General features: G+C 33.3%; 2 protein-coding genes across 2 annotated transcripts in view; both read right to left on the bottom strand.

Annotated features, from left to right (window-relative positions):
* Positions 1 to 12,665: 12,665 nt before the first annotated feature.
* LOC145265298 (S-crystallin SL20-1-like) lies at positions 12,666 to 44,328 on the bottom strand. Its single transcript, XM_080121075.1, has 6 exons — positions 44,196 to 44,328; positions 24,695 to 24,790; positions 23,282 to 23,397; positions 18,021 to 18,074; positions 16,358 to 16,465; positions 12,666 to 12,940 (listed from the first exon to the last, which is right to left on the bottom strand). Exons 1-6 carry the CDS (start codon positions 44,326 to 44,328, stop codon positions 12,776 to 12,778), a joined length of 672 nt encoding a protein of 223 aa, XP_079977201.1. The 3' UTR covers positions 12,666 to 12,775.
* Positions 44,329 to 68,241: 23,913 nt separating this feature from the next.
* LOC145265297 (S-crystallin SL20-1-like) overlaps positions 68,242 to 72,089 on the bottom strand; it is a 17,190-nt gene continuing 13,342 nt past the window's right edge. The window contains exons 5-6 of the mRNA XM_080121074.1: positions 71,934 to 72,041; positions 68,242 to 68,406 (exon numbers count right to left, since the gene is read on the bottom strand). Of these exons, the coding sequence (XP_079977200.1) occupies positions 68,242 to 68,406; positions 71,934 to 72,041 (273 nt within the window). The remainder of the gene's footprint in view (positions 68,407 to 71,933; positions 72,042 to 72,089) is intronic.

The following is a 72,089-nucleotide window of genomic DNA, read 5'->3' as shown; positions in this document are numbered from 1 at the left end:
TTATCTTTCCGAAGTCGAGCAAATTAAATAGACAGGCAGCTCCGTTGACAACTCTGAGATATTACGATTTACATGTGATATAAAAAGTTTTAAAAAGTTATTAGGCGAGCGACCGCTTCTCTGAAAAAAGCCTTTTGTAGACAGAAAAAGCGAACACGCACACATACATACATACATGATGATTGCAACGTCTTTGATTTGATTTTTGACATACATACATACATACATACATACATTTTCGCTTTTATATTTATAGATGTATTTACGCAGAAGTCTTCCAATAAAGACGAAACGTTTATATATAACTTGATTTGTTCCTTTTTCATCTGTCTATCTCGTCGGAATATTATTTCCATTATTCCCGTCATACACAAATTATATATATATATATATATATATATATATATATATATATATATATATATATATATATATATATATATATATATGGTAATCTCCAAAAATACCGTTAGGGCTACAACATGGCCGCCAGAAGAGTCACGTGATCCGGTAGGTGTATCAGAATTTTAGGCGGAATTTTTGACACCCCCAACAAAAAACTGCGAATAAAATATATAAAACTCGTAATTTCTGTTTTTAAAGTGGGTTGTCAATTTTCTTTATGAAATATACTTCCAAAATAAACTATGACAGTCGTTTAAAACATAATAGAAGTATTATTTTTTATTTTTTAAAAACAATGTTTACAAAATGTCTACGAAATTGATTTTATTTGTTTTTCCTTTTTTCCTTACAATTATTAATCTTTTAAATATAGCTCCATAATACATATAACTATTGAGCTTATTATATATCTACAGTACTGTGGGCACTGTTCTTTAAAAGTATTAATACATTTATTAATACATTAAAATAAAGTTTGCTCTTTAGACTCTAGGTCTAATTCCCTCTATAAAATATAAAATACATCAATATATATATATATATATATATATATATATATATATATATATCATAGTAAACAACTGATGATCTCTTAAATAGCATTAGGGTTATTTTTGAAGTTGTTATTGTTCAGAGGTAAGGAAACCAGTAAATTTGTTTTCATATAGGCAAGAGCGCTTGAACAGGTTTCTAGTTTTTTAATACTAGCTGACCGAACATGCTCATGACTGTGTAGCAATATATTACTGCTTATGTAAAAACAATATATATATATATATACATATATATATACGTGTATAAATTCGTGTAAATTGTTGTGGTATAAAATAAATATGTGTATACAGAATGTATATACATTTGCATCTACGTGTAACAGTCATCTCTCTGACACGTGTATATACGTGTGTTCAATTGATCCATTTTTCTCGTCGTTCATTTAATTGATGTATGCATAAAAGAACAGTGTTGATATATTAATAGATACAGTTTAACAACGTATATATATAACATTTGAAATAGGAACGGACAAATAACTATTTTGGGGGGTTTTAACATCAAGCCAACGGTTGAAACATACCTGGTCCATCTTTGGTTCTTATTTAATGAATCCTCAGAAGACTGTCACAAGTCGAAATCCTGGTGGTACTTACAGCAGCTTTATTTACCGAATATTTACCTCATTGGAAAGCTGCAACGCTGGTCCTAGACTATCGCCATTTCTGATCCCCATGGACCGTCTTCTACCTTACTCTCACTCTCAACTCTTGACTAAAAAGTGATGCATGTTTTTCAAGTTCTCTCTTAAAGTGTGTGTGCGTGTGTGTGTGTGTACGTGTGCGTGTGTGTGTGTGTGCGTGTTTCACAGTCATGAATATGTTTCAGTCAACTAGTTATCAATAACAAGAGGCATCATCAAGGCATGATACTTTTACAAAAGCCAAATCATCAATAAAAATTGGAGAAGAGATACCAGAAGTGTTTGATTGGAAAGCAATCACATGATTTTGAAAATAAAATAAAAGTGTTAAATTTGTGGAAAAAGGAAAAAAAAAGAAAAATATATATATAAAAGTGTTGTATACTGGAGGAGTATATATTATGAATAAGTGTGTCTTGCATATATATATATATATATATATATATATATATATATATATATATATATATATGTGTGTGTGTGTGTGTGTGCGTGTGTGTATGTGTGCGTTTGTGTGTGCGCGTGTTTATGTGTGCGTGTGTGTACGTGTGTGTGTGTGTGCATGGATGTGCGCGCGTGTTTCATGGCACGCAACTGATGATCCCTGAAATAACAGTAGGACTATTGTGAATTCGAGAAAGAAAGTTTATATAGCGATTAAAGGATATTAAATAACTTATTGACTAAATAATATATATATATATATATTTATGTATATATATATATATATATATATATATATATATATGTATATGTGAAATTGTCTGTCTGTCTGTCTGTCTGTCTGTCTGTCTACATTTCCCTACCAAATTACTGCGTCAATTTTCAGGCTACAAACTCGAAATTTGACATAAGGGGTATTAAGATTTGGGAAATCGTTTTAATAGTTTTTCGTCTAGAAATTTGGCTTTCAAGGCGTCAAAGTTCAACGATTTGTCCTTTGAAAACTTTACCAATCGGAGAAACATAACTGGTCTATCTTCAGTCTTTATTTGACGGATCCATGGAAAATCTGCAATGAAGACTCGCACATCTCGAACTCCTGGTGGTACTTACAGCAGCTTTATTTACCGAATGCTTGCCTCATTGGAAAGCTGCAACGCTGGTCCTAGACTGTCGCTATTTCTGATCCCCATTACTGGGAGTCATCACCGTTCATGGGCCGTTTTTCTCCGCCTTTGCCACTGACTTGGTCTGCCTCCCTCAACTCTTGACTAAAAAGTGATACATGTTTTTCAAGTTCTCTCTTAAAGTCCACTTCACCTTCAGTTACCTCTACGCCAAACTCTAGAGGTCAAACCTATTTTTAAATTATTGTTTGTGTTCTAACATTCTTTTCTATTAAAACATATTAATATGAATAATTTTATCTGTAAATATTTATTTCAATATGATAACATTATTTCTGAAATTCTATTTTTTATAAATATAACAACGATCATAATAATCGTCGGCCAATCACTAACACGAGTGTTTCACTGCAGTACGACTCATCAGCGATATTGTAGTATTGGGAATCTCAGTTTAATTGCTATATAGGTAGTTTTAGAAATAGAAAGATATATAAACATATTTTGGGTTCCATCAGCGAGTTAGCTAGGGTCAGAAACGGTTGGGTTTGACCCCTGTCAAACCCAAGTCTCCTTGAACCACCTAGATTAGAATGTACCGGAAATAAAGAGGTGACATTGAATTGTAGTCGTAGGCGCTTCCGGTTGACGATCACATGGAAACGTGAGAGTTTGGTTTGGGCAGCAGGGGAATGCAGACGGGAGATTTTGGGTCTCTCCCGATGACCATGGTCCGAGATGTTAGGCTTACCTTGAATGAAAAAGATTGAAGCTTCAGTCCATCTTGTTGTTCTTTCATGAATCTCTCTGCAGCACCACTCCCCAATAAGATGGAAGACCAGCGACCAAAAGATGTCATGCACTGGCTAAGGCAAACTAGCTACGTCCGTATTATATTGTTTGCACGGAAACTCCCCAAGGCAAGATGAAACTGTAAAACATTAGAAGAATAGCAAACGCACACACACACACACACACACACACACACACACACACACACACACACACACACACGCACACACACACACACACACACACACACACACACACACACACACACACACACACATACACACACACACCAGTGAACTGCACGTAAGGACACACGTTTATACGTGAGAACACACCCACCCACACGTTTATGTAAGAACATTGATAACAATACACAGACACGTAACAGTAAACGATTAGAAAAAACAAATAATAATCAGTAATAAAAAATACATCTTTAAAAGGTAGCAATATGACCATACGAGAATTCAAACCCTCAACTACAGAACCTGCTGTCATGTTGATTAATCATTACGCCTGACTGAACTTACATGTAAGTTTATCGCTTGAGTTTCGTCTTAATATTTTATTTGCGGGAAGGTTTTTGGCATTAGTTAGTTTATTGGTATGCGTTAGCTCTCCTGGAATTTTTAGTGAGTTTTCTCCCATTGCGTATGAAAGATCACCCTACATTTTGAGAGATGCACAAATATATGTATATATGCATATACATACATATATTATATTTACACACACACGTACACATACACACGCATATATATATATATATATATATATATATATATATATATATATATATATAGTAATTTATAAAATATATATGGCGATTAAGCTACACTGAATATTCGGCGTTTCATCCACTCTAGGACTCCTCAGGCTTATGCGCAAATTCTTTTTATATGCTCCTCTCCTATTGAGATTTTAGTTAGCCAATCAGCTTTCTAGTATCCACCGCGCCCCATTCCTATCAGCCAATGGGCATGCATTTTATCGGACAAAGGATCTGTTTTAAAACTAGGTTAGTGTTTTTTTTATTGTTAGTTTATATATAGATATATATATATGTGTGTACACACATATATGCACATATATATACATATATATATATACATACATATATGTGTGATCGTTTATGTATATTCATGTTTATTTAATTTATTTGTTTATTTTTCTATTGTTTTTGTTAGTTTTAAAACTATTTTGTATCGCTATCCTAGTGTAAATTTTATTTTGTGAACACAGTTATTTGCTATTTCTCTTCTACAGTTTAATAGATGCTGGGGTTCTTTAAAGTACAGGATAGCAAATTTTTCATGAAGGCATAATCTACATGGGTCGTCTAGATGCCTACACGTGGTAGCTTGTCTTATTATTTTCTATTCGACTACCAGTTTGATATCAGTGGGGGAACTGTACACGCAATTATTTGATAAGATCAGAGAAGAAAGACGTTGCTATAGGCATAAAGTCAGTTCCATCCTTGCCATTTGACCAAGATGGGCACCAAGACAGTTCATCGACGTCTCTATAGTCAGTACCTTGATCCCTGTGAAATTTGGATTCTCCCTACGCTCAAGGAAAACCTTAGACGCTGTCATTATCAGATAATTGGGGAGGTGAAAGAGCCTGTGATGAGGGTGATTGACGCGCGAATTAGTTAAGAGGAAAAATTATTCCTCGTAATATATAATAATCAATAGAAGATTGATTCTATAATAATACATACGCAATCTGCATAAAATAAAATATCATGTTTAAGCGTATTGTACGATCGGGCAACGCCGGGCACCCAACTATTATATATAATAAAAACAAAACATATAATTTATATTTGTACAGAATAGTTTACTGGTGTTTGTTTATGTATTTATCTATTTATTAATCATTATTACAATTATGGTTGTCATTTTTGTTGTTCTTCTTGTTATTATATATCCATATTTTTTGTTTGTGTATGTATTTGTTAGTATACTAAGGTAAAGGTCATTTTGTGTATACTATTGTCTATTTAACTCCCGCCCTTTAATACAATTTTGATTTCTTTAAAGTTTAGGATAGCTAATTTCTCATTCAAACATAGTCTACACGGGTCGTCTGAGTTTCCCCATGTGCTGGATTGCCATACTATTTTCCATTCTACTATCGACGATTGGCGATTTATATAATTGTTGGGGTTGCTCTCTTACAGATTCTGACAATGGACTATTCCTAACGTTACTTCCGGAGTACGAACCCAAGACTGAGAGAGAGAGAGATAGAAAGAGAGAAGGAGAGAGAGATAGAAAGAGAGGAGGAGAGAGAGAAAGAAAGAATGTGTGTGTGTGTGTGTGTGTGTGAGAGAGAGAGAGAGAGAGAGAGAGAGAGAGAGAGAGAGAGAGAGAGAGAGAGAGAGAGAGAGAGAGAATCGTAACTTTACATTGTCCTTTAGTTAAGCGGAGTTCCTACTCTAACATCGTTTCTGTATCAGTCTGTTTAATATATTAAATCCATTTCACTGTTTCCCAGTCTTCTTCTTATTCTTTCCAGCATTCACACCATAACCCTACTACTAATAATGAAAAAAAAATGCGAATTATATTTGTATTTTATTTATTCAATGCAAAAATGTCACATAAAAATTTATCTAATCATTTATATGATTGGAGTTTTTTTTAAAATGCATTTCTTTGTATGCCATTCGACGTCGAATACATATGTCTACCAGGTGGAGTTGCAACGGCTCTTCAGGTAACTGCAGATCCTGGGGTGGCTGGCGAATCGGTTGAAGAGAGCCATCAATTTGGGATAGCTGCTGAACCTGTTCTGGTTCTCCCTGAACATGTTCTCCATGCAACAATAGAAAATCATGTCGCACCACATCATCTGGAAGAAGAAGAAGACAAGAATTATCAGATATATAAAAAAGTAAAGCGGCAAAACTTAAATTAAATCACTGAAAAATATTTTTATTATACAAATATGTGCGATGCCCGGGTGTTTGGAGGTGTGTGTGGTGTTTAATAAAAAATTACTCGGGGGGGGGGGTCGAACCCCTGGCCCTGAGGCGAAGTTTGAATATAAAATCGGCCAGCCAGAATGAGTTAGTGAAAGCTGTTGGAATTTATTTAAGAACCAAATTGACAGGTGCGCGCACGGAAGTCGTCGAGCGTTACGACGATGACGTAGGTTTGTTTGTTATAAGCGAAATAAAAAAAGAAAACAATGTTAACACTTAAGCGGGAAAAACACAAAAAAACTAACGTAAGGCAAACGAACGATGAAAACAGAAAACGAACACGTGAAAAAATGGCTTAAATAAGCCTGTTTCGATATTAAAATTTAAAAAATCGAAAAAAAAATCTCACACTACGATTCGAACCCAAAACGTTTAGATAATGAACCACGGCTTTAACCAACTGAGCTAACGCGATGTACATAAAATTTGTTCGGTTTTTCAACTATTTAAAGGAAATCAGGTTACGACGTCATCTGACGCATGCGTAGAATCGGTCATTGTTACGAGAGGACCGTTTTTGTTAACCCCCCCCCCTGTCGAAAATTGTCGATTTCGGGGTGAAAAAGTTAACGTTTTTGGCCAATTTTTCGATATTTTTCGAGCAAAGGATGGAGCTTCGATGTGATACTGAGTTTGTGAATTTTCGTCGCGTCTGTCGAAAGTTTTTAGCAGAATCTAAACATACACACATACATACATACATTTTCGCTTTTATATATATAGATTAGTTACCCTAAATTTTCGTTACCTCGCGTGATCGCCAGCCTATAAATAAACACAGCGGCCATTTTTTTTTAATTTTCTTGTTTGACGCGAACACTGCACGCAGTAGAGAAGTCAGGTTTTTACCAATTTTTAATCACATTCTACACTTCAAATTAGGCTGTATTTCGGAAATAACGAGTCGAATGTTATCTTCCATTGTATTTAGTTTATCAGCGTGGATATAAAACAAATTTCTCGCCTAACGGGTTAATTAGCTACAATTTGTAAAGTCTAAGACGTATATACTGTTATGTTGTTTTCGGAAATAGATAGGTCCTTTAAAATATTATCAGTAGGTTTACGAGAGTCCCTGCTGGCAGTCCGAGACAGAGTATCGGACGAAGACTTTGTGTAACATATATTTCTGTACTTCTCTAAATGCACTCTAGTAATTATACCTCCGTATTGTCTTATTTATTCTATGTGCTTCAAGATCATAACATATACATACGGTATCCGGAATCACGTCTGTTTATCAAACCGTACAAACTTACCTGATCACTCACGAACTTCATTAAACATTTCAAAATCATGGATTAATCATTATGCAAATACAGTCATATCTTGCTACGATGTGCGGACCGTTTTAATCATATTTGATTTCATCAGGCAAGAAAAATTAATATGCAAAAATTAAAAAGGTTCCAGACCTTTACAAATTTTGAGGAGGGAAAATATGCCATGAATCAATTTGATTGAGCACTATCAACGACTCTTGTTGTAATTCAATTATTTTTTAATTTTTGAATATTTTTCTACCTCGAATTACAATTACAGTTTATTGATCACCTTTCACAGCTATAAAAAATACATTTTCAATTGTTGTTCAGTAAAACGAAAGTTATGATGAATTTACTAGTGTTCAAAATCGTAAAATAAACGTAAGGAGGTGAGCGACGTTTTTTATGATTGGTTTCTATAGCAAGCACGCCGCTTAACCCCTGTTGCTACTAATTCACTGCTGTAGCGAAAAAGAAGTGTTAGAACTGAGTCAGGTGTGAAATGGAGCCTGTTGAATGTCGATAAGTGATCCGGTTTTTGTATTTGAAAGGACGCACACCACAGGAGACTTTTGATGAAATAAAAGAAAGTTACGGTGATAATGCCCTATCATATGACCTTGTAAAACGCTGGCATTGTGAATTCAAACATGGCCGGAAGTCTGTGGAAACAGCTCACAGACCTAGTCGCCCCCCCTTCTGCCATTGATGAGGCATCTGTCCGTCAAGTCGAGGCTGCCATTTTGGAAGATCGGCGCATTACTATTCGCCAAATACCCCAAGATGTCAAGATTAGTACAGGGTTTGTGGAAACTATCATTCATGACCATTTGCATATGCATAAGGTGTCTGCCAGATGAATTCCCATGTTGCTCACACTATTCCAGAAGCGAGAACGCGTCGAGTATGAATTTGGAGATGTGCCAAGAAGATGAGTCAAAGTTTTTCAAAAGAGTGATTAAACAGGGTGAAACCTGGGTCCATCACTATGACCCAGAGACCAAAGCCCAGTCAATGCAGTGGAAGCACTTGGACTCACCACCTTCAAAGAAGGCAAGGGTGTAGCCCTCCGCTGGCAAGGTCATGCTCACAGTCTTCTGGGACCAGGACAGAGTAGTGATGACAGATTTCCTGGCAAATGGTACCACAATTACAGGAGCCTATTATACTTCACTTTTGAGGAAATTAAGGGAAGCTATCAAAATCAAGAGGCGGGGCAAGATCAGCAAAGGTACCCTCCTCCTGCAGGACAACACTCCGGTCCACAACTCGCATGTCGCCAGATCAGAAGGACGGGCGTCTGGTTATGAAATCCTTCCCCAAACCCCCTACTCTCCTGACCTTGCACCCTTTGATTTCCACCTCTTCCCAGCTATGAGGTTGTTTTTAAAAGGAAAGCGTTTCCCAGATGATGCAGTCTTGATTTCTGAAGTCACGTCGCGGTTGGAAGACCAACCTGGGATGTTCTACAAAAACGGTCTCTAGAACTGCATCAAACGATGGGAGAAATGCATAACTCTGGATGGTTCCTATGTAGAGAAAGACTAATAACTGTGCCAAGTTTCGTTGCTCTACTGCTATGGGAAGTGGGTCAGGGGCATTACTTATTGCACGCCCCTCGTAGATATGTAAAAAAGACCAAAAAGAAAGGTTAGTGTATAGATGATAGAAATGAATCTAAATATACCGAATGATTCAGAAGATCTGAAATAGAAGATAATACACTTAGGAAGAAAGGAGATCCTTTTCTTTAATCCGATGAGGTGGTCTCCTTGAATTAGGATTCCACCGAAACATTTACGCACATACACTGCTGATCAAAAATTGAAGACCACTTAAAAATCTTAAAAAAAACAACAACTTGTTTTTAAAGGATAGATTTTAAACTCTTCAGGTTTAAGGTCAAAACTACTACAATCTAAAAGGTTATGGAAACAAAAAACTACATTCCAAAGATTTATTTTTAAAATTTACATTTTTATTAAATCGGGCTTTTTACACATGATCAAAATTATAAGACCAGAGACAAAAATGTTATTAAATTGTACAAAAAGTGTATGAAAACATTCAACAATCAAACTTTATAATGAGTTCTACCTCCACTGCTTTTGATGAATTCAAAAATTCTTTGGGGCATGCTAGAAATAAAGGTTTCCATTAAGGTGCGGGGACCCTGCTCCAGTTTCTGAAGATAGCTTCACGAAGTTCATTTTTTGTTGAATATTGTTTGCCATTTCGTTAAACATCTTTTGTCATGCATCCCCAAACATTTTCAATTAGGTTCAAGTCCGGTGAGCATGCAGAATGTCCCAAGATATGGACTCCATTTTCTTGTGGAAAGCTCAAGGTCCGTCTTGCAGTGTGGATTGCAGCATTATCCTGTTGGAATAACCATCCATCCCCACACAAACGATGAGTCTCCATCATTAAAGATGCTTTTTGTAGCATGCTAACATAACCAGCTGCTGTTTGACGACCTTGCACCATCTGGAGCTCCATCGTCCCTCTGTAAGAAAAGGCACCCCATACCATTACGGACCCTCCACCACTATGACGTGTGGAAAAAAAAATTTCAAGGGCCATGTTTTTGCCATGCCAATATCGTTGGGAGCCATCAGCACCATCTAAATTGAATTTTTTCTCATCAGAAAACAGGACTTTAATCCACCTCTCAACGTCCCAGGTTTGGTATTCACGACATAATCTTAAGCGGTCTACTTTTTGACGGGAAAGCAATCGAGGAATTTGTTTACGTTTTTTATTTACCATGCCTTTTTGTTGTAAGTGTTGACTGATAGATATTAGACTGCTATCAGTAACTGCCTTAATTTGGCTAGAAGAAAGTCCTCTGTCATTCATAACAATAGAAGAAAGTCCTCTGTCATTCATAACAATAGAAGAAAGTCCTCTGTCATTCATAACAATAGAAGAAAGTCCTCTGTCATTCATAACAATAGAAGAAAGTCCTCTGTCATTCATAACAATAGAAGAAAGTCCTCTGTCATTCATAACAATAGAAGAAAGTCCTCTGTCATTCATAACAATAGAAGAAAGTCCTCTGTCATTCATAACAATAGAAGAAAGTCCTCTGTCATTCATAACAATAGAAGAAAGTCCTCTGTCATTCATAACAATAGAAGAAAGTCCTCTGTCATTCATAACAATAGAAGAAAGTCCTCTGTCATTCATAACAATAGAAGAAAGTCCTCTGTCATTCATAATAATAGAAGAAAGTCCTCTGTCATTCATAACAAAAGAAGAAAGTCCTCTGTCATTCATAACAATAGAAGAAAGTCCTCTGTCATTCATAACAATAGAAGAAAGTCCTCTGTCATTCATAACAATAGAAGAAAGTCCTCTGTCATTCATAACAATAGAAGAAAGTCCTCTGTCATTCATAACAATAGAAGAAAGTCCTCTGTCATTCATAACAATAGAAGAAAGTCTTCTGTTATTCATAACAATAGAAGAAAGTCCTCTGTCATTCATAACAATAGAAGAAAGTCCTCTGTCATTCATAACAATAGAAGAAAGTCCTCTGTCATTCATAACAATAGAAGAAAGTCCTCTGTCATTCATAACAATAGAAGAAAGTCCTCTGTCATTCATAACAATAGAAGAAAGTCCTCTGTCATTCATAACAATAGAAGAAAGTCCTCTGTCATTCATAACAATAGAAGAAAGTCCTCTGTCATTCATAACAATAGAAGAAAGTCCTCTGTCATTCATAACAATAGAAGAAAGTCCTCTGTCATTCATAACAATAGAAGAAAGTCCTCTGTCATTCATAACAATAGAAGAAAGTCCTCTGTCATTCATAACAATAGAAGAAAGTCCTCTGTCATTCATAACAATAGAAGAAAGTCCTCTGTCATTCATAACAATAGAAGAAAGTCCTCTGTCATTCATAACAATAGAAGAAAGTCCTCTGTCATTCATAACAATAGAAGAAAGTCCTCTGTCATTCATAACAATAGAAGAAAGTCCTCTGTCATTCATAACAATAGAAGAAAGTCCTCTGTCATTCATAACAATAGAAGAAAGTCCTCTGTCATTCATAACAATAGAAGAAAGTCCTCTGTCATTCATAACAATAGAAGAAAGTCCTCTGTCATTCATAACAATAGAAGAAAGTCCTCTGTCATTCATAACAATAGAAGAAAGTCCTCTGTCATTCATAACAATAGAAGAAAGTCCTCTGTCATTCATAACAATAGAAGAAAGTCCTCTGTCATTCATAACAATAGAAGAAAGTCCTCTGTCATTCATAACAATAGAAGAAAGTCCTCTGTCATTCATAACAATAGAAGAAAGTCCTCTGTCATTCATAACAATAGAAGAAAGTCCTCTGTCATTCATAACAATAGAAGAAAGTCCTCTGTCATTCATAACAATAGAAGAAAGTCCTCTGTCATTCATAACAATAGAAGAAAGTCCTCTGTCATTCATAACAATAGAAGAAAGTCCTCTGTCATTCATAACAATAGAAGAAAGTCCTCTGTCATTCATAACAATACGTCTGATTCTCCTACTTAATGCAAGAAAAAAAAAATCTTTTTTTTGGGGGGAGGGCTACCAAAGGATTTTGCTTTTCCATAAATTGTCAGTGTCCTGTAAAAAGTTGCAGATTCTGACAATGGACTATCCCTGACGTCTCTTCCGGAATGTGAACCCAAGACTCAGAGAGAGCGAGAGAGCGAGAGAGCAAGAGAGAGTGAGAGAGAGAGAGAGAGAGAGAGAGAGAGAGAGAGAGAGAGAGAGAGAGAGGAGTCATGACTTTACTTTGTCCTTTAGTTGAGCCGAGTCCGTTTCTCTATTTTCTCTTTAATATATTAAATTGATTTCATTGTTTCCGAGTCTTCTCGTTATTCTTTCCAACATTCACACCATAAAATAATAAAGAAAAAAAAATGCAAATTATATTTGTACAGAATGTATTTTATTTATTCAATGCAAAAATGTCACATAAAAATTTATCTAATCATTTATATGATTGGAGTTTTTTTAAAATGCATTTCTTTGTATGCCATTCGACGTCGAATACATATGTCTACCAGGTGGAGTTGCAACGGCTCTTCAGGTAACTGCAGATCTTGGGGTGGCTGGCGAATCGGTTGTAGAGAGCCATCAATTTGGGATAGCTGCTGAACATGTTCTGGTTTTCCCTGAACATGTTCTCCATGCAACAATAGAACATCATGTCGCACCACATCATCTGGAAGAAGAAGAAGACGAGAATTATCAGATATATAAAAAAAGTGAAGCGGCAAAAGTTAAAATTAAATCACAGAAAAATATTTTTATTATACAAATATGTGCTTTATTCCAAATATTAATTTTTGGAATTTATAATTGTTGTACATCCGTGCTAGGGGTCACAAATGAAAGAAGCCACAAGTAGTGTAACGTGTATAAATATAATATGTATTTATCATGAACTGCACGCCTGTGGAACTCTTTTCTGTCTGCCTGCTTCCCTCCCGACTACAACTTGGATGCCTTCAAGTTCAACGTAAACAAATTCCTGATGAACCGCCCCCATAAGTAGACACTCTAAAATATCCACACTAACGTACTGTACTTACAATAACCCTTATCCCTGAGTGGCTTCCGGGCCTTGATAAGACAGACAAGAATGAGAAAAAAAAAAAGACAAAAAAAAAAACAACAAAATTTGTGAAAAAATATTTATATATTTGTTTTAACTAACTGTTGTGGACCGGTAAAGGGTTCAGAAGAAAGACAAAAGTCAATATTTGGTGAAAAAAAAAGAAAGAAAAAAAAACAGATAGAATAAATGAAGTGCGTGGTTATATTTTAGTTCGACTTCCATATATATATATATATATCATTCGAAAACGGTAGTGTTTCATTATATGGTAAAGAGGCAGTTTTAGTCATTTGGAACTGTTTTAAAGCGTCACCGCTCACTCATTTTTCGACCAAATTTCAAACTATTATTACAGTTACAGATCACCTTCACAGCTATATTGTGAAAAATTTTATTTTCAATTTTTATTCAGTAAAACAAAAGTTATAATGAGTTTTCTGGTGGTCAAAATATGTAAGGAGGTGAGCGACGTTTTTATGACTGGTTTCCATAGCAACCACGTCGCTTCAACGACTACTGTTGCTACTAATTCGGAAAGGGAAGTAACAAGTGAAAAAAAAAACAGAATGAAAGGGAGATAATTGGGGGATTTTATTTAAAGCAGACGAGGGCCGTGCGTACATTGTTATTACATATGTGCTTATGGGGACAAAAAAAAAGAAGACTGAAATTAAAAAAAAGAACAAATAACTTTATTGGAAGCCTGGAAAAAACATGGATTACAATGGAAAATGCGAGCATAAAAAGTAATATGGTTAAGCTTAAACATGGAAAAGTAAAGGACTAGTTGTTAAAACTAGAAAAGAAAAGGACAAGATATTTTAGTAAAAAAATATAAATTTATAACTTAAAATATTGCAGCATTCAGATTAAAAAAAAAAATTCAATTTATAACATTATATAATCAATTCTTGATGCTGCAATATTTTAAGTTATAAAGTTATTATATTTTTACTATATCTTTACTAGAATATCTTGTCGTTTTCGTTTCCAGTTTAAACAACTAGCCCTTTAATTTTCAATGTTTAAGCTTAACCATATTACTTTTCATGCTCGCATTTTCTATAAAGCCGCACTGATGAGCTATTATACAGCGAAACAGTACTGTATGTGGATGACTATATATGTGTGTGTGTGTGTTTGTGTGTGTGTGTTAACACCATTATACAGCCTATAATCACAAAGACATTTAAGAAGTTTTATCACCGCAAAAGCAGAATAGTCCGGCGTATAAAATAAACAGTAGGCTCTTCAATAAGGCAAGGACGCGTTCGAAACGAATGTTTCTGTTTAGAGCATAAATGAACCATAATACTTGACTTTTGCATTTTAAACTATAATTCAAGCCATTACATGAAGATAATTTAATAAAATTAACAGTAGGTTCTCTACAGTGCAATGTAGATTACAACGTATTGTGGACCAAGTCACTGAGGAGAGGCATGTGAAGCTTCCCTTCCCCGGTGTATCGTGAGAGGTCAATAACTTGAGCAGAGAATCAACAAATTTGATTGGAAAATAGGTGATTTCATTGATTTCGATGGTAATAAATTCATTGGAAGTGCAGAACAGTCGTTGATCCTTATTTTGCCCTGGGCAATGTTGTGTGCACCTGCTAGAGTATATATATATATATATATATATATATATATATATATATATATATATATATAGTAGAAATGGTAATTAATAAAAACTGAAGAAAGTGCTCTATACTGTTGTAGAGCAAATATGCGTTTTATTCTTTATTACCGTATCTTTCTGTTAAGTTACGCGGCCGTTTTTTTTGGCCGTCTGTAGCTTCCTCAGACTTTTACAGAAATGTTCGTTGTTATGGGATGAAAGAGTGAAAGAGTGAACAGGGGAGGGGTGCGAGGAGAGCGGGGGAAAATATATCTCCAGTTCATCCCATAACAACGAAAATTTCTGTAAAAGTCTGAGAAAGCTTCAGACGGCCAAAAAAAAAAACGGCCGCGTAGCTGAAACAATAATGTAACTCAACAGAAAGATACGGTAATAAAAAATAAAACGTATATATATATATATATATATATATATATATATATATATATATATATATATATATATATATAAAATGATGGATTTAAAAAGCTAAAAAATGAAAAAGGGCTAGCTAACCGGGGTTCGTTCTTCACTCAACAGAGCTAAATCAAAGAAAAATTGTGATAAAAAAAAAGAAATTGTCATGAATATGGCGGGTTTATTTATCTATTTAGTTTTTTTTTTTAAATATATATATTTCCCCTGCCATATTCATGACATTTTAAAAATTCTTTTTAATCGCAATGTTTCCTCAATATAGCTCTGTTGGAACGATTCCCAGTTAGCTAGCCCTTTTGTCATTTTTATGTTCCTCCAATCCATCATTCAAAATGGTCTTTATTCAGCCATGATTAAATTTTGTGTCCCTAATATATATATGTATATATATATATATATATATATATATATATATATATATATATATATATATATATATATATATATATATATATATATATATATATAAATTTGGGGGATATAAACGACTCTTTATTCCAAGGCATTTCGAAGCCTAATGCTTCTCATCAAAAGAGTAGAGAAGGTGCTAGGTAGCATGGTGCATTGTATAAGCTCCAATGATAATTGTTGAGTTTGGCATTATCCAGATAAAATTGTGGAATTGAACTCTCTTTTTTCCTCTTACGCATTAAGCTATATATATATATATATATATATACATATATATATATATATATATATATATATATATGTATATATATATACATTTAATAAAATATTAATTAAATAAAATTATATATATATAATTTTATTTAATAAATATTTTGTAGTTTTTATTCAAATTTTGTATATATATATATGTATATATGCATGTATGTCTATATAATATTTGAATAAAACTATACAATATTTATTAAATAAAATTTATATATATATATATATATGATTTTTATTTATATCATGAATCAGATATATTTTGTAAAAACTATCCAAACATACCTGATCACCCATGAAAAATTTGTTTCCACCATCGCGCATGGACAAGGTTCTTTCCATGAAGGGCATCACACGGTTGAAAGTGTTCATATATCTCCAGTTCATGTAGTTCTGATAAAAAATAGAAAGGATTAATAAATTGATTTTCATCGTAATAAGTCATAGTCGTATAATCTTATGTTTCAGCTACTTTGAAATGAAGTTATTGGAATTCTGCCTTACTTTTATTACCAAAAACAATAATAAACGTAGCAAACTCGTTTTTATTTTATTTTTTTTTTACCGAAAACAATAATAAAACGTGGCAATTTTACCCAAACTTGTGTTTTTTGTTTGTTTCTGTCTGATTTTTAAGGTGACACGCAAACGTTTCATCGACTTTTATCTGATTTTTAATTGACAATCAAACGTTTCATCAACTTCTATATGATTTTTAAGGAGACACTCAAACGTTTTCTCGACATTTATCTGATTTAAAAAAAATGGCACTCAAAACGTTTATCTGACTTCTATCTAATTTTTAAGTTGATACTCAAACGTGATACGCAAACGTTTTCCCAACTTCTATCTAATTTTTAAAGTTGCACTCAAACGTTCCCTCAACTTCTATCTGATTTTTTAGGCGACACTCAAACGTTTCCTCCATTTATATCTAATTTTTAAATAATGATAAAATGTTTTCTAGTGATTGTTGCAACAAGAATAGCTCTTGAGATAGATTGTTCATTTGTTTCCTGTCTTACATTTTTTAAAAACCTGAAACAAAGAATATAAAAAGCTAATAAATTTATTGAGTAATGAATATTTGAACCCAGACCGAATAACCCCTTCATCAACAACATGACCCAATTATCCCTTGACGATTGTTTGACTTTTTTTAAATTAAATTTTCACCCCAAACAAGGCACGTTGCCACTTTGATGTAGGAGGCTACTATTAGGGACACATGTTACAGGGGTACTAGGTGGGGAGTTGGGCAGCAAGATGTCGGTTCACGTTACACTTGACCTTCAGCATGTCAGTACAGTTGGGGAAGCAGAAAGCCGGAAGGGAATTCCAAAGTTTAGCGGTTCTGGGCAAGAAACTACTGGTGTAGAAGGCTCTCTTACATCTAGGGATCTCTACTGTGAAGGGGTGGGATTTTGCTGCTTGTCGGGTTTATCGGGGGTATTTACGTCGAGGGGGTACAAGTGCTTGCAGTTCGTCGGAACATTCACCGTTAAAGTACTTGTAGAACAGGCAAACAGGCAGAGGGATGCTATATTTCGTCGATGGTACAGAGGCTGAAGCTTGGATGGCAGTTCTTTTAACGCCTAAATTGACAGATTTTTTAAAAAAAGAAAATAATTTTCAACATTGGATTTATATGATTTTAATATTTGAATTGAATGCATCTATTAAATATATTATAATCCACCAATTTAATGAGGTTATATAAAGTCTGGCCGCATAATGAACTGATTGAAAGGACTTATGTACAGATCGTCGTAAATTATAAGTATTGAAGGCGCCATAATCCTTTTTTGTTTTAAAATTTTATCTGTGCACAGATATTTCGAACAGTTTTAAAACTGAACAAATTATTTAATTATTTTGCATTTTTGAAGTGCAACAAAGTTCTATGGACATTTTTAAAACACAGAGAATAATAAAGATTTGAACTTACATCGTAGTTGCTGCAGTTGCCTTCTCCACCAAAACCGTAGTCGTTCATGTTGTACTGTGGAAAAAGAAAAAGAAATGAAACAGTGGTTGTTAGATAAATCGATAGATATATAAACATAAGATTTCATGTAGAAGACATAAGATTCAGATACTGATAGAAGTACGTAACCAAGCACGGAATATCTAGATAAACATTACAGATTATGTAAAAACATCAGGTGATGATCGCAGTGCTACGTGTATTAATGACGTCATCATAGGAATAGTGGTTTCGAGGCATGTACAGTTTTCAGTTAGAGTTGAGTCGTCGGAGATAGGAATTAGAGTTGAGGAGCTGACCGTTCGTAATGGCTCGAAGTACCCAGGAGAGAGTTAGCAGACTCTCGAAAATGCACCACCATATGTATTATCTATTCTTTGCGACCTGTCCTTCGCAGGCCAGCAAAGTGTCTTAGTGTGGCAGGACCCGTAGATCGATTTCGCAACCCGGTTTATATATGGCCGCTTCGTCGATCTGCCGTGCGCTAGAAGCAAAAAACCTCATTCACAAAACAAACAACACAACTCAGTTCTTCGTTTTCACTGATTAATTTCCAAAAAGAAGAAAAGAATTACATACATAAATATATACACTTGTACAATGCAGATTCATTAACGTCTAACTCCCAGAGTATATTATCAGATAGCTTCTCCGATTTAGCGGTGAGGTTTTGGAAGCGAGAGCAGAGAGGGTGTGACGACTCTTTACAAGTTGATATACAGTGTCAGATTCTCGTTTTCGGCTCTGTCCTCCGTTAATATACTCAGGAAAGGGGTGAGCCGGGGTTGTTCCCTGGACCAATCAAACTTAACAGCGTCATCCCAGGGAAAGCCCTCTCCCACGAATGCACCTGTGGAATTGCAGGCTGTTTTCTGATGAACCCTGGCGTCATGCCCATAACCTCGGTCATGGTAGCTGTACTCAAAGACTAAGCATTTTTCCTCTAACCGACAACGAAATGATGTTTTCGTTACATCTCTCAAAGTGACATTGGGTTGTCGCTTTTCATAAAACAACGAAATTTATAAATCCAATCTTTCTCTCAGCAGGGTCTTTTGCCTTCACCCGGGCACACAAATGATAATTAAAGAATAAAAATCATATCTGCTCCAGTGCTTCAGGAGTCTAAGCCTCCCCTCAGTGAGGAACCCAATCGCATCCTGGGACGGTCACGTCACATCCTCACTTGTATTTTTAAGACCACGAGTTGAAAACAATTAAGGTGAATTATATTTCTCATCATTACAGTTTCTTGTGTAGTTGGTCCGGGCAACGCCAAGTAACCCGACCGATTATTATTATGATTGTTCCTATTTACAATGCCTTCCCACGGGACAGAGTTAGACACCAGGGTCGTTTTTTAACGTGGAGAAAAGGAACAAAAATAAAAATTGTCTCAGTCGTGAAGGATATCTCTTCCACTGAGAGAGAACAAGAAATTGAAGTGCAGCATCTTAAGAACAGATGCTACACTTTGATGTATTTATTTGCTCCCCCACTGAGCAAATTAGGCACAAGGCCGATTTTTAAAGTAAGGAGTGAAGGGGAAATGGGAACCAACTCCCCGGGGAGTAGGGGAGCTGGATAGTGACAATTGGTATGAAGGGTTGCCCCTACATTGACCAAGGTCTTATATGTGGGGTTTCCCCCACATCTGGTCTTTGCTTGCAGTATCTGCCGGAACAGATGGTATTTATTTGCTCCCCACCGAGCAAATTAGGCACAAGGCCAATTTTTTAATGTGAGGAGTGAAGGGAGGGGGAAGGGAAAAGGGGACCAGCTCCCGAGAGGTGGGAAATGGGAGCTGGTTAATGGTCAGGCATGTGGGGTTGCCCCCACATATGGTCTTTGCTAGTCATAGCTAGTCATAGCTAGTCATAGCTTGCAGCATCTGTCGGAACAGATGGTATTTATTTGCTCCCCCACCGAGCAAATTAGGCACAAGGCCAATTTTTAATGTGAGGAGTGAAGGGAGGGGGAAGGGAAAAAAGGGGACCAACTCCCGAGAGGTGGGAAATGGGAGCTGGTTAAAGGTCAGGCATGTGGGGTTGCCCCTACATCTGGTCTTTGCTAGTCATAGCTTGCAGTATCTGTCGGAACAGATACTACACTTTGATCTTGTCCCGAAGGCCAAGTTGGTATTTATTTGCTCCCCCACCGAGCAAATTAGGAACAAGGCCAATTTTTAATGTGAGGAGTGAAGGGAGGGGGAAGGGAAAAAGGGGACCAGCTCCCGAGAGGTGGGAAATGGGAGCTGGTTAAAGGTCAGGTATGTGGAGTTGCCCCCACATCTGGTCTTTGCTTGCAGTATCTGTTCCGACAGATACTACACTTTGATCTGTGCCCGAAGGCCAAGTTACTTATTATGATTGTTATTGATGTTGTAAAATAGAATGTTAGGAAAAAGGTATCAAGGCGAAAAGTGTGTTAGGATAGAAATATTTGAATTATAAATGAAAAGGAATGTTAGTTTTCATAACTAACACAAACGGAAATGTTAGCGAGATAAACAAGTGTACATGACAGTCATAAGTGATACGTGTTGATGACGTCATTAGAAGGGAGTTATTTTGTATACATGGGTTTTAGTAAATTAGTGGTTAAAGCTTGAAGGAGACAAACAGCGAGTTAAGCCGAGGCCACCGAGAGGAAGAAGGCCTGTTAACTGAAAAATGCCTGCAAGCAATGTAGGTAAGATTTGTCAAATTATCACTGTTGATACTATATGAGGGCATTTTTAAAAAGAGCATTAAAACATGTTATAAATAAAATAAAGCAACTCAATTCGATTAATAATCAAACTAAACTTTATCTCTATATAAATAAAATGAACTCATTTTTTCCCGTCTGATTTTGACCTTAATAGGATTAAAAAATCAAGATATTTCATGCAAATATAATATGCACAAACGGCAGAACAATATCTGAGGTGTGTTATAGGCTTATTATTTCTCAAATTCCTCGATAATCTTAGATTTCTATACTTTTTCTGCTGAGAAGTCACGGCCAAAATCGGTTAAGATCAATGGAAGTGGTAAAATATTTTCTCTCTTATAAATTCCTCCTCCCCCTGCCACCACTTAACACCGTTTGGGGATCGTTCACAAGGAACAGTTGAGAAGAGAACACCGGTTTGGCTTCATAGTTCTTTCATGTGAAGTTATTTAAAATCACTAAACTAAGCTGAAGTGCTCTGTGGCGTAGTGGTTAGCGTGCTGGTCAATTCACATTATATTTTCACGTTCGCGCCGACCTACCGTAGTCGTTTTTTTTTTTCTAAACAACTGGAATGGACTTTTCTTGGTGGCCGAACTGTTAACGTTGCAGATGTTTTTTTGTTTTTTTTTCACACTTTATTTTCCTACTTTTACTCATGACTCCGGGTTTGATCCTTCCTACTTACCTACCATAACATTTTTTAAAACTCCTCCCCCCCGTCCCGGAAACAAACACTCGGGCAACGCCGGGTATCCCCGCTAGTTCAATATAAAATATAAATATTATTTATGTTAAAATTACAAAATTTTAAAAGCAATATAATACTGATAAAACTGAATTATGAATTTAGGGAACAAACAATTAACGAAACATATTAAACACAAACGATTCTTGGCCTTCGGAAGAAGATCACAGTGTAGTATCTGTTCTACTGCTATACTTCGCCTTTTCTGTTCTCAATCGGTGCAGGAGAAATCCATGACTGAGACAATTTTTATTTTTGTTCCTATCCAGAGTGCTCTTTATTGGGGAGCTGGATTTTTTCCCACAAGATTATATGTTAAAATAATACAGAACTTATATTTAGAAGGGGAGTTTTATTCAGTTAGTGGTTAGAGCTTGAAGGAGACAAACAGTGAGTTAAGCCGACCTGTCGTAATAGCTCGGAGCAGCCAGGGGAGAGAGGGGAGATAACGTCTATTAAATGTAAAGGACGTAGGACCTGCATGCAGCTTTCCAATGGGGGAAACATCAGTAATAAAGTTGCTGAAAAGACAACCCGAGATTTCTTGATTCATTAGGATGAATCTTCTTTGCAGCTTTCCGTCAAACAATACCCTGTTTCGCCTGTTGGCTGATGTAAATCCCCAGAGAACTGTTATCCGTCCCATTTGCGTGCGTGATCCCCCTCTGGTGTTGCATGTGAGATGACGCCACAAAAATAGTGAAGAAATGATGAATGTGAGAAGCGTGAAAGGCCAACACTGCCTTCAAATTTTCACCAAATTTCAGAAAAATCTAATGGATGGAGCAAAAGTTATGGGGTAAAAAGTGTCATTTTTTGCAATTTTGGGGCATTTGTGGCCCCTTGTAAGCTCTTGGAAACACCAAATACCAGTGAGAATTGACAAACGGCGCAGTTTCACGCCTTAAGACATGTATATTTGAATTCAGCACCATGGAAAACCACTATATAGATATACATATCAAGTTTTTGAGTGATACGAAAAAAGAGCTCCAAAAACGCATTTTTTTTAGCTCTAAAAATCCCAGAAGGATGCGAACCAGAATTTTGTCAGGGCCACCGATACTGGATTTATATTAAGAACAATGGGCTCCACATTTTGACCAAGTTTCAGAAAAAATCTAATGGATGGATCAAAAGTTATGGGGGAAAACGTGTCATTTTGGCCATTTGGGGGCATTTTTGGCCTCTTTTGAGCCCCTGGAAATCTTCGTAATAAAACTTTTTTTTACTGTGTACATTTATTTAATGAAATACAATTTGTGGCAACATTTCAGAAAAAAGTAATGCACGGTTATGTGGCAATCGTCCGGACTAACGGAAGCACGGACGCACGGAAGCACGAAGGCACGGAAGCACGGACACACGGACGCCACTGAAAACATAGGTCCCTCTCCGATAAATCGGGGGACCGATATATTTTATATTGAAACTATTTGCTAGCGTCTTTACTAAAAACAAAAGAAAACAATAAAAAAACAAAACGAAAAACATAAAACATTTCGTTTTTACGCAAACTGTCCAGAAAATTCCGAGGATAGCGCGGTGCTTATTCTGTATAAACACCAACATTAAACCGAAACGAAAACATACCTTTACAACATTATCTCCTTTGAAACAAAGTTTATAATGAAAGAATAAAATAAAACAGGTCAACTGGAAACAATGCTGTGATAAGTGCTATTCCCAATAGGTTACCCGTTTAGTACTGACCAGGATCAACGTCGCTTAACTATAGTTAAATGTATAAAACACTCACCCTGAAGCGTCCGTTCCTCCAGTGGTAGTACCTCATGTAATCGTGCATGATTTCATAGAAGCAATCGCTGATGTAGTCACACCTGAACATGTCCATGGGGCTCTTGGGGTAGAAATCTGCAAGAAGATCAAATTCACAAGTAAATAGCTTTCATCTATACACAACGTCTAACTTTCATATATACTCACACGCATATATATATACACACATTTATATACACATATATACACATACATATACACATATATATACATATGTATATGCATATATATATATACATATATACACATACATATACACATATATATATACATATATATATATATACATATACATATATGATGATGATGATTGCAACGTCTTGTCAGACGAGTGCCACTCCCTCAGACATTTAAAATCCATGAGCCCAAATGCCTGAGGGAGTATCTATACAAATATGATGTTACAGAGTCTTAGCTTTGTACGACAGCTAAGTCTCTCTCTCGGTTCAAAATGTTGAGATCCAGCAACAAGCAAGAGCAAGATAGCCAGCAACAAATTAAACTGCAGACCAGCTTAATGCGGGTAATGGTCTTCCGCTTTATGTTTTTTTTAAATACACATATATACACATACACATATATATACACACATACACATATATATACATACACATATATACACACATACATATATATATATATCCATACACACATATATATTTACACTGCTGATCAAAAATTTAAGACCACTTAAAAATCTTTAAAAAGAAACTTTTTTAAGAATAGATTTTAAACTCTTCCGACTTAAGGTTACTAATACTACAATCTAAAAGGTTATAAAATCTAATAAGAATTGTAAGTAATATTGTATTTTAAGCTATGAATTTATTTTAAAGTTAAGAATTAAAAATTAGGCAACATATTAGTTAAAATGATTATGTTTTCGAACTAGGAAACCTGGTAGAATTCATTTGCTAAAATAGAGTCGCTGAACTTGATTTATTCGTTGATATAAATGAAGGTTAAATATTAAAACATTTGTCTTAAGTAATATTCACACTGAAAGTCACACTGACAACAGCAAAATAAATAAATTAACAGGTAGCCATGTTTTCCATTTAACCCGAGATAACGTTTTTATGTACATTCCGAGAGGAAGAGAGATAGAAAAACGCATATACTCGATACATATACAGATTAAAGGAAAGATAACTCTCAGTTATTCAAAAAGCTTATATCATTAAAAAAAAAAGTAACAGTTCATCAAAGAATAAAGCAAGTACAAGTACAAGGGAGAGAACTCTTACAATTTTCACAGTATTAAACTGATTTTAATCGATAATTTCAAATAATGGAATAATGTATCGCGATTTTTATACGATTTTTTTCAATAATATTTTGAGCTCCGATCTTACAATAATAAATGACTTACTGTATTCGCGGGCCAAGTACCTGCAAATGGCCATAGTTTCGGGCATCATGTCACCATTGTCCATCTGCATACAAGGAAGGTAGTTGCAAGGGAAATCTGGAAGAGGTAAAAACAAAGAAAAAGAATAATATGGCTACAACGTCTTTTTTAAATCATGTTCAACCCTTACAAAGCACATCGCCATTTGGACGTAAGGGTCCACTATTTGGGGCCATGTCTAGGAAAGATTAACAAGACATTAGTTTATGTTACATTTAAACTTCTGCATATCAGTACAGCTGCTAGAGGGAAGTAACGCTTTCCAGTATTTAGGGACATCAACAGTGAAGGGGTGAGATCTTATTGCTAAGCGGGTTTGTCGGGGATATGTACGTCGAGGGGATACAAGTGAAGCAAGTTCATCAGAACACATTCCATTAAAATATTTGTAAAACAGGCAGAGTGATGCAACATTGCGGCGATGGGACAGGGGCTGAAGCTTAGTTGATAAAGTGGGACCGATTAGATTGACATCTCTTTTTGGACTTTATCTAAGAGGGAGAGACAAGTGGTAGATGCACCAGCCCAAATATGCCAACAATATTCCATGGTATGCCATGGTGGTCTTGTAAAGGTATTGGATACTACTCATACTTTCTCTACAAATAACATATTTTAACACCATGTTTGCTTCCGGACGGTGACTAGCAATATTCGTTTTGTTAATTAAAAAATGTTGAGGTAAATACTTCATTTATTCAAATGTTTAAGCTTCAAATGTATTATATAACTGTACTCATATTGATGACGTACGAAGCTTCAAATGTATTATATAACTGTACTAATATTGATGACGTACGAAGCTTCAAATGTATTATATAACTGTACTAATATTGATGACGTACGAAGCTTCAAATGTATTATATAACTGTACTCATATTGATGACGTACGAAGCTTCAAATGTATTATATAACTGTACTAATATTGATGACGTACGAAGCTTCAAATGTATTATATAACTGTACTCATATTGATGACGTACGAAGCTTCAAATGTATTATATAACTGTACTAATATTGATGACGTACGAAGCTTCAAATGTATTATATAATTGTACTAATATTGATGACGTACGAAGCTTCAAATGTATTATATAATTGTACTAATATTGATGACGTACGAAGCTTCAAATGTATTATATAATTGTACTAATATTGATGACGTACGAAGCTTCAAATGTATTATATAATTGTACTCATATTGATGACGTACGAAGCTTCAAATGTATTATATAACTGTACTAATATTGATGACGTACGAAGCTTAAAATGTATTATATAACTGTACTAATATTGATGACGTACGAAGCTTCAAATGTATTATATAACTGTACTAATATTGATGACGTACGAAGCTTCAAATGTATTATATAATTGTACTAATATTGATGACGTACGAAGCTTCAAATGTATTATATAATTGTACTAATATTGATGACGTACGAAGCTTCAAATGTATTATATAATTGTACTAATATTGATGACGTACGAAGCTTCAAATGTATTATATAATTGTACTCATATTGATGACGTACGAAGCTTCAAATGTATTATATAACTGTACTAATATTGATGACGTACGAAGCTTCAAATGTATTATATAACTGTACTAATATTGATGACGTACGAAGCTTCAAATGTATTATATAACTGTACTAATATTGATGACGTACGAAGCTTCAAATGTATTATATAACTGTACTAATATTGATGACGTACGAAGCTTCAAATGTATTATATAACTGTTCTAATATTGATGACGTACGAAGCTTCAAATGTATTATATAACTGTACTAATATTGATGACGTACGAAGCTTCAAATGTATTATATAACTGTACTAATATTGATGACGTACGAAGCTTCAAATGTATTATATAACTGTACTAATATTGATGACGTACGAAGCTTCAAATGTATTATATAACTGTTCTAATATTGATGACGTACGAAGCTTCAAATGTATTATATAACTGTACTAATATTGATGACGTACGAAGCTTCAAATGTATTATATAACTGTACTAATATTGATGACGTACGAAGCTTCAAATGTATTATATAACTGTACTAATATTGATGACGTACGAAGCTTAAAATGTATTATATAATTGTACTAATATTGATGACGTACGAAGCTTAAAATGTATTATATAATTGTACTAATATTGATGACGTACGAAGCTTCAAATGTATTATATAACTGTACTAATATTGATGACGTACGAAGCTTCAAATGTATTATATAATTGTACTAATATTGATGACGTACGAAGCTTCAAATGTATTATATAATTGTACTAATATTAGTGACGTACGAAGCTTCAAATGTATTATATAATTGTACTAATATTGATGACGTACGAAGCTTCAAATGTATTATATAATTGTACTCATATTGATGACGTACGAAGCTTCAAATGTATTATATAACTGTACTAATATTGATGACGTACGAAGCTTAAAATGTATTATATAACTGTACTAATATTGATGACGTACGAAGCTTCAAATGTATTATATAACTGTACTAATATTGATGACGTACGAAGCTTCAAATGTATTATATAATTGTACTAATATTGATGACGTACGAAGCTTCAAATGTATTATATAATTGTACTAATATTGATGACGTACGAAGCTTCAAATGTATTATATAATTGTACTAATATTGATGACGTACGAAGCTTCAAATGTATTATATAATTGTACTCATATTGATGACGTACGAAGCTTCAAATGTATTATATAACTGTACTAATATTGATGACGTACGAAGCTTCAAATGTATTATATAACTGTACTAATATTGATGACGTACGAAGCTTCAAATGTATTATATAACTGTACTAATATTGATGACGTACGAAGCTTCAAATGTATTATATAACTGTACTAATATTGATGACGTACGAAGCTTCAAATGTATTATATAACTGTTCTAATATTGATGACGTACGAAGCTTCAAATGTATTATATAACTGTACTAATATTGATGACGTACGAAGCTTCAAATGTATTATATAACTGTACTAATATTGATGACGTACGAAGCTTCAAATGTATTATATAACTGTACTAATATTGATGACGTACGAAGCTTCAAATGTATTATATAACTGTTCTAATATTGATGACGTACGAAGCTTCAAATGTATTATATAACTGTACTAATATTGATGACGTACGAAGCTTCAAATGTATTATATAACTGTACTAATATTGATGACGTACGAAGCTTCAAATGTATTATATAACTGTACTAATATTGATGACGTACGAAGCTTAAAATGTATTATATAATTGTACTAATATTGATGACGTACGAAGCTTAAAATGTATTATATAATTGTACTAATATTGATGACGTACGAAGCTTCAAATGTATTATATAACTGTACTAATATTGATGACGTACGAAGCTTCAAATGTATTATATAACTGTACTAATATTGATGACGTACGAAGCTTCAAATGTATTATATAGTTGTACTAATATTGATGACGTACGAAGCTTCAAATGTATTATATAATTGTACTAATATTGATGACGTACGAAGCTTAAAATGTATTATATAATTGTACTAATATTGATGACGTACGAAGCTTCAAATGTATTATATAACTGTACTAATATTGATGACGTACGAAGCTTCAAATGTATTATATAACTGTACTAATATTGATGACGTACGAAGCTTCAAATGTATTATATAATTGTACTAATATTGATGACGTACGAAGCTTAAAATGTATTATATAATTGTACTAATATTGATGACGTACGAAGCTTCAAATGTATTATATAATTGTACTAATATTGATGACGTACGAAGCTTAAAATGTATTATATAATTGTACTAATATTGATGACGTACGAAGCTTCAAATGTATTATATAACTGTACTAATATTGATGACGTACGAAGCTTCAAATGTATTATATAACTGTACTAATATTGATGACGTACGAAGCTTAAAATGTATTATATAATTGTACTAATATTGATGACGTACGAAGCTTCAAATGTATTATATAATTGTACTAATATTGATGACGTACGAAGCTTCAAATGTATTATATAACTGTACTAATATTGATGACGTACGAAGCTTCAAATGTATTATATAACTGTACTAATATTGATGACGTACGAAGCTTAAAATGTATTATATAATTGTACTAATATTGATGACGTACGAAGCTTCAAATGTATTATATAATTGTACTAATATTGATGACGTACGAAGCTTCAAATGTATTATATAACTGTACTAATATTGATGACGTACGAAGCTTCAAATGTATTATATAACTGTACTAATATTGATGACGTACGAAGCTTAAAATGTATTATATAATTGTACTAATATTGATGACGTACGAAGCTTCAAATGTATTATATAATTGTACTAATATTGATGACGTACGAAGCTTCAAATGTATTATATAACTGTACTAATATTGATGACGTACGAAGCTTCAAATGTATTATATAACTGTACTAATATTGATGACGTACGAAGCTTAAAATGTATTATATAATTGTACTAATATTGATGACGTACGAAGCTTCAAATGTATTATATAACTGTACTAATATTGATGACGTACGAAGCTTAAAATGTATTATATAACTGTACTAATATTGATGACGTACGAAGCTTCAAATGTATTATATAACTGTACTAATATTGATGACGTACGAAGCTTCAAATGTATTATATAACTGTACTAATATTGATGACGTACGAAGCTTAAAATGTATTATATAATTGTACTAATATTGATGACGTACGAAGCTTAAAATGTATTATATAACTGTACTAATATTGATGACGTACGAAGCTTAAAATGTATTATATAATTGTACTAATATTGATGACGTACGAAGCTTCAAATGTATTATATAATTGTACTAATATTGATGACGTACGAAGCTTCAAATGTATTATATAACTGTACTAATATTGATGACGTACGAAGCTTCAAATGTATTATATAACTGTACTAATATTGATGACGTACGAAGCTTAAAATGTATTATATAATTGTACTAATATTGATGACGTACGAAGCTTAAAATGTATTATATAACTGTACTAATATTGATGACGTACGAAGCTTAAAATGTATTATATAACTGTACTAATATTGATGACGTACGAAGCTTAAAATGTATTATATAACTGTACTAATATTGATGACGTACGAAGCTTAAAATGTATTATATAACTGTACTAATATTGATGACGTACGAAGCTTAAAATGTATTATATAACTGTACTAATATTGATGACGTACGAAGCTTCAAATGTATTATATAATTGTACTAATATTGATGACGTACGAAGCTTCAAATGTATTATATAACTGTACTAATATTGATGACGTACGAAGCTTCAAATGTATTATATAACTGTACTAATATTGATGACGTACGAAGCTTAAAATGTATTATATAATTGTACTAATATTGATGACGTACGAAGCTTAAAATGTATTATATAACTGTACTAATATTGATGACGTACGAAGCTTAAAATGTATTATATAACTGTACTAATATTGATGACGTACGAAGCTTCAAATGTATTATATAACTGTACTAATATTGATGACGTACGAAGCTTCAAATGTATTATATAACTGTACTAATATTGATGACGTACGAAGCTTAAAATGTATTATATAATTGTACTAATATTGATGACGTACGAAGCTTAAAATGTATTATATAACTGTACTAATATTGATGACGTACGAAGCTTAAAATGTATTATATAATTGTACTAATATTGATGACGTACGAAGCTTCAAATGTATTATATAATTGTACTAATATTGATGACGTACGAAGCTTCAAATGTATTATATAACTGTACTAATATTGATGACGTACGAAGCTTCAAATGTATTATATAACTGTACTAATATTGATGACGTACGAAGCTTAAAATGTATTATATAATTGTACTAATATTGATGACGTACGAAGCTTAAAATGTATTATATAACTGTACTAATATTGATGACGTACGAAGCTTAAAATGTATTATATAACTGTACTAATATTGATGACGTACGAAGCTTAAAATGTATTATATAACTGTACTAATATTGATGACGTACGAAGCTTAAAATGTATTATATAACTGTACTAATATTGATGACGTACGAAGCTTAAAATGTATTATATAACTGTACTAATATTGATGACGTACGAAGCTTCAAATGTATTATATAATTGTACTAATATTGATGACGTACGAAGCTTCAAATGTATTATATAACTGTACTAATATTGATGACGTACGAAGCTTCAAATGTATTATATAACTGTACTAATATTGATGACGTACGAAGCTTAAAATGTATTATATAATTGTACTAATATTGATGACGTACGAAGCTTAAAATGTATTATATAACTGTACTAATATTGATGACGTACGAAGCTTAAAATGTATTATATAACTGTACTAATATTGATGACGTACGAAGCTTCAAATGTATTATATAACTGTACTAATATTGATGACGTACGAAGCTTAAAATGTATTATATAACTGTACTAATATTGATGACGTACGAAGCTTCAAATGTATTATATAACTGTACTAATATTGATGACGTACGAAGCTTCAAATGTATTATATAACTGTACTAATATTGATGACGTACGAAGCTTAAAATGTATTATATAATTGTACTAATATTGATGACGTACGAAGCTTCAAATGTATTATATAATTGTACTAATATTGATGACGTACGAAGCTTCAAATGTATTATATAACTGTACTAATATTGATGACGTACGAAGCTTCAAATGTATTATATAATTGTACTAATATTGATGACGTACGAAGCTTCAAATGTATTATATAACTGTACTAATATTGATGACGTACGAAGCTTCAAATGTATTATATAACTGTACTAATATTGATGACGTACGAAGCTTCAAATGTATTATATAACTGTACTAATATTGATGACGTACGAAGCTTCAAATGTATTATATAACTGTACTAATATTGATGACGTACGAAGCTTCAAATGTATTATATAACTGTACTAATATTGATGACGTACGAAGCTTCAAATGTATTATATAACTGTACTAATATTGATGACGTACGAAGCTTCAAATGTATTATATAACTGTACTAATATTGGTGACGTACGAAGCTTCAAATGTATTATATAATTGTACTAATATTGATGACGTACGAAGCTTCAAATGTATTATATAATTGTACTCATATTGATGACGTACGAAGCTTCAAATGTATTATATAACTGTACTAATATTGGTGACGTACGAAGCTTCAAATGTATTATATAACTGTACTAATATTGATGACGTACGAAGCTTCAAATGTATTATATAACTGTACTAATATTGGTGACGTACGAAGCTTCAAATGTATTATATAACTGTACTAATATTGATGACGTACAAAGCTTCAAATGTATTATATAACTGTACTAATATTGATGACGTACGAAGCTTCAAATGTATTATATAACTGTACTAATATTGGTGACGTACGAAGCTTCAAATGTATTATATAACTGTACTAATATTGATGACGTACGAAGCTTCAAATGTATTATATAATTGTACTAATATTGATGACGTACGAAGCTTCAAATGTATTATATAACTGTACTAATATTGATGACGTACGAAGCTTCAAATGTATTATATAACTGTACTAATATTGGTGACGTACGAAGCTTCAAATGTATTATATAACTGTACTAATATTGATGACGTACAAAGCTTCAAATGTATTATATAACTGTACTAATATTGATGACGTACGAAGCTTCAAATGTATTATATAACTGTACTAATATTGGTGACGTACGAAGCTTCAAATGTATTATATAATTGTACTAATATTGATGACGTACGAAGCTTCAAATGTATTATATAACTGTAGTAATATTGATGACGTACGAAGCTTCAAATGTATTATATAACTGTACTAATATTGGTGACGTACGAAGCTTCAAATGTATTATATAATTGTGCTAATATTGATGACGTACAAAGCTTCAAATGTATTATATAACTGTACTAATATTGATGACGTACGAAGCTTAAAATGTATTATATAATTGTACTCATATTGATGACGTACGAAGCTTCAAATGTATTATATAACTGTACTAATATTGGTGACGTACGAAGCTTCAAATGTATTATATAACTGTACTAATATTGATGACGTACGAAGCTTCAAATGTATTATATAACTGTACTAATATTGGTGACGTACGAAGCTTCAAATGTATTATATAACTGTACTAATATTGATGACGTACAAAGCTTCAAATGTATTATATAACTGTACTAATATTGATGACGTACGAAGCTTAAAATGTATTATATAATTGTACTCATATTGATGACGTACGAAGCTTCAAATGTATTATATAACTGTACTAATATTGATGACGTACGAAGCTTCAAATGTATTATATAACTGTACTAATATTGATGACGTACGAAGCTTCAAATGTATTATATAACTGTACTAATATTGATGACGTACGAAGCTTCAAATGTATTATATAACTGTACTAATATTGATGACGTACGAAGCTTCAAATGTATTATATAACTGTACTAATATTGATGACGTACGAAGCTTCAAATGTATTATATAACTGTACTAATATTGATGACGTACGAAGCTTCAAATGTATTATATAACTGTACTAATATTGATGACGTACGAAGCTTCAAATGTATTATATAACTGTACTAATATTGATGACGTACGAAGCTTCAAATGTATTATATAACTGTACTAATATTGATGACGTACGAAGCTTCAAATGTATTATATAACTGTACTAATATTGATGACGTACGAAGCTTCAAATGTATTATATAACTGTACTAATATTGATGACGTACGAAGCTTCAAATGTATTATATAACTGTACTAATATTGATGACGTACGAAGCTTCAAATGTATTATATAACTGTACTAATATTGATGACGTACGAAGCTTCAAATGTATTATATAATTGTACTAATATTGATGACGTACGAAGCTTCAAATGTATTATATAATTGTACTAATATTGATGACGTACGAAGCTTCAAATGTATTATATAATTGTACTAATATTGATGACGTACGAAGCTTCAAATGTATTATATAACTGTACTAATATTGATGACGTAAGAAGCTTCAAATGTATTATATAACTGTACTAATATTGATGACGTACGAAGCTTCAAATGTATTATATAACTGTACTAATATTGATGACGTACGAAGCTTCAAATGTATTATATAACTGTACTAATATTGATGACGTACGAAGCTTCAAATGTATTATATAACTGTACTAATATTGATGACGTACGAAGCTTAAAATGTATTATATAATTGTACTAATATTGGTGACGTACGAAGCTTCAAATGTATTATATAATTGTACTAATATTGATGACGTACGAAGCTTAAAATGTATTATATAATTGTGCTAATATTAGTGACGTACGAAGCTTAAAATGTATTATATAACTGTACTAATATTGATGACGTACGAAGCTTAAAATGTATTATATAACTGTACTAATATTGATGACGTACGAAGCTTCAAATGTATTATATAACTTTACTAATATTGATGACGTACGAAGCTTCAAATGTATTATATAATTGTACTAATATTGATGACGTACGAAGCTTCAAATGTATTATATAATTGTACTAATATTGATGACGTACGAAGCTTCAAATGTATTATATAATTGTACTAATATTGATGACGTACGAAGCTTCAAATGTATTATATAATTGTACTAATATTGATGACGTACGAAGCTTCAAATGTATTATATAACTGTACTAATATTGATGACGTACGAAGCTTCAAATGTATTATATAACTGTACTAATATTGATGACGTACGAAGCTTCAAATGTATTATATAACTGTTCTAATATTGATGACGTACGAAGCTTCAAATGTATTATATAACTGTACTAATATTGATGACGTACGAAGCTTAAAATGTATTATATAACTGTACTAATATTGATGACGTACGAAGCTTCAAATGTATTATATAACTTTACTAATATTGATGACGTACGAAGCTTCAAATGTATTATATAACTGTACTAATATTGATGACGTACGAAGCTTCAAATGTATTATATAACTGTACTAATATTGATGACGTACGAAGCTTCAAATGTATTATATAACTTTACTAATATTGATGACGTACGAAGCTTCAAATGTATTATATAACTGTTCTAATATTGATGACGTACGAAGCTTCAAATGTATTATATAACTGTTCTAATATTGATGACGTACGAAGCTTCAAATGTATTATATAACTGTACTAATATTGATGACGTACGAAGCTTCAAATGTATTATATAACTGTACTAATATTGATGACGTACGAAGCTTCAAATGTATTATATAACTGTTCTAATATTGATGACGTACGAAGCTTCAAATGTATTATATAATTGTACTAATATTGATGACGTACGAAGCTTAAAATGTATTATATAACTGTACTAATATTGATGACGTACGAAGCTTCAAATGTATTATATAACTGTACTAATATTGGTGACGTACGAAGCTTCAAATGTATTATATAACTGTACTAATATTGATGACGTACGAAGCTTCAAATGTATTATATAACTGTACTAATATTGATGACGTACGAAGCTTCAAATGTATTATATAACTGTTCTAATATTGATGACGTACGAAGCTTCAAATGTATTATATAACTGTACTAATATTGATGACGTACGAAGCTTAAAATGTATTATATAACTGTACTAATATTGATGACGTACGAAGCTTCAAATGTATTATATAACTTTACTAATATTGATGACGTACGAAGCTTCAAATGTATTATATAACTGTTCTAATATTGATGACGTACGAAGCTTCAAATGTATTATATAATTGTACTAATATTGATGACGTACGAAGCTTAAAATGTATTATATAACTGTACTAATATTGGTGACGTACGAAGCTTCAAATGTATTATATAACTGTACTAATATTGATGACGTACGAAGCTTCAAATGTATTATATAACTGTACTAATATTGATGACGTACGAAGCTTCAAATGTATTATATAACTGTTCTAATATTGATGACGTATGAAGCTTCAAATGTATTATATAACTGTACTAATATTGATGACGTACGAAGCTTCAAATGTATTATATAATTGTACTAATATTGATGACGTACGAAGCTTAAAATGTATTATATAACTGTACTAATATTGATGACGTACGAAGCTTCAAATGTATTATATAACTGTACTAATATTGATGACGTACGAAGCTTCAAATGTATTATATAACTGTACTTATATTGATGACGTACGAAGCTTCAAATGTATTATATAACTGTACTAATATTGATGACGTACGAAGCTTCAAATGTATTATATAACTGTACTAATATTGATGACGTACGAAGCTTAAAATGTATTATATAACTGTACTAATATTGATGACGTACGAAGCTTCAAATGTATTATATAACTGTACTAATATTGATGACGTACGAAGCTTCAAATGTATTATATAATTGTTCTAATATTGATGACGTACGAAGCTTCAAATGTATTATATAACTGTACTAATATTGATGACGTACGAAGCTTCAAATGTATTATATAACTGTACTAATATTGATGACGTACGAAGCTTCAAATGTATTATATAACTGTTCTAATATTGATGACGTACGAAGCTTCAAATGTATTATATAACTGTTCTAATATTGATGACGTACGAAGCTTAAAATGTATTATATAACTGTACTAATATTGATGACGTACGAAGCTTCAAATGTATTATATAACTTTACTAATATTGATGACGTACGAAGCTTCAAATGTATTATATAACTGTACTAATATTGATGACGTACGAAGCTTCAAATGTATTATATAACTGTACTAATATTGATGACGTACGAAGCTTCAAATGTATTATATAATTGTACTAATATTGATGACGTACGAAGCTTCAAATGTATTATATAACTGTTCTAATATTGATGACGTACGAAGCTTCAAATGTATTATATAATTGTACTAATATTGATGACGTACGAAGCTTCAAATGTATTATATAATTGTACTAATATTGATGACGTACGAAGCTTCAAATGTATTATATAACTGTACTAATATTGATGACGTACGAAGCTTCAAATGTATTATATAACTGTACTAATATTGATGACGTACGAAGCTTCAAATGTATTATATAACTGTACTAATATTGATGACGTACGAAGCTTCAAATGTATTATATAATTGTACTAATATTGATGACGTACGAAGCTTCAAATGTATTATATAACTGTACTAATATTGATGACGTACGAAGCTTCAAATGTATTATATAACTGTACTAATATTGATGACGTACGAAGCTTCAAATGTATTATATAACTGTACTAATATTGATGACGTACGAAGCTTCAAATGTATTATATAACTGTACTAATATTGATGACGTACGAAGCTTCAAATGTATTATATAATTGTTCTAATATTGATGACGTACGAAGCTTCAAATGTATTATATAACTGTACTAATATTGATGACGTACGAAGCTTAAAATGTATTATATAACTGTACTAATATTGATGACGTACGAAGCTTCAAATGTATTATATAACTTTACTAATATTGATGACGTACGAAGCTTCAAATGTATTATATAATTGTACTAATATTGATGACGTACGAAGCTTCAAATGTATTATATAACTGTACTAATATTGATGACGTACGAAGCTTCAAATGTATTATATAACTGTACTAATATTGATGACGTACGAAGCTTCAAATGTATTATATAATTGTACTAATATTGATGACGTACGAAGCTTCAAATGTATTATATAATTGTACTAATATTGATGACGTACGAAGCTTCAAATGTATTATATAACTGTACTAATATTGATGACGTACGAAGCTTCAAATGTATTATATAACTGTACTAATATTGATGACGTACGAAGCTTCAAATGTATTATATAACTGTACTAATATTGATGACGTACGAAGCTTCAAATGTATTATATAACTGTACTAATATTGATGACGTACGAAGCTTCAAATGTATTATATAACTGTTCTAATATTGATGACGTACGAAGCTTCAAATGTATTATATAACTGTACTAATATTGATGACGTACGAAGCTTAAAATGTATTATATAACTGTACTAATATTGATGACGTACGAAGCTTCAAATGTATTATATAACTTTACTAATATTGATGACGTACGAAGCTTCAAATGTATTATATAACTGTACTAATATTGATGACGTACGAAGCTTCAAATGTATTATATAACTGTACTAATATTGATGACGTACGAAGCTTCAAATGTATTATATAATTGTACTAATATTGATGACGTACGAAGCTTCAAATGTATTATATAATTGTACTAATATTGATGACGTACGAAGCTTCAAATGTATTATATAATTGTACTAATATTGATGACGTACGAAGCTTCAAATGTATTATATAACTGTACTAATATTGATGACGTACGAAGCTTCAAATGTATTATATAACTGTACTAATATTGATGACGTACGAAGCTTCAAATGTATTATATAACTGTACTAATATTGATGACGTACGAAGCTTCAAATGTATTATATAACTGTACTAATATTGATGACGTACGAAGCTTAAAATGTATTATATAACTGTACTAATATTGGTGACGTACGAAGCTTCAAATGTATTATATAACTGTACTAATATTGATGACGTACGAAGCTTCAAATGTATTATATAACTGTACTAATATTGATGACGTACGAAGCTTCAAATGTATTATATAACTGTTCTAATATTGATGACGTACGAAGCTTCAAATGTATTATATAACTGTTCTAATATTGATGACGTACGAAGCTTAAAATGTATTATATAACTGTACTAATATTGATGACGTACGAAGCTTCAAATGTATTATATAACTGTTCTAATATTGATGACGTACGAAGCTTCAAATGTATTATATAACTGTTCTAATATTGATGACGTACGAAGCTTCAAATGTATTATATAACTGTACTAATATTGATGACGTACGAAGCTTCAAATGTATTATATAACTGTTCTAATATTGATGACGTACGAAGCTTCAAATGTATTATATAACTGTTCTAATATTGATGACGTACGAAGCTTAAAATGTATTATATAACTGTACTAATATTGATGACGTACGAAGCTTCAAATGTATTATATAACTGTTCTAATATTGATGACGTACGAAGCTTAAAATGTATTATATAACTGTACTAATATTGATGACGTACGAAGCTTCAAATGTATTATATAATTGTACTAATATTGATGACGCACGAAGCTTCAAATGTATTATATAATTTTACTAATATTGATGACGTACGAAGCTTCAAATGTATTATATAACTGTACTAATATTGATGACGTACGAAGCTTAAAATGTATTATATAACTGTACTAATATTGGTGACGTACGAAGCTTCAAATGTATTATATAACTGTACTAATATTGATGACGTACGAAGCTTCAAATGTATTATATAATTGTACTAATATTGATGACGTACGAAGCTTACAAATGTATTATATAACTGTACTAATATTGATGACGTACGAAGCTTCAAATGTATTATATAACTGTACTAATATTGATGACGTACGAAGCTTAAAATGTATTATATAACTGTACTAATATTGGTGACGTACGAAGCTTCAAATGTATTATATAACTGTACTAATATTGATGACGTACGAAGCTTAAAATGTATTATATAACTGTACTAATATTGGTGACGTACGAAGCTTCAAATGTATTATATAACTGTACTAATATTGATGACGTACGAAGCTTCAAATGTATTATATAATTGTACTAATATTGATGACGTACGAAGCTTCAAATGTATTATATAACTGTACTAATATTGATGACGTACGAAGCTTAAAATGTATTATATAATTGTACTAATATTGGTGACGTACGAAGCTTCAAATGTATTATATAATTGTACTAATATTGATGACGTACGAAGCTTCAAATGTATTATATAATTGTACTAATATTGATGACGTACGAAGCTTCAAATGTATTATATAATTGTACTAATATTGGTGACGTACGAAGTTTCAAATATATTATATAACTGTACTAATATTGATGACGTACGAAGCTTCAAATGTATTATATAACTGTGCTAATATTGATGACGTACGAAGCTTCAAATGTATTATATACTTGTACTAATATTGATGACGTACGAAGCTTAAAATGTATTATATAACTGTACTAATATTGATGACGTACGAAGCTTCAAATGTATTATATAATTGTACTAATATTGGTGACGTACGAAGCTTCAAATGTATTATATAACTGTACTAATATTGTGACATACGAATGTATGTCCAGTGTACTTAATTATTTTTTGACTAAATAGCGTGCCATTTAAAAGGAATGACTTTTAAATGTATTATACATGTGTACTATGCAGATAAATACTGGGCCAAACTTGTAAGGTAAAGAAATTAAATAAAAATATGTGATTATGATGTATTATAACGCAAGGAAAATCCGGAAAAGAAAAAAAAACAAAAAAAAAACAAACAAAAAACAAAAAAGAAATGACATATCATCTAACTTTTTCTACAATTGACTGCTACGATTAGGAATTCATGAATAATGTCAACCGATGACCAGTAATATTTGTGTTACATATGGGTGTATATTTGTTTTCTTTTCAACTGTATTCTTAATGACACTACATCGCCTCTAAAGAACTGCTGTATTTACCAAATAAATGACAAATTATTTTGGCTATAAAAGTATTAATAGTATAAAAGTACACCCAGTCCGGTGTACTTGGTAATTATTTGACCAAAAAACATGAAATTTGAAATGACTGATTGTTAAGTAAATTATACAGGCAATTGTAGTCGAAACCCAAAAGATTGACTATTATTATTAAAACACTATGTTTGGTGTCATCCGATGACAAATAATGTTTGTTTTATCAGATACGAACATTTTCACATAAATTGTTTATTTTTTGAGATCAAACTTCAAATGCATTATATAAAAATAAAAAGAATTATACATTAAACGCATGAATGTCCAGTTTGTTTTGTTAAACTAATTAATCAAATACAATAAATACAAATCAATGAAAAATCGTAATAAATTTATGCTACGAGAATTATAATATGTATTTTTTTTCTCTAGCTCATCAGAAATAATTATAATGATATTAAATTCCTATAAATCTTTTATATAAATCTCACCTGTCTGTTCGTGTGTGTGTGTGTGTGTGTGTGTGTGTGTGTATGTACGGCATAATCGCGTTGACACACTGGTTCTCGTCAGATCACCGAAATTAAGCAACGTTGAGCCTGGCTAGTACCAGATTGGTGACCATGTGCTTATCGCGGCATTTGTTTCCAGTCGCCCTGAGCCTCCACTTGCCACTGGTATTTAACAATGTCGACTCAGAAGAGGTGTGGTTGGCGATTGCGCAACACTTGCTACAAAAATTTCACGCGAAGGCACCCTTACAGTGGGTATCCATAGACTGTCAAGACTGAAGGAAGCCTTTTTTATGTATGTTTGTATACCTCGCTAAAACTTTTGACACACGTGACAATCACTGACAAAATTGATATCGCTTGATAGCTCAGTCTCTTGGCTGACAAATATCCAAAAATTGGCCCAAAACATTCATTCTATCCCCGTCAACTGTTTTCTACAAGGAGGAGTCACTTTTTCGGCGACATTTTTGCAAAGACATTCACGACGTCGGCGTACGCATAAGGCAATCGGCACAAGTCACGTGGGCGAGACGACTAAACAGTTTCCATTTTTTTCACCTCCTTTTTGCTCTTAGCGTTACAGGTTCGAGCCTGTTTGCCTGCCTACTACTTTTTTTTGCGCTCGCACAGGTATCTGCTGCCATTTTCATTTTTCTAAGGAGGTTGGTTAATTTTTTTAGGGATCCCTTGATCAATTATTTATTTATTTTTTCATTATTATTAATATTTATATATTTATTTATTTTTTTTTGCGACCGCACGGGTACTCGATGCTATTTCCATTTCTTTTTAGGGGGATTTGAACATTTTTTTTATTTTAGGATTTCGTTGATGAATACTCTTACTATAAAACCTCTCCACGCCCGGGCAACGCCGGATACCCCTGCTAGTTAATAAAAAAAATCATAAAAATTAATAGTTTTATTTTTTATCTTTATTTCAGCTTAAATTAATGAGGACATTACTTCACCACAACAGAGACGAATATAATTTTGATTGTAGAATTTTTTTTTCTATTTGAAATTAATGGGTAAGTAATTACAGATGGAAATCTTGAAATCGGTCGGAGGTTATATCGATCGAAACGTTGTGCAAATGACACTCAAGATGAGATCAATAGTGCGAAGAATCCAAATAATAATAATAATAATAATAATAATAATAATAATAATAATAATAATAATAATAATAAGGTGTCACGATTTCCAGATTATAAATTATCAAATCAGGAGATCCCTTTTCATCCCAGACAAGGCCTAGAAGTAGGGGTTTACTATCGCGGACATAAGTTGCAGGGGTATTATGAAGAGAGATGAGTAGCAAGATGTCTGGTCATATTACACTTGAACTTCTGCATGTCAGTACAGTTGGAAAAGCAGAATCCCGGAAGGGAGTTCCAAAGTCTAGCAGTTCTGGGGAAGAAATGGTTGGAGTAGAAAGCTTTCTTATACCTAGGGATCTCTACTGTGAAGGGGTGGGATTTAGCTGCTTGTCGGGTTTGTCGGGCGTATTCACGTCGAGGGAGTATAAGTGTTTGTATTCGTCAGAGCATTCACCATTAAAGTACTTGTAGAACAGGCAGAGGGATCCAACATTTCGTCGATGGGACAGAGGCTGAAGCTTAGATGATAGTTCGATCGAAACGTTGTGCAAATGACACTCAAGATAAAATCAATTGTCCGAAGAACAACAAAAAATAATAATGTGTCACGATTTCCAGATAATAAATTATCCAATCAGGATATCCTTTTTTTAAATTCTATTTTCACCTCCCAAAAAAGCACAGTGCCACTTTGAAGTCGGAGGTTACTATCGGGGACATACGTGCCAGGAGTATTATGAAGAGAGATGAGTAACATTATATATGTTCACATTACACTTGAACTTCTGCATGTCAGTACAGTTGGAAAAACAGAATCCCAGAAGGGAGTTCCAAAGTCTAGCAGTTCTAGGGAAGAAACTATTGGAGTAGAAGGCCTTCTTACACCTACGGATTTCTACTGTGAAGGGGTGGGATTTAGCTGCTTGTTGGGTTTGTTGGGGTATTCACGTCGAGGGGGCACAAGTGGTTGCAGTTCGTCAGAGCATTCACCGTTAAAGTACTTGTAGAACAGGCAGAGGGATGCAACATTTCGTCGATGGGACAGAGGCTGAAGCTTAGATGATAGTTCAGGACCTATCAGGTTGACGAATCTCTTTTGAACCTTGTCAAGGAGAGAAATCCTATTTATTAAAAAGGGTGGGGACAGGTGATAACATACTATGAACATAAAAAAGTATATAGGTACGCTAATTTAATGTTCTTAGTATTTATCTCTTTCCATCGTCTTTCTTTTAACAAATTGGATCTCCCGATCACGGAAGACACAATGGAAAAAAACCAAAACATTTAAATAAAAGAGTGATGTAGCTTTTGGGCCATACATAAAACTAAAATATTTTCTTGTTCTTATTGCTAGGATCCAAAGGTAGTACCTGTTCTAGAGATGATATAATGATATCGTGAGGTTCTCGTTCGCGCCGGGCCTCCATAGAATGGAAATATATTAGAGACTTCTATCAGGTTATTGGAGATAAACCGTAATAACCAGATTTCTTAGACGAATACTTTTACAGTTTTAACAAAAGGGCTACAAATACACATGACATACATATGTTCTTCTTGGCCTTCGGGACAAGATCAAAGTGTAGTATCTGTTCTTTAGATGCTGCACTTCTATTTCACGACTGAGACAATTTTTATTTTTGTACCTTTTCTCCACGTTAAAAAACGACCCTGGTGTATAACTCTGTCCCGTGGGGAGGCATGGTAAATAAGGTACAAATACATATGACAGACGCAGCTGTGGAATTTCCACAGGTCGCACTAGTCATTAATAATTAACACTAAGTTGATGATAAAAACTTTCGAAGAAAAATACTTGTAAAAAACTAACTACGTATTTTTAAAAAGTTGTATATAAATATCTACATTCTAAACAACATTTCTCTCTATTTTTTGTAGATTAATGAAAAATTCAAAAGAGAACATCTTACCATTCCTGCAACGATCCCAGTCGGAGAATTCGTATCTCTTGTCCATGTATTTGACGCCAGCCATGGCCATCATCATACGAAGGATCTCGGCACGTCCGCGGCCATTGAAGTAATGGAGGGTGTAGTTAGGCATGGTGGAGTGGTTTTGGGCTTGAACGCTACCAACAAGAGAACGAGCAGTGGTTTTTCGAGTGACTGTAAGTCTTCTCTGACGGTTGAAACACAAACCAACCACGAATTTATACTCTCGGAGAAATCAATTTGTTAACGCTAATTAACAGGTAAACGACGCTTACCTGTCCAAGGACGTCTATTTAGTAATATCCGTTCAGTGGACTTAATTACCTTTGCACTTTCGCAACTGTAAGAATGCAAAGAAAATCAAAGAATGGCGCAGACGACGTAACAATTGTTAACTAAAAAAAAACAAAACAATTTTCTAATTTTTCTTTCAATCCGCAGACAATGTTTCCGTTTGTCAACTGACGTTATCTATATATTAATACGATAGCGTGTGTGTTATTTTCTGTGTCACGCTTACATCGGGGTCGTTTAATTGTTATGTGCTTCCATTTATTGTAATAAATAATTTTACCAAGAATTCTTCATAAGTTTTGGTTTCGGTTTCGATTATAGTGATGGCACTTGAGTCATCTTTTTTTTTTATAAATAATTTTACCAAGTATTCCCCATAAATTTTAGCTTCGTTTTAATAATAGTTATCTATTATACAAAAATAATTTTATCAACAATTCTTCATAAGCCTTGGTTTCGGTTTCGATTATAACTAATGGCACCTTAGCATTCTATTTTTTAATAAATAATTTTATCAAGTACTAGCAATGTATGCCCGGCGTTGCCCGGGTGTTTTGAGGTGTATGATGAGCAAAAAAAAAAAAAGCAAAAAAACGATCAACTTTTTTAAAACTTTGAGCCCTATTATGACCCTTAAAATTTATTGTTTAGGGATAAAATCAAGTTATTAAGTTAGATCCATGTCCAAGGAGTCTATATCTAAAATTTCAAATGTTTAGACTCAAAATTGTAGGAGGAGTTTGGTAGAGATCCCAAAGGTCAAATCGTTGAACTTTGACCCCTTAATCGCTAAATTTCTGTCCGAAAATCAATCACATCGATTTTCCCAACTCTCAGTACCCTGTACATTAAATTTCGAATATGTAGGCTTAAAATTGACAGATTTATTACGTAGGGAAATACACACACAGACAGACACGTTCACTTGTATATATATACATAGATTCTTCATAAGTTTTGGTTTCGGTTTCGATTATAGCTGAAGGAGTTAAAGTTATATATATATACACACTTCCATAAACTCGTTATATATATATATACTTCTAAATATATACACATACATATACTTATATGCACTTCTATAAACTCGTTGTATATATATACATATATATATATACTTCTCTCTCTCTCTCTCTCTCTCTATATATATATATATATATATATACACTTCTATAAACTCTTTTGTGTGTATTGATATTCATATTAAAAACCCTCGTTTCTATTTCTTATATATAGGTTGTGGAAATGCATTCACTAGCAAAAGATCTAGCTAATTTGCATATTCTTTTAAACATTCATTTTAAATTAATTCCCTATTTGTTTTTTCGGTTTTCTTATGGAATGATCATCTTTAGTTAACTATTACGTGTAATTATATTCATGCAGATATTCTACATGATTTATACTTGCATAATATTTACGTAAAATCTTTACAGTAAACAAAGAAATGTTTCCATATATATTTATGTATACGCATATATTTTTGTTATATCCATTAGTCTATCTTTCTATATATCTATAAAGTGAAAGTGTCTGTGTGTGTGTCTGTCTGTGTACATTTTCCTACGCAATAACTCTGTCAATTTTTAGTCTGCAGACTCAAAATTTGATATACAGGGTACTGAGATTTAGGAAAATATTTGTGATCGGTTTTCGATCGGAAGTTTGAAACGTTCAACTATTTGACATTTGAAAACCAAATTCCTCCGCTAATTTTTGGACTACACATTTGAAATTTTAGATATAGGTTCCTTGGACATGGATCTAACTTAACTTGATTTGAGCCAGCACAATAAATGTAAAGGGGTCATAATACGGGTCAAAGTTTAAAAAAATTTGACCTCTGCGGTCTCTACCAAATCACTCAGACAATTTTTGATCTAAACATTTGAAATTTTACATAAAGGGTATTCAGAGATAGGGCAAGTTTTTTCATCGGTTTGGGTAGAAAATTTTTAGTTACCAATATATAAATCTATATATGTATGTATGTATGTTTGCATGTGTGCCTTAAACTTTCGACAGAGGCGACGGATTTTTACAAGATCAGTAACGTTTTGAAGTACGACCTTTCTGACAACAAATATCGAAAAATTGGCTAAAAACATTTATATCTTCACCGTAAACTGGGCACTTTTCTACAGGGGTGGTCGCTTTTTTCGCCGATATTTTTTAAAGTCATCCTCTCCTTTCAATTGTCTAGCCTAAATTTAAAAAAAAATGTCACTTCCGGTTTGACGGTGGTTGTAACAGCATAGACGTCAGGTTTTCCCATTCTTTTCCTCCTTTGCGGTACGGGTTCGAGCCCGCCTGCCTTCCTGCTACTACTTTTTTTTTTTTGCTCAACATACACATACAAACACCCGAGCAACGCCGGGCTGAAATGCGAATGTATATATATATATATATATATATATATATATATATATATATATATATATATATAGTAGTAAGTTATAAAATATATATGGCGATTAAGCTACACTGAATATTCCGAATTTCATCCATTCTAGGACTCTTCAGGCTTATGCCCGAAGAGTCTTAGAGTGGATGAAACGCGGAATATTCAGTGTAGCTTAAATTTCCATATATATTTTATAACTTACTAACTAATTCTACCTACCTATTGAGCACTTTTGAAGTAAATACTTAAAGTTTACGCATAAAGTTATACTTTCGTATATTAATTTTATGTGAGTAAATTAAGTAGTTATATATATACACACACACATACACACACACACACACACACACACATATATATATATAAAAGTGAACGTGTCTGTGTGTCTGTGTGTGTGTCTGTGTATATTTTCCAACGCAATAACTCTGTCAACTTGAAGTCTACAGACTCGAAATTTGATATACAGGGTACTGAGATTTGGGAAAATCTTTGTAATTCGTTTTCGGCCAGAAATTTGTCTGTTAATAGGTCAAAGTACAACGATTTATCCTTTGAGAACTCTACCTACTCCTCCGCCAATTTTGGGTCTAAGCACTTGAAATTTTAGATATGGGTTCCTGTATAAAATGAAAAGAATATTCGACTTCCGGTTGCAATTAAAGTAACTGTCGCCATTTTGGATTAACTGATTCACAATTTTTGATTAATGAAACGAAAGAAATATTCCACTTCCGGTGAAAATTAAAGTAGCCTAGAGATGTTCAAATATGGAGTAATTTATATGTCTGGTAGTGTTCTTAGATATGTTTTGTACAGAAATTCATCCGATAAGTATCGAAAATCGAAAAAAAAAAAATCTGATCTTAAAAATAGTCTTTCTTCTTTTATATATATATATATATATATATATATATATATATATATATATATATATATATATATATATATATATATATATATATAAACAATTACAGAGGAATATTTTACGTTATACCAGCCAAGAGAAATGAGAAAATTATTTCCCTTGGTCGATGTAACGTAAAATATTCCCATGTAAAAATGTCTCCTTTTATCTAAATTTTAGATCTTTAAGCCCCAAAATCAGCTGAGGTGATATTATAAACACACACAGACAAAGTTTGCTAAACGACATTATCATTATTATTTTTATATCAAAAAATTTTTTTTTACGAATGAGTGTAACGGGCAAATTATTTCTCGTAATATATAATAATCATTTATGGATTGATTCTATAATAATATATACGCAATCTGCATAAATTAAACTGTCATGTTTAAGAGTATTATCCCACCGGGATACGCCGGGCGTCCAGCTAGTATATATATATATATATATATATATATATATATATATATACTAGCATTTCAGCCCGGCGTTGCCCGGGTGTTTGGATGTGTATGTTGAGCAAAAAAAAAAAGTGGTAGTAGGAAGGCAGGCTCGAACCCGTACCGCAAAGGACGAAAAGAACGGGGTAAAACCTAAAGTTTATGCTGTTATGATCACCGCCAAACCGGAAGCGACATTTTTTAAAAGTAAGGCTAGACAATCTAAAGGAGAGGATAACTTTAAAAAATATCGGCGAAAAAAGTGACCCTCCACACTGTAGAAAAGTGCCTAGTTGAAGGGGAAGATATTAATGTTTTTAGCCAATTTTTCGATATTTGTCGTATGAAAGGTCGAACTTAAAAACGATACTGATCTTGGTAAAATCCGTTGCCTCTATTGAAAGTTTAAGGCAGACATGCAAACAGACATACATACATACATTTATATATTGGTAACAAAAAATTTTCGACCCAAACTGATGAAAAAGCTTGCCCTATCTCTGAATACCCTTTATATAAAATTTCAAATATTTAGAACAGAAATTATCTGAGTAATTTGGAAGAGACCGCAGAGGTCAATTTTTTAAAAACTTTGACCCGTATTATGACCCCTTAAAATTTATAGTTTCGGGCTCAAATCACTTTATTAAGTTAGATCCAGGTTCAAGGAACCTATATCTAAAATTTCAAGTGTCTAGACCCAAAATTGTCGGAGGAGTTTGGTAGAGTACTTAAAGGTCAAATCGTTGAAATTTGACCCCTTAACAGCCAAATTACTGGCTGACACCCGTCACATCGATTTTCCCAAATCTCAGTACCCGGTATTTCAAATTTCGAGTCTATAGACTAAAAATTGACAGATTTATTGCGTAGGGAAATGTACACAGACAGACAGACAGACAGACACGTTCACTTTTATATATATATATATATATATATATATATATATATATATATATATATATAAGAGAGAAATAAACTTAAAACTGTAAGTTTAACTTTACAATCCAAATTTATTTTCCGACTGAAGACTCCAAAAAACAACCCACAACAAAGTCCTTATTCAGTGGAGTTTTAATATATATATATATATATATATATATATATATATATATATATATATATATATATATATAGTTTATACAACCATATTTCTACATTACCAATTTATTTGAAATTTTCAGACAATCCATCTTTAGAGTTGAGGGATGTTTCTATTTTATTAAAATAAATTTACATCGCCAATTATTAAAATATTAAATAAAATAAATATATTTTTCGTAAGCCGTTAGTGCGAACCTATTTTGTTGATAGAACTGAACTTCCGGTTCAATTTATTTCACACACCACGATTTGACGAAACGAATGAGAAGATTTCATTTTCTGTTTACTCGATAAGTAAAAAAAAACATAATTCATTTGTTTATGTTCCAAATTTTTTAATTTAAACATTTTTTCTTTATTATATCAGGCAAAAAAAAGTTTGTCGCTTGCTTTTTGAGTCGAAGTCGTTTTTTTGTTTTTTGTTTTTGTTTTTTTTTTATTTTTCGATATAAGAAAATATGAACTTTTTTATTATTAACACTATAAATTGTTTGGTAAAAGTGCAGGTTTTTTTTCGAAGAGATTTTGCGGATTGATGATGTGCTTAAATAATATTTGGTGCTAATGCAGAGAGTGGTCCGCGCTATTTTTTAAATCGTATTTCCACGTTTAATTAAAGTTTTATTATATGTTTTTTTTTTATTCAATTATAAGGTTAAAACACAGATTAGGTACAAAACACCCTCCCCTCCCCATGTTAAGAATGGCTTTTTAAATAATAACGTTATTATTTCAGCACGAATCACTCTCTGCATGAGTACCGTACTTTCACCTAACAATTTAATAAACAAAACATGGTACTTATGCAGAGAATGTACCGTGTTAAAATAATAACGTAATTTAGAAAGCCATTCTTTACATGGGGAGGGCGTTTTGTAACTATTCTATACTTTCACCTAACAATCTATTAAACAAAAGATGGTACTTATGCAGAGAAGGTACCGTGCTGAAATAATGCTATTCAGAAAGCCATTCTTAACATGGGAAAGGGAGTGTTCTGTAACTATTTTATACTTTCACTTAACAATTTAATAAATAAAAGATAGTACTTATGCAGAGAAGGTACCGCGCTAAAATAATACCGTTATTAAGAAAGCTATTCTTAACATGGAGGGGTTGCATCTATTCTATACTTTCACCTAACAATTTAATAAGCAAAAATAGATAGTACGTATGCATAGAAAATACCGTGCTGAAATAATCTTATTTAGAAAGACATTCTTAACATGGAGACGGTATTTTGTAACTATTCTGTCCTTTCACCTAACAATTTAAAACAAAAAAATAGTACTTATGCAGAGAAGCTACCCTGCTGAAATAATGACGCTATTATTTAGAAAGCCATTCTTAACATTGGAATAGGGGTGTTTTGTAACTATTCTGGACTTTCACCTAACAATTTAATAAACAAAAGTTAAACTTAAGCAGACAAGGAACAGTACTGAATCATTAACATTAAAAAGCCATTCTTAACATAGGGAGGGAGGATGTTTTCTAACTATTCTGTACTTTCGGTGGTAATGCAGAGAGTGATCCGCGCTATTTTTTAAATCGTATTTCCACGTGTAATTAAGTTTTATGATATGTTTTTTTTATTCAGTTGTAAGGTTAAAGTGCAGAATAGGTATAAAAAACCCTCTCCTCCCCATGTTAAGAATGGCTTTTTAAATAATAACGCTATTGTTTCAGCACGGATCACTCTCTGCATGAATACTGATTAATGTTTTGTTGTTTGATTTTTTTACCGTATTTTTTTGTTTTTTTTAAGAAAACCTTTTTTAACAAAAATTGAAAGTACACATTTTTTCTTTTTTTTTTTACAGAAGTTGTTTTTATATAAGAAAATATGAATACTTTTTCTTTATTAAAGAATTGGGTACTCGTGCACTTATTTGATCCGTGTTGAAATAATAACGTTATTATTTAAAAAACAATTGTTAACATGGGGAGAAGATGGTGTTTTGTACCTATTCTGTACTTTAACCTTACAATTGAATAAAAAAAAAAAGGTAAATTTTTAGATTAAGTCCACCTCCACAATTTTCTTTTAAATGACGACTTTTCGACTATGCTGAATACGGAAATCGTATTGAAATTTTGCAGAAATAAGTAGTTATCGAGATATAAAAAGTTGTATAATGCATTGTATCTCTGGCGGCCATCTTTTTTACACGCTTGCGTGCGTCATAAACAAATCTACGCGGGTAACAAAGATGGCCGCCAAAGAATACAATGCATAAAACAACTATTTATATCTCGATAACTACTTATTTCTGCAAAATTTCAATGCGATTTTTGTATTCAGCATAGTTGGAAACCTTTAAAAGTCGTCATTTAAAAGAAAATTGTGGAGGTGGACCTAATCTAAAAAAATACAAAAAAAACCCCATAAAACTTTAATTAAACTTGGAAATACGATTTAAAAAATAGCGCGAATCATAAGCACCCATTAATCGACTAACATTACCTTATTGCCAAATAAGCTCCGGCTACAATGTTGAACGCGCCGTTCACATTGCTTTTTTTTTTAATTTCAGGTTAAATTCAACTTTCACAATATCTTTTTATTTTTTTATAATTTCACAATATCTTTTTTTAATAATAAATGGTTAGTTAAAAGCACAGAATAGTTACAAAACACCATCCCCTCTATATGGTAAGAATGGCTGTAAAAATATTAGGTACTCATGTAGAGAGTGATCCATGCTGAAATAATAACGTTCTTATTTAAAAAGCCATTCTTAACATGGGGAGGGGAGAGTGTTTTGTACCTATTCTGTACTTTAACCTTACAATTGAATAAAAAACATATCATAAAACTTTAATTAAACTTGGAAATACGATTTAAAAAATAGTGCGGATCAGTAAGTTCATTAGCACCAGAAATTGTTAGGTGAAATACAGAAAAGTTTCTACCAAGAAAACCATTATTTTTTTTGCTATTCTTACCAAGGGGAGGGGATGATGTTTTGTCACTATTCTGTGTTTTCGACTTACAAATCATTAAAAAAACAAAAGGTAAATTTTCACATTAGGTCCACCTCCACAATTTTTAACATGGATAGTTTGGGGGTGTTTATTCTGAAAGCCGTTCTTAACATGGAGAGAATGGTGGTATTTATTCCAAAAGCCGTTTTTAAAAGACGAAAGACAGGTAAAAGGTTTAAACACCTGGTTAGGCATGGGTGTTGTTTATTCCGCAAGCCGTTCTTAATATGGGAAGGTTGGGAGTGTTTATTCATGGCCGTCCGTGAATTATAGTGCATAGTACAGGTCTTTATATCTCGAAAACTAATTGCCTCTGCAAATTTTAAATGAGATTTTCTTATTCAGCATAGTCGAAAATTGTGGAGGTGGACCTAATGTAAAAAAAAAAATACCCTCCTCCAAAAAAGATATCGTGAAATTTAAATTTAAGCGCGGTACTAAAAATAAAATTAGACTGAAAAATACACCTTTGGGTTTGTACTTGCACAAAGACTTGAAAAAGTTGTCAACAAAAAATATATATATAACAAGTAAATATTTTCAAAGGCAAGATAAGTTACTTTTCTACCTAATTGGATAATTTTTAGTGTTTTTATTGGGTTTGTACTACTGTACATATAGATTCGAAAAAGTTGTCAAAAAATAAATGTATAACAAATATTATCAAAGGCAAGATATGTTACTTTATTACCAAAATCGATGATTTTTTTTGTTTTTTTAATGTAAAATGTTTATTCGGCTCGAAAAACACAGCGTTTACTGCTATATTTGAAAATTACAAATGGGGGCAGACTGTGTTAACACATTAGGTTTGGGAAAATGAGTTAAAACTAAAAAACTATACAAAATACTGATAAAAACCACCGAATACATGTCTGCCTATGTTACGGTAACATATATTGAGTGAGTTCCTGACAGTATTTTGTATGGATTTTTAGTTTTAACTCATTTTCCCAAACTTAACGTGTTCAACACAGTCTGCCGCCATTTGTATTTTTCAAATATACAGATAAACACTACATGTTTTCGAACCGATTAAACATTTTACACTAAATAAAAACACTAAAATCCAGTTAGGTAGAAAAGTAACTTATCTTGCCTTTGATAACATTTATTTGTTATATTTATTTTTCAACAACTTTTTCGTTTCTGTGTTTAGTAATACAAACCCGTTTTATTTACTATAACTTTTAGTCGGCTCGAAAAACAGTGTTTATCAATGTATTTGTATTTGTGACGGACACTGTTGATGATGTTAAGTTTGAGAAAATGATTCCAAACTAAAAAACTATACAAAATACTATCAGAAACCCACCGAATATGTCAGCCTATGTCACAATAACATATAATCAGTAGGTGTCTGATACTATTTTGTATAGTTTTTAACTGATTTTCCCAAACTTAACGTATTCAACAGAGTCCGCGAGCATTCATCTTTTTCAAATACATAGATAAACACTGAGTTTTTTTGAGCCGATTAAACATTTTACATTAAATAAAAACACTAAAAAAATATCCAGTTAGATAGAAACGTAATTTACCTTACCTTTGCTTTCATTTATTCGTTTTTGGACAACTTTTTCGAATCTGTGTATAGTAACCCCTCCTTACCCAAATATTAATTAAAAACTCACATTTTTGAATACAATAAAAAAGAAAACTATTTAGCGTTTCAACGTTTTAGCAACTTTCGAATGTTGGTCGAGCCCAAGCCATGGTTGACGGTAACTCCCGAGGATCCGGATCCAATTCTGCAAGAGTACCATTTTTTTTTCATTTTCGGCTTTTTTTTTTGTTACTTTTTGGAGTGGATTGCTGTATTAAGAATATAAGAAACATGCATTTTCTCTTTTTATTAGAATTTTCTATTGCACCAAATTAAGCCACAGCAACGCGTGGCAGGGTACAGCTAGTATATATATATATATATATATATATATATATATATGTATATGTATGTATATTTATTTCAGAATTTCTAAGAATGTGAGAGATTATATAATTATTTCCACAGCAAAACAACGTCGCAATCCAAAAGGGCCATGACAGCCAACAAACCGGAAGTCCAATACTTGAGTATCGCCCTCATTTGGGCTCATCAGTTAGACATATCCGAACCCGAGATTCGAAACCCGCGCCTCTTGCATGCGAGGCAAGCATTCTGACAACTGAGCAAGAAATTATAAATATATATATATATATATATATATATATATATATATATAAAAATATAGATATATTAAAAAAAATATATATGTATATATATATATACATATATATATTAAATTATATGTGAAATTATATATATATTAAATTATATGTGAAATTATATATATATTAAATTATATATGAAATTATATATAAATATATATATATTAAATTATATATGAAATTATATATAAATATATATATATTAAATTATATATGAAATTATATATATATATATATATATATATATATATATATATAGGAATGAAAACGGAACAAACCAAGTCATATGTCCATCAGAGTTTCGTCTTTATTATAAGACTTCTGATTAAATAAATTGAATAAATTAATTATTACAGGTGGTGTTTTCTACGGTGTGAGAGAATTAAAATAGAAAACAACACCTAAAATAATTAATACATAAATAAGTCAATAGATTACATAACAAAAATGCACTCATTTCATTTCAGTCATATCTCTACATATGAATTATATATAAGGATATAAATCACATCATATTTTTAACAATATATTAACGGCCATATGACGTAAAAATAATCTTACTCTTTTCATAAGGCTATGACGCTTTTTGAATTGAAATAGAAAAAAAAAAGTCACCCTTTTCGCAAGTATAATTTCAAATATTGTACTGGTATTATATTTTCTTCAATATTTTCACCCAGAAGAAGTCTTACAATGAAGACGAAACGTTGATGGGTGTGTAATGTGGTTTGTTCTTTCTTGACCTTTCTATTTCGTCGGAATACTATTTTCATTATTCCCGTCACACACACACACCTGCTCCCCCCCACATATATATCTGGCCGTTAGCAGATGGGTGACTATCTTGGAAAAGTTAGGTGCTGTTATTACTGTGCTGAGGCGTAGAAGTTGGTATCTGGAGGCGTATTTAAATCACTTGGAAAGATGAGCCTCAAATCTTCGTTAAGACAGTCATCTAGGAGAAGGAAAAACTCTGATGTAAAACTTGAGGTCTACTGTCTGCTCTGTCTTGTGGCAGTCATTGCCCCGACAAACAGTAGCAGTCGTACAAAAAAGTGTTGTTGGTTCTCCACAAAGACTTCACCACTAAAAACAAATCATGTGCGGATTTCTGAACAACTTAGTTGTTGTGATGAAACAGGATACGCCAAAATCGACGCGAGGGTCCATTATCTATCTATCTATCTATCTATCTATCTATCTATCTATCTCTCTCTCTCTCTCTCTCTCTCTCTCTCTCTCTATATATATATATATATATATATATATATATATATATATATATGTATATATAAGTGAAAGTGTGTGTGTGTGTGTGTGTGTGCATTTCCCTACGCAGTAACTCTTGATATACAGGGTACTGAGATTTGGGAAAATCGAGGTGATTGGTTTTCGGACAGAAATTTGGCAATTAAGGGGTCAAAGTTCAACGATTTGACCTTTGAGAACTCTACCAAACTCCTCCGCCAATTTTGTGTCTAAACACGTGAAATTTTAGGCATAGATTCATTGGACATGAATCTAACTTAATAACTTTGAGCCCTAAACAATAAATTTTAAGGGGTCATAATAGGGGTCAAAGTTTAAAAAATTGACCGTTTTTTTCTGTTTTGCTCAGTATACACCTCAAAACACCCGGGCAACACCAGGCTGAAATGCTAGTATATATATATATATATATATATATATATATATATATATATATATATATATATATATATATACAAGGTCCCTTAAATAAGTTTCCAGACATTTTTTGTATTGGTACTTTTATTGATTGTACACGCTAGACCCTTTCAAAGTATTCTCCCCCGGCTGCAATGCACTGTTGTACCATTCCAACAACTTCTAGAAGTCCTCTTGTATGAGCGTCTCAATGACCCTCGACACCGTGTCTTTCATCTTCTCAATTTTCTCATAACAACAGCCCTTTAAGGAATAACTAAAAGTCACAGGAGTAAAGTCTGGACTATAGGTAGGGCGAGGAACAGTCTTGATTCCCATCTTGGTCAAATAGTCTGTGACAAGGATGGAAAAGTCATGATACCCATAGCAACGTCTTTCTTTTCTGAGCACCTTTGGAACAAACTTCGTGCAAATATCCCGCATCTTCAGTTCCTCGCAAAAAATTGTATTACAGTTCCCACACTGACATCAAACGGCGCACTTACTGTCTCTATAGACACACGACCGTCCTTATCAATGAAATTCTTTATTTGGCCAATCAACGCTAGTGTTCTGACGCCCTTGCTCTTCCCACACCTCTCATCATCCATCACAGACTCCCTGATTTCCTTGGATCCCTTATGCCATTCAAACACATGCTGGATTCATGCAAGATAGTCCAAAAGCAGTCTGAAGCATTCCATACGTTTCTGTGACAGTTCTACCAAGTTAAAAACATAATTTTATTGCATATTCTTCTTCTAAAGTGCGCTTACGTCTATATTGCATTTTTGAAATTCACCAGATGTGACAATCAGGCTTTAGTAGGGTGTATTCCAATTAGCTGTTCATTTGAACATGAACTCATAAAAATTGGTCGGTTATTTCATAAGATGTATAGCAATAACGTATTGAATTTCTACATCAATTTGAAATACATGTATAAAAAGTCTGGCAACGTATTTAAGGCACATCGTAAATATATTCCAGATTTTCCAGCTGATAGGGATGATATAGAAAAGGTGTGAGTCGATCATTAATTTATTGTTACATTTTTATATTAAATTTATTTAGTATACTATATATATTTACTATGTATATTTACTCATAAGAGTAGTGGTCGATGGACAAAAATCAGAGGCCTGCAGTATCAATGTTGGAGTCCCTCAAGGGTCAATCCTCGAACCAACTCTCTTCCTTGGTCTTTTGGTCAAGATCAAAGTGCAGTATCTGTTCCGGCAGATGCTGCAAGCTATGACTAGCAAAGACCAGATGTGGGAGCAACCCCACATGTCTGACCTTTAACCAGCTCCCATTTCCCACCTCTTGGGAGCTGGTCCCCTTTTCCCCTTCCCCCTCCCTTCACTCCTCACATTAAAAATCGGCCTTGTGCCTAATTTGCTCAGTGGGGGAGCAAATAAATACCATCTGTTCCGGCAGATACTGCAAGCAAAGACCATATGTGGGGGAAACCCCACATATAAGACCTTGGTCAATGTAGGGGCAACCCTTCATACCAATTGTCACTATCCAGCTCCCCTACTCCCCGGGGAGTTGGTCCCCATTTCCCCTTCACTCCTCACATTAAAAATCGGCCTTGTGCCTAATTTGCTCGGTGGGGGAGCAAATAAATACCATCTGTTCCGGCAGATGCTGCAAGCTATGACTAGCTATGACTAGCTATGACTAGCAAAGACCAGATGTGGGGGCAACCCCACATGCCTGACCTTTAACCAGCTCCCATTTCCCACCTCTCGGGAGCTGGTCCCCTTTTCCCTTCCCCCTCCCTTCACTCCTCACATTAAAAATTGGCCTTGTGCCTAATTTGCTCGGTGGGGGAGCAAATAAATACCATCTGTTCTTCAGATGCTGCACTTAAGATAATTTGTACCAGTCAATGGAGGGGAAACCCTCTATACTGGGACAATTATTATTTTTGGTAACCAGAGTGCCCCCTTTTTGCCTACTTTTAGGGGAGCTGGTTTTTACCTCACATTAAAAACGGCCTTGTGCCTAATTTGCTCAGTGGGGGAGCAAATAAATACCATCTGTTCTTCAGATGCAGCAAAGCATTGCAATGCTGCTGCACTTTTTTGCTGCAGTTGCTGCACTTCATTTTCTTGTTCTCTTTCGGTGGAGGAGAAATCCTTCACGACTGAGACAATTTTTATTTTTGTACCTTTTCTCCACATTAAAAAACGACCCTGGTGTCTAACTCTGTCCCGTGGGGAGGCATAGTAAATAGGTACATCAATGATCTCCCTAAACACATACTTAAATCATTCGTTGACATCTATGCTGATGACACGACCATCTACGGTAACACATCAAAGGCTGTAAATGACAAAGTTCTCTCTGATTCTCTCTCCTCTGATCTCGAGCGCGTGGTTCAGTGGGGGAAAACGTGGCTGGTTACCTTTTATGCATCCAAAACCAAACTCCTATCTTTACATCATTAACGCTCTGATCCCTATCTGGCATCAATTGAAATGGATGGCTCTCGTCTAGGAGAAGCCCCATGTTTTGACAAGCTTCTGGGTTTGTCCTTTACTCCTGATCTGAAATGGAACACGTACATCAAGTCTGTTGCCAAGGTCGCTGGAAAGATGGTGGGATCCTTCTACCGCTGCAGAAGATATCTCACTACTGATGCAATTCTCTATCTATATAAAAGCCAAGTACGTCCAAGGATGGAATACTGCTGCCATATCTGGACAGGAACTGCTAAAAACAGCCTATCCTGCCTTGACAGAGTACAAAATAGACTTCGTGGCTTAGTGGGGGATGCCCTTTTCTCTATCCTGCAACCTCACTCCCACAGAAGAAACGTTGCGAGCCTATCCTTGTTTTATCGGTATTTCCATGACAGAAGATATCTGAATTCCAATCTCTGGTCCCCCCCTCGCCAATCTTTCACGAAAAACACCCGTCTAGCTGAATCCACTGTGAAAAATTTTCCCCACTCTATATCTGTGCTTAAATCAAAACGCGAATTCTATGAACAAAGCTTCTTTCTTAGAACTGTACGCCTGTGGAACTCTGTTCCGTCTGTCTGCTTCCCACCTGACTACAACTTGGATGTCTTCAAGTCCAACGTTAACAACTTCCTAATGAACCACCCTCTTAAGTAAACACTTCATTAAATCTCCACACTAACGTACTTACTTACAATAACCCTTATCCCTGAGTGGCTTCCGGGCCTTGATAAGTGGTGACCACCGTGTAAAAAAAAAAATTAGTAATATTCTTTTATTTATTAAAATTTTATTTTTAATGTCATGTTTTATATGTATTTATTTTATTTAATGTTCCACAATTTATAAATATGTATATATGTGTGTGTGTGTGTGTATATATATATTGCTTAAGCCCTTTAATACTATGACAGGTGCTTTAAGTTTATTTTAAATTAGATTGTTAAATTTAAATGCGTAATGCTAACTTCCGACCGAACGTGTCTGTGAACACTGTTGATAACAACCTTCTTTATGGCCACCTTTATTTGGACGAATCTTAATTCTGCTCCACAAGCCACTTGTACCTCTACTGGGAGGCAAAGATATCAGTGATCTACCAGCAAAAATACAGGGATTATGACTATACTATTCACCATGTCCCAGGAAAAAAAACAACAACAAAAAAAACTATACACAAACAATGACTGTCAAGACCCACTTGGAAAAGACTCTGCAGAATTTGTCTCTGCCATAATGAACTTGCTACCTGTCATTTATAAACAATTAAAACAACTAACCGTTGCCACTCATTCATTGTGGCATCGTTACTGTGGAAAACGAACAGCTCATGTATGGCATCCACATTTTGTAGCTGCATTGTCCTATGTGTTCAGAGAATTTCGAATCGTGTACAACGAAGAGCATTAATGTGTCTGTAGATAAGAATTCAATAATGTTATCATACTAGCATGGGTGCCCGGCGTTGCCCGGGTGTTTTGAGTTGTATGCTGAGCAAAAAAAAACAAAAAAACAAAACAAAACAAAAAACAAACGGTCAATTTTTAAAAATTTGACCTCTATCATGATCCCTTAGCATTTATTGTTTTGGGTTCAAATCAAGTTATTAAGTTATAAAAATAAAATTCCAGAAAGAATGTCATGATCGCAAGATAAATATTAACAGAGAAAATTATTTAAGTTAAAATGTTTTAATAGAAAAGAATGTTAAAACACAGACAATAATTTTAAAATAGGTTTGACCTCTAGAGTTTTACGTAAATGTTTTAATAGAAAAGAATGTTAGAACACAAACAATAATTTAAAGATAGGTTGGACCTCTAGAGTTTTACGTAGAGGTAACTAAAGGTGAAGTGGACTTTAAGAGAGAACTTGAAAAACATGTATCATTTTTTAGTAAAGAGTTGAGGGAGGCAGACCAAGTCAGTGGCAAAGGCGGAGAAGAACGGCCCATGGACGGTGATGACTCCCAGTAATGGGGATCAGAAATAGCGACAGTCTAGGACCAGCGTTGCAGCTTTCCTATGAGACAAACATTCGGTAAATAAAGCTGCTGTAAATACAACCAGGAGTTCGAGATGTGCGAATCTTCATTGCAGCTTTTCCGAGGATCCGTCTAATAAAGACTAAAGATAAACCACGTATGTTTCTCTGATTGGTAGAGTTTTCAAAGGACAAATCGTTGAACTTTGACCCCCTGAAAGCCAAATTTCTAGACGAAAAACTATTAAAACGATTTTCCCAAATCTTAATACCCCTTATGTCAAATTTCGAGTCTGTAGCCTGAAAATTGACGCAGTAGTTTGGTAGGGAAATGTAGACTGACAGACAGACAGACAGACAGACAGACAGACAATTTCACTTATATATGTATATATATATATATACATACATATATATTTATTATTTAGTCAATAAGTTATTTAATATCTTTTAATCGCTATATAAACTTTCTTTCTCGAATTCACAATAGTCCTACTGTTATTTCAGGGATCATCAGTTGCGTGCCATGAAACACGCACGCACACACACGCACACACACACACGCACACACACGCACACATAAACACGCGCACTCACAAACGCACACATACACACACGCACACATAAACACAAACACGCACACACATACACACACACGCGCACACGCGCACACATAAACACGCGCACTCACAAACGCACACATACACACACGCACTCACACACGCACACACACACACACGCACACACACACACACACACACACACACACACACACAAACACGCACACATAATTATATATATGCAAGACACACTTATGCGTAATATATACTCCTCCAATATACAGCACTTTTATATATTTCTTTTTCTTTTTTTTCCTTTCCTTCTTCTTTTTCCACAAATTTAAAACTTTTATTTTATTTTCAAAATCATGTGATTGCTTTCCAATCAAACACTTCTGGTATCTCTTCTCCAATTTTTATTGAGGAGTTGGCTTTTGTAAAAGTATCATGCCTTGATAATGTCTCTTGTTATTGACAACTAATTGACTGAAACATATTCATGACTGTGTAGCGAGACCAAAATGTTTATGGAAAAATATATATAAACAGTAATCGCTATATTACCTTTCTTTCTCGAATTCACAATAGTCCTACTGTTATTTCAGGGATCATCTGTTGCGTGCCATGAAACACGCACACACACACGCACACACAAACACGCACACACACAAACGTACACACATACACACGCACAAGTACACCACACACACACACACACGTACACACACGCACACGCACACGCACACACACGCATACACACACACGCAAACATACACACATACGCACACACACATACAGGCTCACACACACGCACACGCACACGCACGCACACACGCACACACACACGCACACGCAGACACACACGCACACACACACACAAACACATATATACATATATATATATATATATATATATATATATATATATATATATAGATATATATGCAAGACACACTTATACATAATATATAATCCTCCAGTATTCCAATATACAATACTTTTATATATTTATTTTTCTTTTTTTTCCTTTTCTTCGTCTTTTTCCACAAATTTAAAAGTCGTTTTTTTTTTAAATTTTTATTTTATTTTCAAAATCACGTGATTGCTTTTCAATCAAACACTTCTGGTAGCTTTTCTCCAATTTTATTGAGGATTTGGCTTTTGTAAACGTATCATGCCTTGATGATGTCTCTTGTTATTGATAACTAGTTGACTGAAACATATTCATGACTGTGTAGTGAGACCAAACTGTTTATGTAAAAATATATATAAAAAGTATATTTATATTTGTGTATATGTTTTTGTACACGTCCCTAAATGTGATACCGTACTGCGTTTGTAAAGGGAGTTAACTCTTCTAGGGCCCTAAGGGAGCTAACTCTTACAAATAAAATTCATCGCTAAAAATTACGAATATAAGATATACGAAAAATGTAATGGTTTTGGAGTAACATCAGCCATTTAACCATTATATACGTGGACATTTTGTCAGACAGATTTGTAACTTCCTCTTTCCCAATTGTTTTTTTTTTTAATAAAGGAGTCACCACTTATCAAGGCCCGAAGGCCATTCGAGAAGAAGAGTTAATGTGTGTACGGTAATCATTTGGACAATAGTGTAGTAATGGTTAGTAGTAGAAATTTGGTATATTTGGATTATTTAAGAGGACGATTACACAAGAACTTCTTTACATTGGACTTGAAGACAACAATATGGCAGTCAACTGGAAAGCAAACCAGTGAATTTTATAAAATTATATTTATATAGTGGCTTGAATTAAAGTTAAAATGCAAAAGTTAAGTATCATGGTTCAATTGTGCTACAAACTCAAACATTTATTTAGAACGCGCACCTGTTTTACCAAATGAGCCAATTGTTGATTTTATACGCCGAGCTCTTTTGCTTGTGAAGTAATAAAGCTTTTCAAATGCACTTATGATGTTTTGATCGAAATAAAGCTTATTTAATTGGAGTTTTCCAATTACGTATAATTATTGGAAGCATTCCGATGCAAAATCTATTTTATAACAATCTAAGACACGTGAAAAACATTTATTTGAAATTTCAAAAAATTGGCCCAGCGATTTCGGCACACATAGGGAACGAACTCCTGTTCTACAAGTACTTTAACGGCGATTGCTCCGCACTCGTACCCTCTCGACGTAAATACCCCCGACAAACCCGACAAGCAGCTAAATACCACCCCTTCACAGTAGAGATCCCTAGATGTAAGAGAGCCTTATACTCCAGTAGTTTCTTCCCCAGAACCGCTAGACTTTGGAATTCCATTCCAGGTCCCTACTTCCCCAACTGTACTGACATGCAGAAGTTCAAATGTAACGTGAACCGACATCTTGCTGCCCAACTTCCCACATAGCTCCCCTATAGATTATGTCCCTGATAGTAGCCCCCTACATGAAAGTGGCAATGCGCCTTGTTTGGGGTGGAAATGTAATAAAAAAAAGCATACAAAGACAAATGGCTGAGCATATCTTTACAAATTTTACGTAAAGCTAATTCGGGAGACATTCACTCTTCTTCTCGAGTGGTCTCCGGGCCTTGATAAGTGGTGACTCCTTTATAAAAAAACAAAAACAAAATCTATTTAAGAACAATCTAAGACACATGAAAAACATTTATTTGAAATTTCACAAAATTGCCCCAGCGTTTTCGGCACACATAGGGAACGAACTCTCAAACATACACAGACAAATTACCTCTGGGAGCAAAGTGTAGTATCTGTTCCGGCAGATGTTGCCCTTTGTGACCATTGCCCTTGTGGCAATTCGTTGTTGGTACATGTAGGGGCAACCCTATATGTACGATCCCCTTCCCCTTCCTCCCCCTTCACCTCACATAAAAACGGACCTTGTGTCATATTTTGCTTACGTGGGGAAGCAAATAAATACCTACTCTTATATAAAAGTCACTTTGTGAGTGTATCTGTGTGATTTCATTCCATGTTCCAAAACGGCTGAGCTTATCTTTTGTAAATTTCATACAAAGCTAATTTATATTTCTGGCAGTGTTCTTAGAAAGATTTTGTACAGAATTCATCCGATAAGTATTGAAAATTGAAAAAATCCGATCCTAAAATTTTTTTTTTTCTCTCATAGATAAAAAATAATAATTTTTACAGGGGAATTTTTATACGTTACACCGGCAAGAGAGATAATAAAATCTTAACCAATGATTTTTTCTTAAAAATAAAAGAATTACTAACATCTGGAAATAAGCATTCAACTACAGATCAAATGATCCCGTGTTCAAGCCCAGGTGTAATTCACCATTTTATTTATTTTTTTTCTTATTAATGAGTTCAATTTACGATAAAAGAAGAGGTATCGTTTAAAATCGCCGCAAATCATTTCTTCGTTTGCATATTTTAAAACTAAACATTAATCAGCAGTGATTTTTTCCAGTGCATTTATCGTCAAGCCCAAATATCAGCTGACGTGATATTGTCAACAAACTCAGACAGAATTCGATTAAATAAATTATAAATTATTACTTTTTTTGCGAATTAGTCCAGAGGAAAAATTATTCCTCGTGATATATAATAATCAAGAGAGGATTGATTATATAATAATACATACGCAATCTGCATTAATTAAAATACACTGTTTAAGCGTATTATACGACCGGGCAATGCCGGGCACCCAACTATTATATAGAATAAAAACAAAAAAGATATAACACTGGGCTGCATTTGGAAAAAAAAAAAATTTGCAACAGAAATGTTATTAACATTTTTCATTGCAGTTTCGCATAGTAAACGCATAAAGCATATCCATTTTTTAAGGAGGTTCTCATTTTTTTGTAACAGTTGGCACAATATTTATCAGATTCATTGTAAAGAATGCATCCAATTTGAAGTTAGAAAGCAGCTATTCCCCTTGAAATGCACGCTTTCGCGACATTCTCTCGTGTGCTGGCCTTGCAGGAGATGTTGTCCAGCTTCTTTGAAGAGACCAGCAGAAATCAGCCATCATGGTCACACTCCAATTACCTTGATAGCGGCGCTCCATATCGGATATATCCTGATGGAACCTCTCTCCCTGTTCCTCACTGTATTCACCCAAATTAGCAGGAAAGTAGTCAAGGTGACTGTGCAGGAAATGTATTTTGATGCTCATGCGTGTGCCAGCAGTCTCGTATGCTTGAAGCATATTCTCAACCCGTTCCTTGTAGTCATCAGATTTTCTGTTTCCTAAAAACCCTGTCACAACTAACTTAAAACATTCCCAAGCTCTTCTTTCACGAGGTGTCAGTGCTTCATTAAATCCGGTATCAGACATAAGTTCACGAATCTGTGGTCCAACAAATATGCCAGCTTGTACTTTAGCATCACTGACAAGATGGAATTTATTGGAAAGGTATTTAAACCCTTCTCCATCTTTCGCAAGTGATTTCACAAAATTTTTCATCAACCCCAGCTTTATGTGAAGGGGAGGCAGAAGCACCTTCTTTGGTGGTACAAGTGGTAGTGTTTTGACGTTATGGCGGCCAGGAACAAATTCCGTCCGTTGTGGCCATTCCCTTTGTCGGTAATGTACGGAATCTGCATGGCTGTCCCACAAGCACAAAAAGCATGAGTATTTTGTGTAGCCCCCCTGCATTCCTAACAAAATGGTCAAAACTTTTAGGTCACCACAGAGAAGCCAGTTGTGATCTTGATATTGTATGTTGTTAAGAAGAAGTGACATGGTATCATAGGTTTCTTTCAGGGTAACAGAATGAGCAATGGGCAATGATGCTACGTTTTTACCATTAAAAAGTAGCACAGCTTTTAGACTTCTGGTGGAGGAATCTATAAAGAGCCTCCATTCTTCACGATGGTATTCTTTACCCATGTGTTCTACAAGACCTGAAACATCGTGGCAATATACTATGTCATCGGACTTGGTAAAGTACTGCACGAATTCCTGCTCTCGATGCCGATACTGTGCAAAGTGTGTATTACGTGCCAAAAGATTTTTCTCTTTTAACCTTGAACCTAACAACTGTGCAGATTCTTTTGACAGACCAAGATCTCGTACAAGGTCATCTAGCTCACTCTGTTCAAATAACTGAGGGCTTTTCTCAGAGGTCCCACTGATATCTTCATAAACATCCTGATTTTCACTGTCATCACATGTAGAGTCACTTGCACTGGTACGTTCTAGAATCTCAGGAGGTCTTGGCACAGGAACAACATCACTATGTGGTACTGGTTGCGTAACTGACGGAATGTTTGGGTATTTAATGTATTTCAAACTTATACCATTCCTTCCCAGTGGTTTCACCATACAAAAATAGCAGTCATCATGGTTATTCGTAGGTTCCCGCCAAACCACTGGTATTCCAAATGGCATTGATTTTCGGTTTCCTTTATTCCAGTGGCATAAACCAGCGAAACACTTCACACAAGCAATGTGTGGCGCCCATGGTTTATCCTGATGTCCAAGTTCGATGCCAAAGTAGGCACGATAGAGTTGTTTCACTGTAGAAGTGATTTTGCGCTTCTGTCTTGAAAGTGTGTAATTTCCGCAGATGTAGCAAAATGAGTTGGGGTGGTTTTTGCAAGTCCGTGCCATTCTTTAATTGATCTGCAACAAAAAAGGTATATTAATATACGACGCAGTATATGACGCTGTAACACATAAACTAGAACCTTACGAGTAAAATGACTACTACCATCGTGATCAGCACGAAAAATTGGTCTAGAAGAGGATATTGTCATGGATGCTGCATTTTTGATGCAGCCCAGTGTAATTTATACTTGTACAGAATAGTTTATCGTTTTCTTTGTTCTTTTTGGCAGTTTATTGGTTTCTCTTGTCTTTGTGTTTCAATATGGATGTTTTTCACTTACATTTTATTTATATTTGTTCATGTATTTGTCTATTCATTAATGATTATTATACTTATGGTTGTCATTTTTCTTATTGTTATTATATATCCATATTTTTTCGTTGTGTATACATTTGTTAGCATACTAAAGTAAAGTTCATTTTCTGTATGCATATGTTTGCTATTTTTCTCCTGCACTTTAATAAAATTTGGATTTCTTTAAAGTTTAGGATAGCTAATTTCTCATTCAAACATTGTCTACACGGGTCGTCTAAGTTTCCACGTGTGCTGGCTTGCCATACTATTTTTCACTCTATTATCGACGATTGTCGATTTATATAATTGTTGGAGTAGCAGTCTTACAGATTCTGACAATGGACTATTCCTGACGTCACTTCCGCAGTGTGAATCCAAGACTCAGATAGACACAGTCGTAAGTTTTCTTAAAAGTTTAAGAAAGCTAATTTCTCATTAAAATATAGTCAACGCACGTCGTCTAAGTTTACACATGTGCTGGCTTGCCATACCATTTTCCACTCTATTATCGGCGATCTACGACTTATATAATTGTTGGGGTGGCACTATTACTAATTCTGACAATGGGCTATTCCTAACGTCACTTCCGGAGTGTGAATTCAAGACTCAGAGAAAGACAGTCGTAACTTTTCTTTAAAGTTTAAGATAGTTACTTTCTCATTCAATCATAGTCTACACGAGTCGTCTAAATTTTCCCATGTGCTGGCTTGCCATACTATTTTCCACTGTACTATCGACGATTGTCGATTTATTTAATTGTTGGGGTGGCACTCTTACAGAGTCTGACAATGAACTATTCCTAACGTCACTTCCGGAGTGTGAACCCAAGACTCAGAGAGAGAGAGAGAGAGAGAGAGAGAGAGAGAGAGTTGAGTCGAGTCCGTTTCTCTGTTTTCTCTTTAATATATTAAATTGATTTCATTGTTTCCGAGTCTTCTCGTTATTCTTTCCAACATTCACACCATAAAATAATAAAGAAAAAAAAATGCAAATTATATTTGTACAGAATGTATTTTATTTATTCAATGCAAAAATGTCACATAAAAATTTATCTAATCATTTATATGATTGGAGTTTTTTTTTAAATGCATTTCTTTGTATGCCATTCGACGTCGAATACATATGTCTACCAGGTGGAGTTGCAACGGCTCTTCAGGTAACTGCAGATCTTGGGGTGGCTGGCAAATCGGTTGTAGAGAGCCATCAATTTGGGATAGCTGCTGAACATGTTCTGGTTTTCCCTGAACATGTTTTCCATGCAACAATAGAACATCATGTCGCACCACATCATCTGGAAGAAGAAGAAGACGAGAATTATCAGATATATAAAAAAGTGAAGCGGCAAAAGTTAAAATTAAATCACAGAAAAATATTTTTATTATACAAATATGTGCTTTATTCCAAATATTAATTTTTGGAATTTATAATTGTTGTACACCCATGCTAGGGGTCAAAAACGAAAGAAGACACAAGTAGTGTAAAGTGTATAAATATAATATGTATTTATCATGAACTGCACGCCTGTGGAACTCTGTTCCGTCTGCCTGCTTCCCTCCTGACTACAACTTGGATGTCTTCAAGTCCAACGTAAACAAATTCCTGATGAGCCGCCCCCATAAGTAGACACTCTAAAATATCCACACTAACGTACTGTACTTACAATAACCCTTATCCCTGAGTGGCTTCCGGGCCTTTATAAGTGGTGACCACCTTGTAAAAAAAAAAGAATACAGGAGCCACTAAAGTGGGATGAAAGGAACCTGTTCGTAGTATGGGGTTAAATATGGTATTCATGTCTCCCTTAAGTCTCTGAAACCAGTGGCATTCATAGGACTGGTTGATTCCACTTAGTTCTCTAATAGGGGTGATTTGCACCTACAATAATAAGTTAAATATAATTAAGAGCATGTAACCCCACTGCTAGCGCGTATATGGCATCACCTAAACGTTCAATTCTCTATAATTCAGCCTCAGAGCGACATTTTGGTCACCTTCTGTAAAATATTCTGCAGTCTCACAAAAATTGATGTTAACTATTCTTCTTCTTCACAATTCAATACACATGTGACAAAATTCATTTCTGACCGGTCCTGGATATGACCTAAAACTATATCCGATGGTGAGGCCCCAGCTTGCGGGCCTTGGGGAGTGTGGAGCCACCCTTTAATTGCCATTGCTCCCAGGTCCACTCTGACACGGAGTAGTAGTACCTCTTAGGGTCCCAACTATGGGTTAAATAGAATCCGACTTAAAAAAACAAATATACTCCATTAAAAATCGTTCCTCAAAATAACTAGATTCGGCATTAAATAACCTGAAAAAGGTTGATATGCCGTAAAACAAAAACAACCAACCAATCATTTGACCAACAAGCTTTTTTTTTTAAATTCAAACCAATATTCATATTAAATGTCCTGAAGTCTTGTTACTTCGCGGGATTGCAAGTCTATAAATAAACACAGCGGCCATTTTCTTCTTTATTTTTCTCGTTTGACGCGAACACTGCACGCTGTACAAAATCAGGTTTTTACTAATTTTAATCACACTCTACACATTAAATTAGGCTGCATTTCGGAAATAACGAGTCGAATATTATCTTCCAGGCAGTCCATCGTATCTGGTTTATCATCGTAGATATGAAACAAATTTCTAGCCTAAAGAGTTAATTAGCTACAATTTGTGAAGTCTAAGGCGTATATACTGTTATGTTATGCTTTTTTTTTGGAAGTATATAGATCCTTTAAGACATTATGAGTTGTTTACGAGAGTTCCTGGTGACAGTTCGAGACACAGTATCGGACGAAAACGTTGTGTAACATATGTTTCTGTACTTCTGTAAATGCACTCTTGTAATTATACCTCCGTATTGTCTTATTTATTCTATGTCCTTCAAGATCATAACATATACACAAGGTATGCGTTCTACACGGAATCATGTCTGTTTATGAAACTGCACGAACTTACTTCATAAAACATTTTAAAAACACATGATTATACACTTAATTCACATTTATATTGTTTAAACCTAGTAGATACAGTAATTTAAAAACTATGTATGTGAGTTAAATACACACACACATGTATATATATATATATATATATATATATATATATATATATATATATATATATATATATATAAGATCGGTATATTTGGGCAGCATTTTTCATTCAAGAAAATATGATTAAATACAACGAAGACATTTTTCTTTATGATTTTTTTTTTTTTTAATTTTTTCGATTTTCCGTATAATCTTATTTATATAAAAAACAAAAATATTAATGAAAGTTCCATAGTTGTTGCTGTCACAAGCGCTTTCGATTCGTCCACGAATCATCCTCAGGTGTTGAAGTAAAAGTGCGAAGGAGCGAAAATGAGAATTAAAAGTGAAAACTAAAATATACAGTAAACGGCGTTAGCTGATAAGTTAAAATATATAGAGTCGCTGAAAAGTCGATTTATGGATGATGAGTATTAAAATCAGCAAATTTGTGGGCACTCTTAACGAAGTCCGTTCACTACGAACTACGCAATGCATTTAAGAACGTTATCGTTTTTCTCGAATGCAGTATCATTTATAGTGGGTTGAAGGGTTCTAATATATGACGCTTCAAGAATTTTTCATTTTTTTTATATCATTTTCATGTTGTATAATTTTCATGATGTCAACGAGGACCTTTCTAAGATTAGAGGGAGCACAGTTACGTTCTTTCATCAAATCTTTATATATAGCACTAGTATTATTTAGATGCATGGAAACATTATCGTTGTATGCCCAATGTATGTATTATTTTCGGAGTTACATTCTCTCATAGAACATTTAAATTTATACACTACATTCGTTTGTGCCAACGTTTTTATAGCCGCTGATGAGTTGTTTCTAACCACAAGAGCTTTTTGTTCTAAACTTCTTGGAGTGAATAATAAATTTAATTCCAGAGTTGCTGTCGAAAGGCGTCAAGTATCTACGTGTGATATTTTTAATTGCATTTTCTTCTTTTCTGAAGTTCGGTGTCATTTGATTTTGATAAAATAAATTAGTGGAGTTTGCATTACGGTGTTGACTAATATTATTATTCGGATTTTCAAAGAACTGTAGCATTCGTTTTATTTGTTCATCAAAAATGTAATTAGGAAAATGATTATTGATGAGTACTTGTTTAATGTTTTTTTTTTAAATTTCAGTGAGTGTTTAGTGTTAAAAATAATTATAGTAATAATTATATATATATATATATATACATATATATATAATTATTACTATAATTATTACTATAATTATTAAAAAATAATTATAGTAATAATTATATATATATATATATATATATAATTATTAATATAATTATTTTTTAAATACGTACGGACAATGTTGTCGTTTTATGCCCAATGCACTACTCTCTCTCTCTCTCTCTCTCTCTCTCTCTCTCTCTCTATATATATATATATATATATATATATATATATATATATATATATATTTATATATATGCGTAGATCATCGTATAACGATAGGATCACTCTCTGACTGATGTAATGAACATTTAAAATGTTTAAAATTCAACGCTATTTCACGCGGTTAATGGTAGCCAAATGGATACGGTCTCCGCTAATCGAGCCAGACATGTCTCGTGGTGCGGGGTTCGAATCGTTCGGCTGGTGTTAATCGTGACACCCTGCACTGAAGAATCCCGAAAGGATGAAACACTATTGTCTGTAGGTATTTAATTATCATAGCAAAAATATAATTATATATATATATATATATATTCTTTGTAACTTCTATGCTAAATCATGTACAAATAGTTGCTAAAACTTACCTGATCGCCCATGAAGAATTTGTTTCCACCATCGCGCATGCTCAGAGTCCTCTCCATGAAAGGCATAACGCGGTTGAATGTGTTCATGTATCGCCAGTTCATGTAGTTCTGGTAAAAATAGAGTAAACAAATAATATGATTAATATTTGATTGACA

Source organism: Euprymna scolopes, chromosome 40 (genome assembly GCF_053919585.1).
Source record: "Euprymna scolopes isolate OS-2025 chromosome 40, ASM5391958v1, whole genome shotgun sequence".
In the NCBI taxonomy this organism is placed as follows: Eukaryota; Metazoa; Mollusca; class Cephalopoda; order Sepiida; family Sepiolidae; genus Euprymna; species Euprymna scolopes.
This window is presented reverse-complemented; position numbering and strand designations above follow the sequence as displayed.

Coding starts and splice junctions, on each gene's coding strand:
- LOC145265298 (XM_080121075.1), bottom strand. CDS start 44,328: ATGCCTAACTACACCCTCCATTACTTCAATGGCCGCGGACGTGCCGAG. Junction 23,398..24,694: donor GTACTTGGCCCGCGAATACA/GTAAGTCATTTA, acceptor ATCTTCTTGCAG/ATTTCTACCCCAAGAGCCCC. Junction 12,941..16,357: donor AATTTTTCATGGGTGATCAG/GTATGTTTGGAT, acceptor TTCTTCTTCCAG/ATGATGTGGTGCGACATGAT.